At 42.2% G+C, this 72089-nt stretch overlaps 2 long non-coding RNA genes across 3 annotated transcripts in view; one reads left to right on the forward strand and one right to left on the reverse strand.

The window, feature by feature from the left end:
- Positions 1-11299: 11299 nt before the first annotated feature.
- On the reverse strand, positions 11300-24990 carry LOC125333517. Its single transcript, XR_007206895.1, has 3 exons — positions 24759-24990; positions 13027-13091; positions 11300-11351 (listed from the first exon to the last, which is right to left on the reverse strand). It is a non-coding gene; the product is annotated as an uncharacterized LOC125333517 (long non-coding RNA).
- A 42880-nt stretch (positions 24991-67870) lies between these two features.
- LOC125333810 overlaps positions 67871-72089 on the forward strand; it is a 4691-nt gene continuing 472 nt past the window's right edge. The window contains exons 1-4 of one of the 2 annotated variants that reach the window (XR_007206974.1): positions 67871-68018; positions 68801-69204; positions 70214-70358; positions 71166-72089. The exon at positions 71166-72089 is cut by the window's right edge and continues 472 nt beyond it. This is a non-coding gene — a long non-coding RNA (uncharacterized LOC125333810). The remainder of the gene's footprint in view (positions 68019-68800; positions 69205-70213; positions 70359-71165) is intronic. The other variant, XR_007206973.1, reaches the window with a different exon arrangement.

Consider the following 72089-nt stretch of genomic DNA (forward strand, 5'->3'; position numbering starts at 1 on the left):
GAACTGTCTGACTTCAGGATCCATTTCTTTGTAACAGCCCCTCTTGCTGTGACTGCATCAGTAAGCTGTGATAACAGCTCTGCTCTCCAGGGCCACATTAAGCTGCTTCAGGGCAGACTTTTTTATGTCCTCTTTCTCATGCCATTACACACAGGCTTCATGTCCAAGAAAATCATCTGTCACTTCCAGTTCCTGCAGCATTATTCTGACAAAAATCAGTCACTACGAAAGTCCTTGATGTCAGAGGTCTCATGAAAGCAAAGTAATAAATATTGCAGCAGTCAGCTTGTCTTCAGAGTCCTGGTGGTTTTGCCAGAAATCTCACTAACTCCTTCAACACTGATTTGTCAAAAGAATTTTTTTTGTTGGAGTTTCTGTATTCTTCCACTTCTTTTATTTTTTTTTCCCCTTTCTCCCTTTTCCCTTTCTTTTCTTACCAAGGAAATGGGGGCAAACACAAGTGAGCTATTGTACCATCTTTATCACTCCACCATCTGCAATTGGTTTCATTCTCATGACAATTTCACATGCAACCTTATAAAAAGACCTGACTCACTTAAGCTGCGAACTTCAAAGATGTACAAAGCTTTGTTGGACCAGTCTGTGCTGGTGGAGCAGTAAATAAGAGGCTGTGTTTGATTTCTGTGAGAATCTCTCTCTGTATCAAATGGCTAATGGGTGAGAAAACATTTCTTCCTGTCGTAGAGCTCAATCCTGCTTCAAAATTATGGCAGAGAACAAATTAGTGGCCAAGGGAGGCTAAGCAGCCCTACAAGGAAGGAACCTCTGAATTTCCCCTCCATTCTGCAGAGAAGGCCATGAAAGGTTGGACCAGATGATCTTGGAGACATTTCCAGCCTCAAAGATTCTATGAAAGCTTCTGGCATCCCTGCAAATGTTTCAATTGAATTTAATATTGTCCTTTTCTCCTGTTAATAATTTCTCTGTGCCAGAAGTTTTGTCAAGTGCATAGTCGCATCTTTGCCCAAACCCTTTTTTCATTTGGCTGGGGCAGTGGACAGCACTGGGGTGAAGCAGCAATGTCTGGCTGGCCCTGCCTGTCCTTCCACAGCTCCATCCTGTTGATTCTAACTAGCTCTGCCATGCACTCACCCCTCCCAGCTCCCATTAAAAAATTCCTAGGCTGTGGGGACACTCAGACCTTGCAGCCCCGTGCTTGGTCTGCCCTGCTTCCCTGGAGTCCATGGTTCAACACAAAACCTTTGTACCTGACAGAGCGTAAATGAAAACGAGTATTTTTTGCCTCCTAAAGGCACCTTCCTGAATGTTCCAGTGGCTGTTTCCTTCACAGAACATTCTTCTATTTTCCATCTGTTAGACAAGGTCATGACATTGCATTTTGCCATGTGGAAATTTTAAACAAAAATAAAGCTATTTTTATTTTGATTTCCAGCTTCTCTGAATATCAAGGGAAAGTGCATTAGCCCCATTTCTTTCAAAATGACTTTTTAATAAAAACATTCATGTTTTTCCTAGTACTGAAAACATGGCTTTCTGTTCTCTTGAACATTTCTTGTTTTTCTTTTAAGTAGTTCTGATGAAAATTACTTTGGTTCTCTTTTACTAGAAAGCTTCCATGTAACAAGGCAGAACATTGCCTTGAAATGAAGAAAACATATCTCTGATTTTAATCTTTTCATAAAAAGCCTGACTTTTCTCCCCATCTTGTTGCTCATATTTTAAAAAATTATTATCAAATAGCAGAAAATCTTGAGTATTACTCTTTGGCTCTGTGTTCAAATTGAAGGTTTTTTAAATTCTTCTTGGCTGTTCACAAGCCCAGAGGATTTCTTTTGATTTTTTAAGCCTCTCTAGAAAGTGCAGCCTTTTCTCTGGGGACAAGTTATAAAAGAAACAAATCAGAGACGAGGAATTTTGTAGTCAGTTCACTCTCTGGCTCATTCCTTTGTCTCTCTCCTGTCAAGCCACTTTGGTTCTGCATCCCCCACATATCTCAGCCTTTTGAGGCATTTATAAATTATAGAAGTATTTATTATTGTGGGGAAAATATGATCATTCACTGAACTCGTGGTGAACTTTGCACACATGCTCACTCCTTTGGTCCTGAGATTTTTTTTTCATAGCAAGCAACCCCCTTCACTTTAGGTCTGCAGGCTGAGAGCTTGGCAGGTGAGCTGAGGCTCATTCTGCAGAACCTGGAGCAAGAGCAGAATGCAAAAATGCCCACTGTATGCTACACTTTTCTAAATTAAATCTGCAACTTTCTTTCATGTTTTTCCAGTTTGCCATATAAATACAGCAAGTGTGTAAATCTCTGGGAAAAATTTACCCATAGTCCCACATAGCTTTATGGAAAAATTTTTGTGAGATTTTCAGTTCCTTTGCTGGTCAAACATAAATGTGTGTGAGGGTGGGATGTGAAAAACTTGTGAATAAAATTAAGCTACCACTTTCTGTGGTAGATACTGAAAGAATAAGTTGCTGTGTAATTGAACAGGGATCTTGTCATTCCTCCTCTCTTTCAACATTGTTAAACAGGACAGTTCAATGTCGAAGAGGATTTGGGATATTTGGGTTCACACGTGGATATCCCACCTGGGATATCACCTGGGATATCGATAATTCGTAATCAGTGGGATCTGTTCCATGGCTGACTGTGCAGATACGTGACCATGTTTCCTTTCATACCCTTCCTTGATACTACAAAGAGCAAAGTTCTCAGCATGTGCTGTTCCATTGCAGCAAAGACACTTCTCAGTACAGACACTCTGGATTTCAGCTCAAGCCCCCAGAGAAGGCCACTTAATCCCCAAAAACACCTTCAGTAGCCCCTTAAAGACTCCTCACTTACTGTGCCTTCTGTGATATCTTCCATTAGCGCTACCAGGGACCCAAACTCTGCCTGATCACTGAGTGATCTGTTCTCCACCAGGCCAGAAAATGAATGCATTTAATAAGGATTAACCCCAGCTGGCACTAGGGAGCAATAAATATCGTAGCGCCAGCATTCGTAACGCTGCAGTTATCATTGTGTCAGCATTTCTGTTATAAACCAGGGGTTGCAGTGGATTAGAACTCAGCCATAAAATTTTCTCCAGGCTGAAACTTGGCATAAAAAAGAAATATCATTCTATGATATTTTTTCTTAACCTTTAAAAAAAAATCATTTCAGTCTATTTTAAGTTGTAAAAGGAAAGAATATAAGACTCTTCCCAAATTCTTTAAATCATCATCCAGGCCTCTGGGGGATGAAGAAAGACTCTGACTACCACTGCATTTATGGGTGAGTTTTCAATGGGGTATCAGAAGTTCAGGGATTAAAGATGTTTTTTGGTATTTCTTGAAAGTCAAAAGCTTTGTCACATTATATTAAAGAGCTCAATTCTTTAGCAATGGGGCTTTAAAAATATTTCTTGCTCTCCTTTCTGTTCAGAGAAGTGGATAACCTGAAACTGCCAGGACCTCCAAACCACACACAGTACCCAGGCCAAGCCCCATGTCAAGGGGCTGTGCTCCCGCCTTGTGCCAGGCTGGGGAGGCTCAGGGGACAGACTGGGGAGGCTGAAATCAGGGTTGCTTGAGATTTTATTCTGAGCTGAAACTCGAGGTTTTTGTCAGAATTAGTTCCCTCTCAGAAACCAGCTGTATGGCTGAGGGGACTGACGTGAAAGGAAGAGAGGCCAGCGTCGGTGGTGTTGGGAGGAGGAGCAGGCACAGAGCTGTGCAGTGGGATGCCACCCATGACTCTTCCCAGTGCAGACATCCATCCCCCTGCTCCTCACTCCCCACTGCCGGCAGCACAGCGTGGGTTTCCTGTTTCTGGACAAGCTGCTGTTTGGAGAACAGCACGGTTTACCCTGCAGTGCACAAGCACACACTGCCAGAAAGGTCACCAATGTTTTGTGTAGACCTCGAGAGAGGAACATGAATTAATTTGTTCCCCCCAAATAACATTTTATTTTAGAAAGAGGAGAGCTCTTTTTTTTTCTTGTGCAGTCTGAGGTATAATACTGAGTTCCAGTTTCCCTTAAGAGCTGAACTTCATCCTCCTACTAGGATGGTTTTATTTTAGTTACCAAATATTTGAGGTTAAAGTGAATAGTTCATCTTTAATGGGATTATCTCTTTCAATGTTTGCTTTCATTACAGTTTGAATTGCTCTGAGCATGAGAATCTAACCTCACCAAAAGCATATTTTTGTAATATGATACAAACTAAATTTAACCTTTGACTCTCATCTATAAAGACGTTACTTTTTTCCACTGAAAAGCAGAATGTTAGATTAAAGATCTGCCAGTTTCAATTTCCAGGTTGCTAACCTTCCTGTGATTGGGTCCTGCACTGTGAAAAGCTGTGCATTTAGTAAAGGTATTTAACATTAGCAGAAATGGTGGAGATGGTCTCATACCTGCTACTTTTAATAGCTAGATGGAAGTTCTCTACTGACTTTTTACGTAGACAATAATTTCCTTGACCTACACTGTACAATACAGTAGAACTCTTTGGACAGAGACATTTAAAATAAAATCTTCCCTTTGAGTCACTTTACCATGTCATCATAGTTCTTTTGTTAAACAAATTAATTTTATCCAAATGCTTTGGAATATTAAGGCTGTGCTTAGGAAAAATAGATACATGTTCCAACTCCTGAGGGCTCACTTTAGATGGGATACAGAAAGGGAACCAGTGTCTCTGTATTATTCTATATATTTCCTCCAGTAAATCATCAGGAAAAGTAGAGAGAACTGGCTTCTTTTTAGAAAAAAACTATATTCTTGTTCTCTGCTGAGAGAAACCTTCTAAGTACATGGAGTTTTTCACTTCTGTTTTGATAAGATGAAGTGTTGAAACTTTCACTGACAAAGCTTTTCAGATATTTGTCAGGAATTTAAGGGTGGGCTCTTTAGAAAGAGCAATTAAGTGTGAGTGAAAAATTATGATGTCTCCAGTCCTGGAGGACAGATCCAAAGTGCATCAGCTGTGAGACTTCTGGAGAAGGAATGGTGCTGCCCTGCCTTTCTACAGTAATGAAATAAAGAGGAAATGGCTCAGTGCATACATCAGGACACAGAGAGGAATGTGGGTGTATATCTTTATTTTTTTAGAAAAATTCAGGAAAATTCACTATGAATTCTACAAACTCCTTTCTCTTGATATGTTTCCTATGTCTCTGGAGTTTACACTTCAAAGAAAAGTATTTGTGTTCATACACTTACTCAAGTTCCATAGGGAAGATTGATATAGATACAAAATTTATACTGTTAAATCTGTCCATTCTGTAGAGGAAAGCAAACGAGAAAAAAAATAAAACAAAATGAACTTTTAAAAAAAGAAACCCACCTGTATTTCAGCTCTGCAATCATCAGAGAAGAAAACTGCAGCTAAAATTCAAATTTCAGTTTGAACACATACTGCACTAATAAATGGTCAGCTTAGAAGCATTTCCTGTTTATACACTGTGTTAATAAGCATCCATCACCCATGTCACATATACAGGATACCAAATTCAAATGTCAAACAAAATGTAAGAGGTCACACATTTTCCTTTGCTAACTAAAAGTGTAATTCATAAATATTATTGCTACCAAACTCTCCTTCTACAGCACTTGTTTAGAAATATGCACATGTAATATAAATTGTGATTAAGTTAAATGGGTATATTATTTCCTGTTTTAAGGGTGAGCAGCAGCATGAATTATGTTTTACTCAATAGGCATTTCAATAAAAACCTACAGCCTAACAAGCTGCTATCAAACAGTTCAACTGCACAGACTAACATGAGAAGGAGCTTATGATCCACCACTGATATTTCAGCTGTTTCTCTGTCTGTTATTTCTGCTGATGCAGAGAAAACACATTTTCTTAACTCAAAACCTCACCCATTTTTTGCTATAAAAATAAAACTTATTTGGTTGTAGGAGGTTTCTACGTGCAAAATAAATAAGATAAATAAATAAGATAAATGTAATCAGCTAATGGCAATCTTTTTATTTTTACTGAAATCAAGAAATGTGGGACTGGAGGAAATCACTCTTTGAAAATAATCAGCAACTCCCATGTTTTGAAATTATTTGTTTTCATTTGTAAAAATCAAACACTCGAGGAACAAAATAATGGAAAGGTTTTAGAAATTACTTAAACAGATTTTTTGAAAATGGAAAGTGTACTTTCAATGTCATGCAGTCACTAGATTTTGTAGAATTTTTGGCTAGCCCGTGGTGTCTCTTTTTTCTTGATACTGAATTTTTAGTTAATTTGAAGCATTTTAGGTTCAGAATTCTCTGAGGTCATTTTAAAGACTTGCAAAGCTGTAAGTAGAATAGACTTAAATGAATTTGAAGAAAAAACCTGAAAATCTGATATTATGAGTAATATTGTTCCTGTGACAAAACATTCCCCCTTCAGGCCCAATGAAAGATCTTACTCACAAAGACACCAAATAAAGATATTAAAATTGAATTTAAAATATACCATTCCCCCTCCATTTACATAAAACCTGCCAGAATCCCTTAGCTTTCTGTGTGCAATTAAAGAATAGGAGCAAAGGTATATTTTGCTTGGATTTTATGTAAAGAGAGTCATTCCCACCAAGGAGCTGCAGAGCCCCAGATAAGCAGACCCAGTTACTGCTTGTCTCGAACCACTGCGTACAAAATGTGGTTGCAAATACTGTCAAATCAAAGGCTTTTGAGGCAAATAAGAATGCCACACATTCCCAAGTTATCTACTCCTTTTTTTTTTAAGCTTTGGGTAAAAAAAGGAGGTTTACCAAGTCACTGGAGTCTGGTGTTCTTTTAAAAGCTTGTAAAATGGGAGTCTGAATATTTTGTTTTATTAGGAGGACCATAGTGCACAGCAAACACAAAGAAGATTACTAAAAAGGAAGGGGTGCTAAGACCTTTAAGATACTCAGAAATGAAAATAAGTTCCATATTCTGAAAATCCTAGGAAAACAGGCATATAAGAGCACTGAATTTTATTTCAGAGTTTTTTACAGTAGTGTAAAATCTTTGATGTGTCCCTGTTTATGAAGTGAAGGAGACACCAAGGCAGATACTATCGAAAAGGAAAAATTCCATTACATTTAAGTATTCCAGTAATGGAGAGAGTCTTATTCATTAAAGTTTCAGCACTAATAAATAACTAATTGTATAAATCTTCCCCTCCATGGTTTGTCCACTGAATTTCAGTAGTTAAAAACATAACAGAGTGAAGTTATTGTCATTGATATATATTATTGAGTGATGTCCTTGAAAGCAGCCAACAAATACAAAAGAATTCCAAAATCAGTTTATAAACCGCTGTGTTGAGTTTGTTTTGCTGTGGGGTTATATTCTTTAGCTTTTTCATATTCCTGAAAAATTCCCAGAAGGAATTCCCAAGAGAGGTGTCTGGTTTTTACCATACCACATGTGAGCCTGTATTGTCTTTCCATCTTGGAGTGGGAAGAGAAACCCCCAGGTGGTCCACAGAGCAGCCTCTGCGCCAGCTCCGAAGGGCGAGGCAGCAGCAGCATCGAAGCTCTAGGGAGGATCTGGAGAAAAAGGTCTATCCAGGAAGCAACCAGACCTCTTGGATCCCAGGGGGTCCCTGGAGCTTGTGAACCACGGCTCAGTCCACGAGGGAATTCACGATGACGGAGCTGGGGGAAGAGGAGGGGAGCAACCACTGCCCTCTTGACTGGATGATGTATGGGAAAGTCCCCAGGGAAAAGCTCTCTCAGGGTTTAACAGGGGAGGAGTGGGGGTGCAATCCAGGCCCACGTTAGGAACCCCTGCATGTTCAAAGGAAAGGTTTTATGAGTAAAGACAATGTCCTTCCCTGAGTGAAGATCAAACCCTTCCTAATCTTCTGTTGCAAGAGACAAATGACTTAATAACTGTCTGCATATTCTCCACATAAACTTTTTAAAAATAACTGAAAGGGTTTGGAGAATTGGTGTCCCAAACTGTTGAAAAACAGGGACTGAAGTAAGAACATATTTTCTTTTTTCTCCAAGAGGCCAAAACATTGCAGCTTTTTTCCCTTATTCACACAAGCAGTACCACATTCTCAGAAATACAAATTTTCCTGAAGACAGACAATGCAGCAGAATGTCCTTCTGGTCCAAAAGTGTCCTGTGCATGTTCCAGCCGATCCCAGGTGGCTCGTAGATCTACAAAATTTGTCCTTTTGTTCTGTGTTTATTGCTAAAATCCCTATTCATGCTCATATGAGGGTTTTGTACAGTTCATGAAAACTGTTCATCTTCTAGACATTTTAGGAATGTGCACTGATAGGAATAATAATAATAATTGTAATAATCAAAATAATTGTAATAATAAGTAAAATGTGGGAAATTAACCAGTGTTGCCACCACAGATATTACCAGTACAGTGGTGTTTTAATGATGCTCATTTCCCGTCCTCCACAAGATCTGTTTTAATTAAAATTAAACGTCAGTTATGTTAATAGTTTGTAAAAGAGCTTTGTGTTGTTTTCATTTCATACACAGAATTGTCTGAAGCGCTGCTTCTCCTGGCAGAGGCAGTAGTACTCAACTGTCAGGTTTCCAAGGTTTTTTTGATTCCCACCTATGAAATTTTACAACTAAAAAGAGAAAATACAACATCTAGCCACTGATACAGAAACAGGGATTTTTAAAGGGCCTGAGGCAAGGATTTAGGGAGGTACCAGCAATGGGTTCAGGAAAAAAAGGAAATTCACTTAAGAACCAAACAAAATTAAGGCAGCAGTGATTTCTAATACCTACTCACGATGCACAAATTATTTCATCAAAAATTACATTAAAAACTGTGCATTAACCACAAATATACCACACACAATTTCCTCCAATATAATTTGGTTATTTGTATAGGTGTGACTAGCAGAGAGCTCTGTATCACTGGCCATCTCCCTCAAGGAAGGCAGTCGGTAGCCCCCCAATAAAAACCTGATTTGTGCACAAAAGACTCCACATGTGCTGAAAGGTTCAAGGTCCAGGGACTAGAGGTATGCCATGCACAAAGACTATCTGGAAAGGGCTGTCCTCTTTGCACCTCTACTGCTCTGTTTTGACTGGAAAACTTTAAAAAGCCCACAAATTTATAGTTCTTCCTTCAGAGCCTAATACACACCAAAATGTAAATCATGAAGCGACTCTGTTCATCACAGTCACTGGCTGTTTAAAAAAATGTGTTTGAAAACAGCCTTCAAAGAGACAGAGCAGATCAGAACAGCCATGGTGACCCTGTGGTCCCACAGGAAAATGTCACTCTGATGTCCTATGCATTTTACCTTGAAAAAAATTTCACTTAGTCAATGCATTTTCTTATAGTTACAGGTTGCTTAACTTCGAGCATTTTCCCTTTGTGTGCACCATGAAAAGCAGGACTTGGGGAATCTGTTTTAATTCACAATTAGTGGCTTCTTTCAGGACCCAAAGCAAAGGGACAGGAGATGTTGAGCACAGCAAGGCTCCAGCAATAAGCAGATAGAACGGGAAAAATTATTTGCCCTCTGTGAATGGAGGTTTGGCTGTATCATTTCCCACCAGGGCTCCCGTACTGCCCTGTATACTGCTCAGAAAAGCTTCTCCAAAATCATTTAGGTTCATAAATTTTTGTCTTGCACAAGATTGTCTACGGAGTGTGTGCCACCTGCACTTGCAGACCACAGTGAGAAAAGGTGTGCCACATGGGACAAACTACAGACTCCAGGGTTAAAGGCCGTTCATATGTTACTGCTGAGTACATTTGTGGGAAAGCTGATCAATCAGCTGGAAATTTGACTTCTGTAATTACCACTGGAGTTCAGTAGCCTGCTGGCCCAGGGCACAAAGGCTGAGCTGGAGCAAAGCTGGAGACAGGCCCTCTCCAAAATGGAGCAACTTCTCTCCTTTCCCCAATAATGTTGCAGTTCCTCCTCTGTGTCAGAGACAAATGATGAATTCTGACTGGAGGAAGGCTGTGGGACACAAATTTTACATTAAAAGCCAAATGCTATTTCTTCCTATTTATAACTGCAGAACTCTGGCTCAGCAGAGCACCAAGTCCTCCCAGGCACTAAACATGTGCACAGCAGAGAGCTAAAGCTGCACTAAGCCCTTCAATGGCAAATGAAACACAAGGGGCAAGTAATGAGCGAAATTTCATCCATCTACGGTCAATTAAGCTAATTTAATCCCCCAGCAACTCAGTGTATAACATTTAGCCCTTTCCATCGCTTGTTTTGTTCCACTGACATTCAATCACTTATTTATCTCTGTTGCCAAAGGGCCTCACCTGAGCTCTGATTTATAGAGCACAGTTGCAAGGGGAGAGCAGCTGGTTTCACTGGTGATTATTACATTTCTGCTTAGTGAGTAACATGTTCAACCTGCACAGGTAACTTGGAGGGAAATGGGCACAGAACCTTCTGTTCTTCCACCTGTTCAGCTGTATCCCCTGCTTTTGTTCAAAGTCACAAGTTTTTCTTGTCACCTGCATGGACTTTTCATGCACTGCTGAGTTACCTTGCAATATTTCTTTCCAGAAACCAATTGAGGTTTTCACTTTTTGGCATGTTTAATGAGCCTGACATTTCTGGGAAGGCTCAGTCCTTGTGTGCATGCATTGGCAGAGTAAGCCCACCGTGTCTTGAGCATATCATGTTTATCACTGGCGTAGGCTGTGCCTGCAGCTCCTGAGCTGAAGGTCTGACCATCCCCAAAGCACTTATCTCACTGCACATTCGGGATTGCTTTGATCTACTCGCAGACAATGGACAGAGCCGAAATTTCAGGGTGGTCAGCAGCCTAACTGGCACAATAACCCAGATGGATTACTAAACATCTGGATATCCCCTCCTAAATTAAAAAAAAAAAAAAAAAAAAAAAAAAAAAGCCAAATTGAACTCAGGCAAAATTTCCAAGAGAAGAGGGAAAATGTGTCCAGAGAAATGCAGATGTTGAACCTCTAGGTTGGATGTGGTTTAGATTGGTGGTGCAGAGGTGAGGGCAATTATTATTTTTTTAATAGGAAAACAAGATTGTAAACCAACCTGAACCAGCAGTGAGCTTCATGAATAAATGTAGTTTTCTGTTTTCCAGCCCTTTTTGCAGAGATTCTGAGCACTTATAATTCATATTTAAGGCAAACAGAGCTTCAGATGTTCAGCAATGTTAGTCATTGAACCCTATTGTGTCCCTTGAACCCCAAGACACAGCAGCCTTTTAACTGCAACTTCCCGTGGCTCATTTCCAGTAAAGAAACATAAACATGTGAGGTCTGCTGACTCTCTCTCCATTTAGACTCTGAGAACTTGATAAATGCAAAACATTTGCTTACCTTATGAAAAGGAAGTCATGCTCTCTATTGCAAAATTTTGATGGCAGTATGAGGGACTCGCTGCTGTAAAGCAAGAAAAATAATGCGAGAAAACTGTGTTTTCAGACAGATTGTGTGGATTATTTTTTATGATTTCTGACTGTTTTGACTTGGCAAAGCAGGAGTCTAAGAAAACAAGTGATGAAGGCTCCTAGCATGTGACTTCTCAAATATTTAGCAATTATTTGTAGGTTTTATTAAGTCAAGATGACTCATCCATCTTGACTTGCTTACATGTATGTTTTGTGTTCTATGCTATGTAGACCAATAGAAAGTGTTAGTCATTTGTTTTATTACTGCAGGGCTTTATTTCAGCAAAACTATCTAGTTCTGATGCTGTTTATTTTCAGAACAGCTCAGGGTGAATTTTGTAGGCCTGCAAAGCCACTGGCCTTTCTAACTTCTTTTCTCAGCAGTGGAGACCTAGAAATGTGAAGAAGAATCTCAGTTTTCAGTTTAAAATTAAAATAATAAGTTGCTCTCCCTTTTATTTAGGGGCTGTGTTCTTGGAAATATAACTCTGGTAAAGACAGAGGAGTTATTTTTGCCAAAATTCTTCCACTGCTTTTTGCTCAAGGCCAGGTCTTCTGCAGCCAGGAAAAAAGAAACCCATAACCATAGGTGTTTTGACTTTGGGAAAGCTTCCATGGGAGGTAAAGTTTAAAGGAGGAAGTGGCATTGGCACAGATATTTACCACAGGGGATGTGGACATTTCAATCCTTTTTTTAACTTCAATTTGTCCCACTTAAATGAATTTAGTCTCCTCAGATCTGTAGCAGCCCCTGGCTGCCAAAAACCCCAACTGCTGGGTTTGCACAAGTCACCTTGAGGTATGACCCTGGTAGAATCTGTTTCAGGATGCAAATAAGGGTTTTCACAGCTAAAATCATGTAATAACTGTGCCATGTTGTTGTTCAACCTTTGGAGTAGGGGCTATGTCCTTGCACACTGTGGCTGCACAAATTTAGGACTTCCATAACCAGTTATTGAGTCCTCTGCTTATCACAAGTGAGGTGAGCATTTTTTTGACCAGAAAAAGGGGTCAGCCCACTCTGAAGATGGCAGCATGACCTAATGAGCTGTTTATCAGTCTGACAAAGGGGTCAGATTATGCTGGTGAAACATTGTGAAGTCATAGAGGCCACAAGGCAAAGATCTGGGACATGAGTGTTTAACATATGGCCTAAATCTAACTTAGGTTTGTTCATCTAGACAGAGAGTAGTCTAAGCCAGTTCTGAAATTTCTGTCTAAAGCCAGAAAACCACACAGCTAAACCTCATTAAAAACAAACAAACAAACCAACCAAACCAAACCAAAACAAACTGGTTTTTTTTTTTCTCTGTGGAAAATTGTTATTCCAACTAAAAGAAATCCATGGATGGTGCTTTTTTTTCTGCTAAAAACTTCGTCTTTTCACTGGAAAAAGGAAAACCTGGGCACTGAAATACATCTCCTGAAAAGTGCAAATTTTACGTATTAGTTCCTGCCAACAAATTGCTCTTAATGATATTCTGGTTTAATCACATTTTTTTGCAGAAAAATTTTGCCTAAGGCTTTATCAGCTCCACACATCACTATTTTCTATTTGCAAAGACTGTGCTACATTCATGTCTTGTTGTGTAAACACTTTTATTATGTTTTTTCTTGCAGACCAACAGCACATCTTCAGGAAAGAGAGTAAGAGAAAAATAACTTACCGCTAAACATGTCTTTTCCATCAGTAAAAGGGAACAGATGGAATGACACGTGAGAGGTTCTTGAACTGAAAAATATGTGGTAGATACATAATATACATGTGTTTAAACTTATATATAGGAACACACAGGCAGATGTGCATGCACAGATGACACACCAACATCATGTACGCTCTGCAAGGTAAATAAATGCAGATGGAAACAGATTTATGTTCCATAGCCAAACACATTTAGCAGCATCCAAAAGAACCCTGAGAAGGACACTGTAGATGTATATTGTATCTGCAATAGCAATCTACCTAATCTATTCTGGGTTTTGGCTGGTGTCTCAGGGTTCTCTAATGTTGCCAATTGTGCAGTAAATCTGCTGGGTCACATTACCAGACATATCAATACCATTCACAGTACAAATGAGCCATCAGCAAACTGCGAACACCAATGCAGATCATTTCCAAAAAAAAAAGGACAATAATTAGTAGGGGTGTCCTATCCCCTTACAGCCCTGGGAGTGAAGAATGAGTTATAATGCAGAACACCTGTGCCACATAATGAAAATCCTGGAAAGCAGTTGTGGCTCAGAAAAGCTGGTATGGGAGTGTAATATATCCCTGCATCCACCATCCAGGGATATAAAGCCCAAAACCCAAACCAGCTCAGACTGGACACTGCTTTTGCCCAGGTGTTTTTCTGATGATGAGTTAGCAGGAGGATAGTTCAGTGCTTGGGAGGTTTTGGGCCAAACCCTAACATAAAGCCTCTCCCAACTCAGTCTGGAGATGAGTACTAACACAGGGTGAAGAGTTGCCCGTTTGGAAGGTCCTGGAGATCACACAAATAACAGGGCCTTCCCTTCTCTCACTCAAGTCAATTTTTTCTGTACAAAGCTCTATAGCACATGACAGAGCCCCTTTAAGGATTTTTCCAAATAAAGGATTTGGAGAGGCAGAGTCTGTGAGAAGAGTTGCTTATTCATTAGACCAAATATTCTTGGAAAACAATGGAGAAGCTTCGAGGCACAAAAGCCCTTGTAGAAACAGTCAATGTCAAAACCAACACAGGCTTAGAAAACTATTTCTGTGGTGTGTAATTATGTTAGTCATCCTGTTAGGCTGAGCAAAAAGGGTGATTGGAGATGAGGAGATGAGGAAGGTGGTCAGATTTCGCCCTGTGGGACAGAGAACTGGAGTTTTGGAGGGTTAGCTGGAGAAAGGGGTCTTGTGATGAAAATCCTAATGGACAATAAGACAGAGTTCAAGTGATGGAGACTCTATCATGTCCCTTGGGAAACTGTTTTATTAATAACTTACACTGTGTTTAAAAGTTCACCTCTTATTTCCAGGTTTGATTTTTCCTTCTTTGACTTGAAGCCATAGAGGACTTCGTCTGCCAGCCCTAAAGAGATTTTTATTTGTGATATTTAAGGATTGGTAGAGTAACCCAGAATTCAATTTCACTTATGGATATTCCTTTCCACTTAAGGGTCTTTCCACTCCTTTTTTTCAACCCAGTTCTTTCTTTTGTATCAGAAAGAGTCCCTAACTTCACTCTTCAGGGATCACACATAATACAGCACAGATTGTGAAGGAAGGTGCTTAGAAAATGCATATGGAAGGTCTAGAGATCCTGAGAAAGCTATAAAGCTCTGCAATGAACACAAACCAGAACCAGTTCCTGGAAGCTTCTAAAATAAAACTGCTGCTTTATTAAAAATTAAAATTTTAAACCTAAATCTCACTTTAAGTGGCAAATACAGAATAAACCCAGCAAAACTGAGAAGTAAATTGGTTTCCAGGAGGGCTAGTCCTGCATGGTCAACACACTGCCAAAGTAACTGGGGGTTTATGCTGTTGTAAATAGCAGAATTGTCCCCCTTATCAGGAGATTTCACTATTTTGTGGTTTGCACTCCTGTTGTTCTTTGGAAGGTTTTTATGTAACATTACTGGTTGTCCTGCAAAAATTGGGATTAACTTGGAAGACATATATTGCGGATTGGATTAGACTTCAAAGAGGTGTTGCCAAAGAGAACTTTTAAAAGGCTTTAAAAAATGAATCGCACTGATAGAGGCCCTTTTCCTTTGAACATGGAGAAAAAAAGGCAGAGTTTAATATTACTTAAATGTGTCCAACAATTAAGTTGCTTGGTACTCAGGCAAACCACATGGGGAAGTTTTCAAAGGAAAGAGGATATTCTAGTGACTTTTCAATTATTCCCTTTCTCCACATTTCTTCAGTGCCCCTGAGACCGCTGATGCCCATCTCGGTACCTGTGTCTGAATCTGCCCTCCATACAGAGCACCACAGCCCTGTCAGCCACCCAAAGGGGGAATGGCCTCAAACTGACAGAGGGCAGGGTTAGATTGGATTTTAGGAAGAAATTCTTCCCTGTGAGGGTGGCGAGGCCCTGGCACAGGATGCCCAGAGAGGATGTGGATGCCTCATTCCTGAAAGTGTTCAGGATGATGGGGCTTGGAGGCACCTGGTCTAGTGGAAGGTGTCCCTGCCCAAGGCAGGGGGTTATAACAAGAAGATCTTTAAGGTCCCTTCCAACCCAAACCATTCTATGATTGGCCCAGGATTCCCCCTTTCCTGTTTGGGTATAAAATGGCCCCCTTGTTTTTATATTTCCTCTCAGGTTGTGCTGCCTATCTCAGGCTCTGTGAAATGCATTGGAGAATGATGGACACACCTGCCTGTACCAGCACCTGTGCCTCTGGAACACCACGTAGGGTTTAAACTGGGGATATTAAAAAAGGGATGGGCTAATTCTGGACAGTGTCTGCCCCGAAACCTCTGTGTGTGCCTTGGCTCAAAGGAGCTGAGGCAAAGAGAGAGGAGGGATTGCTTCACTCTGCCCCATGTCCCCCAGCCTTGGTGCTGCTTTCCCTTGACCCTCCCCATGCCACTGCTGGAGAGTACAGCATGTTTCATCCAGGCAGCATTGCACAACGGATGCTCCTGGAGTTTCCAAAGGAACATTCAGGAGTTGTTGTTGAGCTTTCAGTGTTTTTGGCCAGGCCCTGCCCTCCTACAGTGGTCATCTTGGAAGCAGCAGGTATGAGGAAGACATGCCCAGGCTTCACCAGCTGCTGGGCACCAAGTGGTCTGGCCCTGCCTGCCTGCTCCCAATGCCCTGGGGGATGGCCCAAAATGTGGCTCCATCAGCTCCTGGGTTTCACATGCATGTCTTTGAATGGTTTTCTGTTCTTCTCTATCTATTTTTAATTTCTTCAGGGTAAGAGGGTTTATCTGTCAGTAAGACTTTGGGGTAATTTGTTTTACTGCAGGGAAGGTGAAGCCCTGACTGATGAATGAAGTCAAGTGCTTTTCCGAGTGGATTTGGGTGTTTGTAAGGGCATGTGGAATGCAGGGCGGGAGAGCTGCTGTGATAGGGACCTTGGCTGACTGCAGATTTTCTATTGGAAGAGTAAATACAGAGGGTAAAATGTCATTGTTTTTATAGAACATAATAGATCTCTTTCTTTTTCTCCCAAGAAGCCTGGGAACTCCAAACAAGTTTGAGGGCAGTTTTATTAAATGAAAATATTCGTGCATTGAGCTAATTTATACCTTTCCAGCCCAGCCCAACAAAAGGTCAGTTGAACAAACCACTCTCTCAGGAGCTGGGGAGGAGTTATGAGCTCACAGTAATCCTCCTAATTGCACTCTACCTCAGTTTTCCATTTTGTTAATCAGCGGCCAACAAATCCTGGCTTTCAGAACTCATTATCAACCTGCTCCATGCTCTTACCCCTGCCCTCACCCTTTGGTTACTCACTCTGCACAACCCTCTGCCTTAGGCATCCTCCAGGTTTCCTTCTGCATCATTCTGGTGCACAATCATAACCAACTTTTGAATATAAGTCAACTATAAATAACTGGGGTGCTGCTGCACGTATGGATTAGTGCCGATGGAGCAGCAGAACAGAATGAGCACTGGTGGCCAGCTTTGCTCCTGCTGGGAGCTTTAAAATCCAGCCTGGGTTCCAGAAGATCTCTGCCAGTGGAAACTGCCCAGGCCCAACACTTCATCACTGTATCTCCTGGCTGGATCCACCCCACCCAACATAAATGTTTGACAAAATTTTACAATTGGAAGCTCAGGTCAATTTCTCACAATCTGCAAATTAAAAAAAAAAAAAAAAGCAGCTTGAATTTTCTCCAAACTTTACACGACCCTTCTCTCTTCCCTTCAGAGCAGATCTGGCAATTTTCAGGCCTAATGAATTTTCCAAGTTCCAGTAAAAGGGGAAGCTGCCTGCAACCCTGCCTACAAACTTTCAAGCCTGCCAGCTCCTCAAAGCTCAGCAGTGCTTTCCACTGTGCTGCCTCGTCGTGGTATGTGTGGTAAAGATCTGTGATTCCCCCTGACTTCCTTCTCCCTCTTTTTTTTTTTTTTTGTTACAGTCTGTCTCAAACAGATTTTAAAAAAGGGGATTAGAAGTGAGGTTTGGTTGAAGAACAGTCACATCTGTTCTAGTGCCAGGTGACTTCCATTTTTTCAGAGTTTTGTGACAAGAACATTACTTAAGAGTATGACTAGATGAGAACCATGTCCCACCTCCATCCTGTGTCCATATGTTTGAGTTTGTCCTACAATGGCCATGAAATATCAATCTTTGCTGCTCTTTTGGTGTCTGGACATTACAGCATATACAAGAGTTACCCTAGAATGAGGTCAAAACACCATGACAGCAAGATTCAGGGGGATTTTCTGCCCCCTTATCTGCATGCGCTTGTGGCACAGCTGTATTGTCATACTCAAGAGAATGGAGATAGTTCAATTCCTTACACTGGGATCTGGGGCCAGCATTGTCTGGCTTCATGCTGGCTTTGCTGGACAGCAAGACTTGGGCCCCGCTAAGTTAGACATATGGGGAGAACCTGCTCCAGTTCATCCTTGGAATGAAGGTGATGGGAATTCCTCAGGAGCTGAACATCTACAAACTCACACAGGTTCATTGACAAGAGGGAAGTACAAAGCAGTATTTAGAAGCAGATGTCTCTCCACCATTGCTAAGCAGCCACAGACACTGCACGGTCATATGGATCCCTCTGCTGCAATCCAGATTTATGTCCATGGACTCTCATAACAACATAATACACAGATCTCACCAGACCTGGCTGTAGTTCTTCCCAGAGACTGTTCAGCCCAGGCTTCCTCCACCTACAAATCTTCCCTTGCTTCCTGCCCATGGAGACTGAAGTAAACAGCCACCTCCAGAGGATTCACTGAGCATCTCCCAGAAGAACCTGTAACGTTACATGCTGCACATTTGGAAACACTCCTGCAAATCTAAACACACCAGTGTTCCCTTTCCATATGTGACAGACAGACCACATTGCCAGATGTTCAAAAGCAAAGCAAATCCTTCTCCACCTTGCATGCAGAAGGACAGACTTCACTCATCTCACTTTTCCTCCATTTTGATTCAGATTTTTATCATTTTCTCAAGATGCAGACAGAACTCAGGGCAGTTCCAAAGCATCTGTGTACCTCCTTCTATAACTGAAATACCTTCCCCAAATCTTCCCTTTGTCGATCTGCTGTTGAGAAGTTGCCTCTATCAGAAAACTGCCTTTGTTCATCACTTCTCTTTGGAGTCTGGTGCCATGGAGTCTATGTCACTTGTCACCTCATTTCTTCACCAACATCTGTTGCACCACCAGCCCTCAGCCCCCACCGTATCACATGAACTGCAGACTCTGCACCAGAGGAATTACGTGGAGCTTGAGGCAGCCCTGATTTATGTTGCAATACAAATTGCACTGTAAGTTATGCTGCCCTCAAAGGCGAGGGATTCTGACAGAGCACCTGTTGTCCAGATTCCTCCCTTCTCCCCAGATCAGTCTCTTGCAAGGTCGAGTCATGGCCTACATGGATTAGGATTCAGGACTCTGAAAGCTGAAGGCATTGGGATGGTGATTTATCCAAATTTTAAATCAGATATTTCAAAGATGCTTCATTTAAAGAAATAGAGAAATTATAAAAATAATAATGGCTTAAAGTATGCTGGCTGTTTAGTCTGAGTGTCCTTGAAAAGAACAGAAATTATAATAACTACCCAGCAGCGCAATATATGAGAGAGATTATCTGTGAACATTAATGACTTACTGTTTCTTAAATGTTCTTTATCTTAGTTGCCAGCACATGCTGATGCACTCAGAAAAGCTGACAAGGCAGACTTAGCAAAGGTTTTTCCAAGTTTGCATAATTTTCTCTCACAGTAACCTTTTCTGCCTGTTAAGCTTTTTGTGCCAATAGTGGTGACCAGTTCAGATCAATGAATCACAGATGAGCAATGGTCAGCTATACCAGGAGAGGTAAATATTCTGTTTTAATGCATCTTTTCCCCTTTTCTCCATCACCTTATGGGAAGGTTTAGTTCCCATCAGACTGTCAAAGAAGACAGTTTCTCTTTCATTTGGCTGGCTTACATCTCACCTACATCACCTGGAAATGAAAGAGAAGAGAGATGACCTGCTGCATTGTTCCAGTCCTCACATGGCCCTGCAAACCAAGACCTCCCATTCAGGCCAGAATAGCAAAGGAAGGGGTAAGACCACTGCTGGGGTTTTTTCCACATTATGGCCTCTTTTGCCCCTGGGAACTTTCTGCTTGGGCAGAATCTGAGGATCTTTTTTTTTCTTTTTAATGTCTCTGACATACACAGTTGATTGAAGTGACCCTGCTCCCACAATGACCAGTTGTGGTTATTAATGTGCCCAAAGCAGATATCTGAGTTGTTCAGTGCAGCTGGTCCAGTCTGTCCTGAATGTACTGAGTTTTACAGTGCACACACATACTTTTTTGTGTCATCAGTGGCACCCAGAAGGACACGAGAGCACAGCAGAGGTGAGACACAGCACTAACAACTGCATTGAGACAGGACGAATCTTAGACTTTGACCCACAACAGCATCCTTTGGACTCCCTGTTCATGACATGCCTTTGCAATGCACAAAGACTCATACCTTGGAGGGGAACCGTAGGAAAAGGTGTGCTGTATTTGTTCAAAAATTAATTATTGATGTCAGTCAAACTCCTTAGCCTTGAAGCTGTGAAGTGGAAACATTAAACCCGTGCAAAGGTCAGCTTTACCAGGACCTGCCTATTCAACAAAAGGAACTAAGGCAGAATGATGAATTACCAATGAGTTCCTGTGTGTTCAAGCAAATGACAAACTATTAACCAGTAAAACTGAACATTGCAATACAGGAATTCAGCTTTGGGATGGAGTCATCACTGAAGTAGGTAAGCAGAAGGTTTTGTGAGTTGTAGATCAATAACTGAGCATCAAATATGGAGATCATGCAAAAGCAGAGGGCACTTTTGCAAACTAGCTGCTTTTGGTTAACATAAATACCTAAATTTCTGTGGAACAAGAAAATGCTGGTGGTATATGGAAAGAATAAGTAAACGAATGTTCTATTGCTCAGTACTGGAGTCTATCAATATGGAACCATTTGCTGAACCAAGGCAGTGAAGTACTCCTTTGTTTATTATCCTCTTGTTTCAAAAACAGGCCACTTGTAAAACAGGAAAGCTCTTGAGGTCAAGTCTTTCGCTGAATTATGCTTATAGATTAAGTGCAACTAAGCCCAGTTAATTACACAACCACTTGGTGTGGATGGAAGAAACTTAATAAAAAATGGGAGTTTTGACAATTATGTACTTCAAAGCCCTGAAACCATCAGTCCTCCCAGTCTCCTCTAGTTATTGGGATGAAGATTCTTTCATTAATCTGTTTTTGCTGCTATAAAGTTGGAGCATTTGTTAAAAGAAGACTCAGAGGCTGAAGTAATCCACAGCCAGCTGCCACATTTCCATGGGATCTATAGTCCCAGCTCATGGAGAGTTTTTAATGCAATGACTTTACAGCCCGAGGGCTGCCACACTTCTTTAGATATGAATAGACACTCACCCACTTGGCAAGTTAGGAACCTAAAATGGACCAGACATTTTTTGTTTAAGTCCTTAAAAGTTGTTCCCTCTATTTGCTTTCCTTAGTAACCCATGAGCATTGAACATCTGGGACTCATCATCTGTTTTGTGATGACTATGAGGCATCTCATCTTTTGAGCAAGCCCAGTAAACCTCAGTAGGTTTATGTCAGAAAAAGTCAGTGAACAGTCCCATGAGCCTCTGGTCATCCAGCTTCATATGGGCAAGGTCTACCTGCTTTGGATGGGAAGTCACATCTGTTTCAATCTCTACATGGTTTTGATATGCAACTGCTGACACTAACTTGATCTAAGACATAAGCGTACACCAACAGACTCACAAAAAGCCATGAAACATTCCATTTCCATGATAAAAATAAATTTTCAAGATGCTTCTTGGAAATATGCATACATTTTTAAAATAAACCGCACCAAAGAAAGCAAACAAAGCAAAAGGCTCTGCTACTTTATGATACCAATTTCAGTTCAAAGTGAATTCAGACCTATGACTTGGGCTATGTCTGCTCCAAAGCTCAAGGTCTGTCAACAGGCCAGTGTTAGGCAAAATTTCCTGCATGTCCAGAAGGAGAATTTGCAAGCACAGCTTCTGCAGGCTCCGAGTAACCCTGTGTCTTCCCCCAGAGTATGCAGAGATCTCAGTCCTCTGCCACTGTGTGTGCAGGGTCCAGATGGGTGCACAGGGGTGGCTGCGCAGTCACCTCACACAGTACCCTCACTGAGGGGGCTCTCTGCATCCAAGACTGTCCCAGGCAGCCTGTGAAGCAGATTCTGATGCAAAGCCAGGCCTCCAGGACTTGAAGGGGAGATGCGAGTACTCACCACCTTGTTTAACATGACCCAAAACTATAAAAAGCAAGAAGAAAAATATTTCCTATTCTTATTAGGATCTGCAGGCTTGGCCTGCTGAGAACTGAAATAACTTACTGCATCGTGGCTAGAATTGGGTTGCACACAAAGGGGAATACTTGGACCCATACTTCCATTTCACATGTTTTGCAGGCTCTGAGGATTATGAAGATCGGCTTAGTTTGTCTGTAGCAGTAAACAGCAGACCCAGTCTGACAGATGCAAACACACCTGGGTAATGTCACTTCAACGTACAGTTCAGCACAGAGAAGCCACCTGAGTCAAATTTATTCGCATGTGTTTTTAAAGAGCAGTTCTCAGCTGAAGGCTCGGGACCAAAGTGCTGACACCCTTAGTGGAAAGACAATTCAGCTGGCTACAAGCATCAGTGACTGCATTTGCATCTGTCATCACAAATATATATTTCAGTTTTAGATTGGGGGAGAAGAGAAAGCAAACACAACATTTTCCGGTTAAACAGAAACAAAGTATGGAATCACTGAGACCTTCTAAAGGAGAGTTTATTTAATTTATTCTTCCTTACACACAGCTAGTTTGCTAGGATATTATAACTCAACTCATTTCTCTGGTGACCCATGGCAACCTCTGGATCAAAAGGATTACTTGTGACTCATAACTTACCTTGGCTAAATATAAATATAGGGCTTTGGGTTAAGTAATCTAGGCCTTAATCAATAAAACATTTAAAGTGACAGTACAAGGAGGGATTTCAAAAGTCATGCTATTATGATGTTAACTCCTAATACCTGAGTTTCTGGGGCTCTCCTTTTCTGGTTTAACACAGATGCCCCACATCAAGGATTTTCCATACATTTCATGCATACAAGTACAGCTGTATACAGTTTAAATGTTCTCCTATTCCACAGCAAATTCATGCTCATTTTCCCCCACAGGAAATCCAAGCAATTGCCCCTGTGTGCAATACCACAATTAGGTGACCATAATTGCATACTTAATGAGTTTGTATATGTTTGAATGCCAGTTTCTCAGATGTGGCCACCTAAATGGATATCTGAATCTCACTTTTGAGTGGTGAGGTTGAGAAAAAAATGTATGAAAGTCTTATTTCATATACCTAAATTGGACCTAATTTAAATCCCCAATTCTTGTTTAAGTGCCTGTATTTCAATATCAGATCTTACGTGCAAATCAGCCACCCTGTGGGCTAGTGTTGGCAACCCGAGATGGGAAAACACAAGTTGAGTAAAATATGACTCCTTTAAAAGAAGTCTGGAAGCTTTCCAAATAGCTGCAGGAATGTAAAGATTACAAAATAATTTCTCCCCAGCCTGGGGAATCTGCAGGGTCATTTCTGGTTATAGCTGTGGTGGCCACTTGAGGGAAGTGGTTGCCAATCCAGGGTACCAATCCAAACCCTGTGCATCCAGTGAGCAAAGTAGACATCGGGCAGGACTCCCCACTCCCAAGGTAATACTGCTTCTACAGCCCAGAGATGGATGGGACAAGGGGCAGCTCCCATCAAATCATCCAACAGTAATTTTCAAGTGTACAGGCACTGATAGGTTAGATTTGATATGAAAATCTAGTGGGTAAGAAGTTAAAAAATTGGAAAGAATCTGTGTTTATCTGCATTTTAGTATTATTGACAAGCTGGGACTTCAGAAACAATATAAATTATGCTGTCTGCTGTCCATAGTTCCACCGATGTCAGTGGAGGGAGTTTTGGCTAACACACCTTCCTCAGAGCTAGTACAGTCTAGCATGTCTATGTATGAACATAGAGAAACTACTAGTTTCAGGTATTAAATAACTACATTTTTTCCTTTCTGAAGGAAAGAGCCAAATTTGTATCTGGCTTTTATTCTTGCCCAGGGTAATGGAAAACTGAAGATGAATTGCAGTCTTAAAAACCCTTCCATGAGTTCTTCAGTATGAATTATTTTATATAATTCACGGAGAGGGTGACATGATTTACATCAATATATACAGTTAAATTATTCTATATTGTAAACCATTAGCAAAGAGGGATGAAGGGCTTATGAAGAAGAGTGGAGAGACTACACTGTTATGACAGAATGAAAAATTTCTGGACATGCAAGAAGACATCACACTGTTTCCCTTGGAAGATGCTTGTGTATGTTTCCTCCAGCAAATATAAGATCTCTGGCCTGTGTGCTGGAGACTGTTCTTTGTTTATTTTTGTGATATACCAGAAACGTTTGTACAGAAGAACAGGCAAATTGCACTTCAACTCCCAAAATACAAGGTGGGGTCGGTTGTGGAGGTATGTGTCAGAGGGATGTCACTCACAGCTGATTGGTCTTATCAAGGCTACATTGCTCAAGTATTATCAGGGGAGGTTTCAGTTGGAATTCTTCCCCCGGAGGGTGGTTGGGCACTGAACAGGGTCCCCATGGCAGTGGTCACAGCTCCAAACCTGTCAGAGCTCAAGGAGCGTTTGGACAACAATCCTAAGTCCCATGGAGGGATATGGGGAGTCGTCCTGTGCAGGGCCAGGAGCTGGACTCAGTGATCCGTGTGGGTCCCTCCCAGTTCAGGGTATTCTGTGATTCTGTGATCAAAGTCCTCACCAATGCAAAAAGGATATTTTTTACAGCACAGGCTGGTGCTTGCCAAGTTTTGAGGCACAGCTGCCCCGTGTGTTTCCATTCTCAAACAAAGGAGATACGTCAGCAAGTTGGTCCTCAAAGCCAGCGCTGCTGGGATATGAATGCCCTGAGTTCAGGGATTAAGAGAGAGCAAATCCCTCTTCCTCCTTTTACACAAGATCTTACAAGCAGGATGCTGCACGGTGCAGGCTAAACAAACCAGACACTGAGGTGGAATCCCAGGGCTGGTTTTGCTGTAGGAGGTTCCCACAGGAGATTGTGGCTGGGGGAAAGGTGCAACAAACCCACCAAATGGTTTATTTTGAGAAACTCACCCTGGAGAAAAAGGATGGGAATACTGTGGCACTAGGAAAGGAACTGCAGAGCGACTCTCTTGCTGACACAACTTCATTCTTTTCATCATCTAGATTTGTCATCTGCTACGACTCCAAGGAAAAGACCAGTTGCCAATCCAATACAGGGTCTGATACTCTTCATCTTGGAAGTAGCTTCAGCCTTGCTTATTTGTTGTTGTTTTCTGTCTGGTGCTGAAGATTCCTGAGGAAAAATAGTCAGTTTATCTCTTAACCATTCCTGCATCTGTTTAGAGAAAAATTCTTGTTTTCTAAAAGGTGTTTAATTTCCCCCACTATGGACCCATTTAACTTTCCTTTCTAATCTCCTAACAATCTGGAATGAGGTCTTTAGTAGTTCTGATTGTTGTGAAACAGCTTTGGGAGATAACTCCTAGTCCATGTTAACTACACTTCAAATAATCTTTGTGTAACTGTGATGCAAACCCGTAATCTCCCAAGGCCCATTTATAACCATTTTAATGACTGAGACTTAAGGATGTTATTGCAGGATGGGCAGGGAGAGAGGGGTGAAGAACTGACCAAGGAAGCACAGTTCAGTTTGTCTTCCAAACAGCTCCATATCGTTCACAGCTTTACAAGGATGAAGTGACTGGTGAACAAACAAGGAGGCCTAATCTCAGATAAAGAAAGGGGGTCCCATTCTGACCACCAGCCTTCTTCTGGAAGGTCATATAAGCCCATACTTGTATCTTTGTGGTGAGAGAGAGGCTTGAGTTTCATAGGACTCAACACCTTCAAACATAAATGAAACGTACCCTCGGGATAATGAATATACCAAGCTCTGACAGCTGACTGCACACACAGAGCAGCTGTGTGCTGTCCTTGGGGACATCAGTGGTGAGGGAAGAGTGTTAGGAACTGTATTGAACACTGGAGAATGTATTGCATTAAATGGTTCTTTAGACAAAGTCCATCTCTCACTACCCTCTTTTGGGCTGCCTTTTGGCAAAAGAAAATCTGCACGTATCAAGGACAGAAAACAGATTGGGATTTAAAAATGAGATGGTTTCAACATCCCTTCAAATAAGTCTCCCAAAAACACAGCAAAACACACAGTACTGCAGAGGGGCAGAACTCCTTCTAGAGGAAGATAGCCTCTAAATATCATTTCTGACTACTTTTTGTTTGCTCAATTGCTTTTAATTAAGCCGCACTTGGTTTGGGGAGCCAGCCAAATGTGGAGAACAAAAAGGAAAGCAAGAAATCCAACCCCTCAAACCTTTGCTCAGTGGCTGAATTTCCCCAGCTTTAAGGCACAGTCTTTCTCCATGAAGGCTCAATGCTTCTCTCTAAACCTGCTTGGGAGAATTTATTATCCCTGTGCGCAAGTCTTTGAAACCATGATTTTAACGGTAATAATTTCTAAGCAGTGAAATTCATGAGAGGCTGTAATATAATGCCAAGTCAATCCTATTATGATTTTAATTGGAATATACATTTTATGTGTTATTAGAGAAATGTTACTGTCCTTCTTATGTTTAATACTATATGAATAGCTAAAGCCCTCTAATGACCGTGTAATTTATTGTCCCTACAGTTATGGCATTAAGCTACAAGGCACCTAATACTTGCAAACATTGTAAACTCCAATTACAGCTACACCAGTGATCCTTCTGTCAACTGAGCTAAAAATGACTGAATGATAAGGTTAAGCACTGAGCCTCGTAATGCAGTTATCTGGAGCTCAGCACCTGTACTACAGAGAAATGTCCAATAAACCGTGCTTAAACAGTTTTATGTTGTTATCAGATATAAGTATAGTAAATACACCCAGCTTCCAGAATGATGCTGCTTGCTCTGATTCCACCAATCTTTTATGTATTTGTCAGCTTTAGCCTAATTTAGTGTTAGCAGTAAATCAGTGATCCCCAAGAACTTGACAGATTTCACAGGCACCAGAGCGGATTCTGCCCAACCCTTCAGAAATCTTGGAATTTCATGAAAAATTGCCAGCAGTTTCTATGCAAGGTGGGATCTTCTTTTCAAACATCCACAGCTACTTGAGAAAGTACCAAACTATCTGACAACAGAATTCAGAGAATTTGGAAACAGGTTAGACTGCTTTTGACTTCTGAGTGACAGGAACTCAGTACCATTTGAAGGTAATCTTTTCCTCAGAAAAAGACGGCCTTTAACAACAGTGGTAAATTGCCAGAGTCAAAAGCAGACCTCTCACATTAATGCCTTTGTCTGGCAAAGGAGTTGAGAACAGTCAGTACAAAAAGATACTGTAAAGACCAACCAGAACAAGTTTTCCAAAATGAAAAACCTCAGTATGATAACTGGGGACATGTCAGAAGACATGTATAATATTGATCCTTCATTGGCTTTTTCTAAACAGAAGGATATAAATCTAATCCACAGACCAAAATAACAGCAAGATCCATGCACGAACTAAATTACCTCCATGCAAGGTTTGTTATCAGCACAAATGGCTCCTCAGGTTTATTAATAATTCTGGTTTTCTTTTCTCATGAAAAAGGTTGGTGGAAAATAAAGTGGGCTACCTAGACTGATCCCCTCTCTGAGCCATTCTGTGCCCCATAATTTTTAAGAAGCTTCCAGAATCCTAACCCTAGTTTTAGTTTTTCACATTTCTGTATTCCAAAAGGAGAGTTGACATTCAACTTCAGTAGTAACCTAGGCATCCAGCTGGTGTCCCAGAAAGAGAAAGCAACTTTAAAAATTCCCTGCATTCAGGTACTCAGCACTGTACTGCCCAGGTGCCACACCTGGGTCATGGTCACTGTCATTTCTGATGAGGCTGTAAATGAAACAGAAACACACACTCTGCTCTGGGTGCATTCTGTTTCTATGTAGAAAAGCCTTTCCTAAACAGTCTATTTTAAATATTCCCGAGATGTGCCGTAAGGCTGAGGGGGACTCTCTCCACAGTACTGGGTTCTATTTCCTTTTGAAAGGAGGAGATGTGTGGGAATTATCACCTATATCATTGACAATGTCGTGCTTACCTGCAGAGTCATTCGTGCTGCCCGATTTGCTACTTACCACATGCTATACAATGCCATGGTACACAAAAGTACTGTAAAACCTCGTTTTATTTCCTATAAAAATACATAGATTATATGTGTGTATACATATTCCCACAAACTGTAATTTGTATGTGTTTTGGAGGGCTTTACACCACACGAGAGGTGATAGTTAAATAGAATCCTAGCACCAGTTCCGCTAAGAATATTTCAAACATTTGAGGCAATTCTCTCCTGTAAGATCCATTATATCTGTGTAATTCCTCTGGCTAAACACTCCTCTCAAAAGAATACATGTAGCAAATCAAGTGCATGAAAAGGATAAATCACCTTTCCTCACCTGTGATTTGTGATTGCTCACTTAAGCCACCTAACATTTCTGCAGCCCAAAGAGGTGGACTAAAACCTGCTAAAAGAGGAAAATGGCAAATACGCATTTCAACGACATTTCAAACTACATTTTGAAAAGGAATGAGCACTCCAGCCGCATTTTGTGACACATCTGAGATTTGTGTCGCTTCATACATTTCCCATGACCATCCAAATATTCATGAAGAATTAATAACATGGTCCTGCTTTTAGCAAGTTCCATCCATTCTTATTTGTATCTGGCTATAATCAGCACTGAGACCCCAAATAGTGGATGACTGCATTTGATTCTTGAGTCCTTTTCTTTTTGTTTATGTCAAAGCAAATTAGATGGAAAGAGACTGATGAGGAAATCGAGCAAACAGTGGAAGGTCAAGAGGGCATTTCACTGAAATGTAATATAATAAGTACAATTTAAACAATGACAAGTCCCATTCACCTCTTTTGTTTTCTTGAAATGTTTAGAATTATTTTTAACCATCTTTTTAATAAATAAAATTGTTCTATTAGTTTGTTGTACATTTGGATTTCATTAATTTTAGATTTTTTTCCAAGCATCTAAAATTAAACAGATGTCATTGGGCTCATTTAGACCTCAAACAACCCTTGCAACAAAACCAATTATTCAAGGGTCATTTGGAAGTTGGAATTCTATAATAAAAGAAAATTTAAAAGTTAAAAAATGAAATTAAGAAGAAGAAAAAGAAGAAGAAACAATGCCAATTTTATGTCAATTCAGTTGTTAGCACAATAACTGAAGATCTGTTTTATTGTTGGGGGAAAGGGTAGAGCCAAAGAGTGAAAGTTCAGGAAAGCTGGTTTATTCCCAAAATGCCCCAGTTGTTCCCTTTCCCATGACGATTAGTCATAAAATACCTCTCCCAGCTTTCTAGCTCTACCATGGGGATGGATAAGAGGACAAAGGTTTGGTTTTGTTCTGGAAGTTGTTCCTGTTGCTCAAAGAAATTTCAAAAACATCATGATCGTGATCATGTGTGGCAAAGTGCAATCCAAGGACACACGGCAGAATGGACAAAGGCAAAACCTGGGATTCTGACTACAATGCCATACTCTAAAGAACACTTCCACCTCATGTAAGAGTGAAGGGGTTTAATTTTGCCTTGTCAGCACAAACTGTAATTTGTTGGGGGGATTTTTGGCTGTGAAAAGGTTTTCAAGGACAGTTGGGAAACAGGTTGGATAATGCACTGCCGGAGTGTTCCCCAGCAGGTATCTCAGGGGGCAATGCTGAGCCAGTTCAAGGTGCTGAGGAGGAATAAATGACTTCTGTCAGCCCTGTAGAAAAGGAAGCTTAAAAACGTGGTATAAAGGCAACTGCTTTCCCCTTCTTCACACCTTGCCAAAGAGGGAACTGGGCTCCCAGCTCTGTAAACATCTCCAGATTTATAGGGGTGTGTCTGAGAACAGACACGAAAAATCCAACCATTGTGATTCCTTGGTTGAAAATTAGGATCTGGGGTTTACTTTACTGAGCAGGAGGGAAAATGAAAATTGCTTTCCCTGTAACCTGAGAGACTTAGCAGAGCTCTCCTGCCAGACTGCAAAGATATGCAGCGGTCCCTGCCCTAAACTCTACCATCCTACTTAGCTGCCAGGACTGCTAAATGGAGACATAGAAAAATGAATAATGGATTGTATGAAAGCTATATTACCATAACTTGAAAATCCTGCTGCTGGAGGCTGAACATCTCTCTGAAATATTATCAAGCACGGTGGAAAGGGAGTAGAGGGCTAACATCCAAAAAGAAATTTAATAACTGACCCCTGAAAATCATGGTTTAGCTTTTTCTTTTTCTCTTTTTTTTTAAAAGACAGTAGCTGTAACTCTCCTTCTGACCCAACATTAACCTTCTACAAGTTATAACAGACGATTTGTAAAAACACCCCTTTATTGCCTTGACCTGTTTTAGGGCTGCTCTATCCTCCAACACAGCTGTATCCTGTGGTCTCAGTTAGCTGAGTAGTCATGCAGAATTGTTGCTTTGGACTGAATTTGATAGCTCAAGTCATGCAGGTTATTCCCAGAGAGGCACCACAGCCCAGCAGAGCATCTGCCCCATGGTGGGGGGTTTATCCCTAACATGAAAAGATAAAAGAATATAGCAGATTCAGTGGAAAATTCACCTTGCTGAGCAATGGGTAGAAGTGGCTTGAAGGACCTGGGCTGTTCTGTGTACAAGTGGGGAAGAAGAGAGTGTTCCACTTTGAAGATCCTTCCAGACTAGTGTCAGGGCTCTGGCATCCTGACAGCCCAGCTATCCTGAGGATCAGTGTCCTAAACAGCAAAGAGGAACTTGCAGCACACACAGACACAAAGTGAGTAGAGAGCTCCCTAAAACAGGAACATTCCTGCAGAAGCTCTTAGGCACAGCAAGGAACCTGAGCATCCTGCCTCTTAGAGCTCCTCCCCAGCAGCTCAGGGGGTGCAGGGTCTGCCCTGCCTGCTGGCTTCTGCCTACCCTAGGGTTGGGCTCAGCTTTGCAAAGCCAAGCTGCCCAAAGTGATGGCATCAACAGTGGCCTAATCTAACCTGCCTGCCAGGTCTTTGCTGCAGACAGAGGGTTTGCTGGGGGGAGACAAAGGGGCAGCCAGGACATAAACAGAAGAGAGTGAATATGACAGCAATGTGGCAAACACTGTCCTAGTGCAAGCAGCACCCTGGTTCCTTGTGCCCAGCTGCTGCCATGCTCCAGGGCGTCAGGGACTCCTGGTCCTAAGGAGGACAAGTGAGTTCAGGCAGTCCTCAGCTTCCTCCACAGAGTAGATGGCAACCAGCACTGTGCTGGGCTTCAGATGCTTCAGATCTGCTCAGCTGCCCAGTTACAAAGGAAAGCCAAACATATACAGCAGTAGTAACTTCCTTCTCCAGGCTACTCTTTCCACTGAAAGTCCAAAGAGCAGGAGAGGTTTAAGGAAGGTTTTGTGGAGGGGGATCGTGTCTTTGCTGGCCTGTGCCAGGCTGCAGAGCTGCACAAGAGCCGTTCTGCCTGGAGCTGGGACAAGCACAGCAGATCACCAGCCCCAGCTGCTACACCCAACACAGGAGTCAGAGGAGACTTTGCTTAGCACAACTCTGATCAAGTTATCAACCCATTGCTTGTAAATAATCTCCAATAACAGTTGGCAACAAAGCAATGACTATTGGGAACTTGTACTGAGTTTATCTAGCAATAATAAGATCACCAGACCCACCAGCAGTTTGTTTCACTCAGGGAGGGAATCACTGCAGCAGAGAGAAATGCATTGCACTAACACCAACCTCCACAGAAAGCAAACATACCTCTTCAGATTTCAGGGTTTCAGCAGGGTTATTTTTTTGGTTTGTTTTTTACATTTTCCTGCCCCTTTTGCTTAGTGCTTTCCAGGTTTAAAAAACAAAGGCTGCTCGTAGTGGAGGAGCAAGAGCGGCTTTCATATTTAATAACTCTTAAATCTTGCTCAACATGTGGCAATTGTTACCTAGATTTGGGCTGCAATTAAAGAGGCACCCTTCTTTCTCCTCAGCAACAATATAGGCTCTTAATCCGACTAAAACCATCATATTTTAAGAGCTGAGATCATCCTGAGGCAAATGGTATCAAACTTAACATGGATCTGTTTTTCATAGGGAAGTTTAAAAGTTAAAGTTCACTTTCCTAAAAGTTTTCCGTTAAAGAGGCAGCATCTCTGAGTGCTCTTTTCAAGTACCCACAGGTACCTGTATCATGCATCAACATCTGGGGGGTGGAGGGGAGAGGATAATTACTGAAATTCCTTTGTGAAGTCCCTTTTTCTGTAAGAGCCTGAGTTGGGACTCTAAACAGAAGGGAGGTGAGGGGGGTTTGTTGCCTGATTATAGATTTGACTGCAGATAAAAGCCTTATTTGTGTGACTCAGCCTTCGAAGTGCTCACAGGTCTGATGGGGATAACTGATAAAGGCTGTGAAAGACAGGAATAAACACTGATAAAACAGCCGAGCGCACTTTGGCTTCAAACCAAAACACCTAGTTAATAAAACCGGCACAGCTGATGGGGAGACATTTTTGTTTCCTTTTGTGGTTCCGAGGTGGCTGTAAATGTCCACAAGGAATCTGGGCTTGAAGCTGGTTTGTGCTGTCACTTTAGGCTGGTGGCTGAGCTGGCGGGCTGAGCTGTGATGGCTCCATGGTAGCACTGGGCTGGGGTCAGGACACCGGGCTCACTGCTCCAGTTGGTTTTGCAGCTTTGGGGTTTACAATTCTTTTTTTTTTACAACTACAGCATGAGAAAATACCTGCCAGGAGACCACAGGCAGGTAGTGGAGCTAAAAGCAAGGGTGATGTACATACCAGGGTCACATAAACCTATCGGTAGAGGGAAAATGTTTCCTTTCCTTGGCCACATTTGACATTCAAGTTCCCTCTGCTCCTCAGAGCATTACTTCAGGTACCCCAAATTCCTGTTTTCCCATAATAACTTCCACTCCCTATTCAGCAGCTGTTCTTGATGCTTCACTGCCTTCCCCTTTTCCTTTCTCCATTTTTCACAGGCCTTACATTCCAGAGCAATTTTAGCAAAGCCTGATTTGCAGCCTCCATCTGTGCAAAGGTAAGAAAGCCTCAGTGACAGCAGCAGTGTGTTTCAGAGGATCTGTAGCAAGAGGTGTCTATTAATATCCACTAGTCCTGCTGCTAAACCTCTACGTCCTCCTTTGAAAAGGTAATCCTGTATTGTAAAGGCTCAACAAATGAGAACACCAAGGGACTTGCTTCATTTATAATACTTGCAAATGACTTGAATGAAAATACGTCCACAACTATCAAAGTTTGTGGAGGGCACAAAATTGGAGAGGGAACAACTAACGAGGAACAAGGGATTTCAATCCACTGGTTGCCAGGGCCAGTGAATGGAAAATGCGGTTTAATGTACAGAAACAAAATAATAAGTCTGAGGCCAGCAAACCAGACAGAAGGATATTATACTGAATGGTGATGCATCATATTGACCACTGAAGGGATTTAAAGGTCAGTGCAGAAAAATCCTTGAAGCCTTAAACTTGGCATACAGCTAAAATGAAAATAACTCCAGGAAAGCAGCACAGCAGTGGAGGCAAAGGGAAGGGATAGAGCCTTCCCATGCAGTCTGTGCAGCAAAATACCACCAGGGCTTTGCTGTAAGTGGCATGATATCATCTCCCAAGGGGTCTAACATGTAGGCACTAAAGTCCCCCATTCCCCACGTAGCCCACCCCCTGTCTCAGCACAGCGTGCCATCCCGACATCTACCCTCCCTCAGACACAGAGGAAAAGCAGCCCAAGGTGTTCCCTTTACTAGGTGTTACTAGTAAAGCACAGGGGATGCTGCTCAAGTTCACTCCAAGGTTTAGTGATGCTTGTCAGCAGGAATGCAGGATCCTAAACCCCCCAGCTCATTTGCTCTTCTGCTTGATCTTTGCTTTTGGCACTGACAAGCAAGAAAAGACAAAGCAGCAGAGCCTGAGGCCCCCGTGGGCACAGCACATTCACCTGTCTGAGCACAGAGCAGCTGCCAGAATCCTGCAGCCACCCGGGACTGGAAACCCTCGTATCTGTGTCCATGTGACTGTACTGATACACCTGTGTGACCTGTCAGAGATGCAGTGCAACAGCGACAGGTGGGAGGGAAGAAACAAAAGTGACAAGGCAATTCATTCCCTTCCCCGTGTCCCTAATGAGCAGTCTCATTTAATCATTTTCCTTCTGCTTGCTCAGCCAGAGTACTTCATGCCTCTTCCCTCACAGCTTTCCTGCAAAAACATCGAATGAAAGAAATTTTAAAACCTTCTCTCCTCCTGGCTCGTTGCCTGTCTGAACCAATACCTTCCCCCATTCCTTCTTCTATCACTGTAAATACAAATAAACAACCTTTGAGCTTTAATGTAAATACAAAGAAACAACCTTCAAGCTTTGCTGAGCTGGATGATGCTGAGCTGCAGGTAAAGGGCTCTGTAAGATCATTAACAATATCCATGGAGTATCCTAAACCACGTGAGTGATGACCTGGGGCATGGAAGGGAACATATAGTTATACACAGTGCAAAATGGTGAGCAAATTTAGCATCAGTCTGAATGAGCAGTTTACACACACACACACACACACACACAGAGAGAGACACACGCGAAGCCTCTAACATGGATTTTTCAGAAGGACCTGATCGGGAAGTGTTTTCTCAGTTCTTGCCTGCTGGGCAAGTGCCTTCCTTACCTCTGCCTGCTGCTCCTGAGTTAATTCTGGCTTTTCCCACCTGGGGGAGCAGCAGCGATTCAAAGCCAGACTGCCAGACTGCCAGCATAGGTCCTTCCTCCATCAGAAGCCCAGACAGGGAGGAGAGGATAAATACCCCTGGCGTTATGATGAGCATCCGGACGATGCAAGTACCAGGAGAAGTCCCCATTCCTCACCCTCCTCTCCTGTCCCTCTTCAATTCATTCCCTTTTTCTTCTCCATCCCTCCCCACCACTTCTGCTCCCCAAAACCTGCAGAGGACAGGGCCATGAGGGAGAGTGGGGAGCAGGCAGGTCCTGCAGCTGTGTCTGGCAGAGGTGCCTGCTCTGACCAGGCAGGACAAGGCTCTTAGCCAAGTGAGGCTCTCACAAGATCTGTGTCATCTGGCAGTCACCAGCACTGCCTGTTCCTCAGGTACTCTGCCTCTGGCTGTTGTCTTGTATAAATGAACAGATAATCTGGACATATTCCAGCTGAATTAGCATACACATGATGCTCAAAATGAACCTGAGGATAGAAATACATTACTCTCCTATTATGACACCTAAAATACAGGACCTGGAATTGCTTCCACGTCCCGGGCCAGATGCCTCTCCTGGCTCTCACCCAGATCCCATGGCAGGTGAGAGAGATGTCAGACCTGATTTCTTGCTCTCCTCCTATGCTTCCATGGGCTAAAAAAAAAGGTTCACAGGCCCAAAACCACAGCAAAGCCCTAAAGAACTAACATGGCCACAGTCCCAGTGCAGAGACTTACCCACAGCCAAGGCAGAGCCCTGGAATGATCCCTGGAATGATTATACCATGCCCATTGCACAGAAGTTTTAATATATAGCAGTCGATAACCTGTCAGTTTGATCTATTTATCTATCAATTTCTTATCGAATAGATTAGATTTTCCTGCTGTCAGTACCTTTTCTTTTCAGAGGCAGAATGACTTGTATCCTGCATGAGCATCAAGGAAAAGAAAATGTTTGGTGCCAAAATATCCCATCTCTGCCAACTGCCTTGCTTGATACCCTATATCTGCTATCACCACTTTTGAACCCTATGGATACCAGCTAAATTCATTTTTTATTGTTCCTTTTTTCCTTTTTTCTGTTGCCCATTCAGCAAAGACTTATATCTCCAGTCCTTTGCTACAGAGCACTGTTTTCCAGAACAGTCTTTAAAACAGAAATCAAGCAACACAGAAAGATGAGACTAAATGCAATCTTCTGTACTCAACTTTCAGAGGTTTTCTAAAAAAAACAGTCAGAAAAGACTTAAGAGCATGCAGCTATTTTCTGTGCCTACTACTCATCCCATCAGGAGCTTAAAACCACCCCTTAAGGTGCTTTACTGTCTTAACAAACTCATTGCAATGGTAGAACAGAGATGAGCAGTTTCAGCTCCTGCTCTTCCATTAGTGTACAAACTGTTAAAAGACAAGAAAAACTACAATAATAAACATGAGCGAGCTTGCTGCAGCTGTGCTTGTCAGCTCCAGACATTAGTGTGGCTAATTCCAATTGGGAACAGTTCCTGGGCTTGGTGATAAATTAATCCCAACTCTGATAGTACGGAAAGATTTCTGTATGCATAAGCCAAAAGAAAACTTCCCAAACTGCTTACAAAATCCTCTTTACAGTTATTTTGGTGACTACACACCAAAATATTTAGTCTGTATATCTTTTTTGGATACAGTGCAATGTATTTTTTATTTTGATTAAATGATATTAGAATAGGATATGCTTCATCCAAAAGACAAAAGAATTTATGCACAGGCTTGCACTGAAATTGCAAAATGATGAAGTGCAACCGATGTGGGGTTATGTCTGTTTTCCTGGAGATACGCTGCAACTGCTTGGTAGGAAAAAGCAGTGCCATTGAACACTTCTGAGAGCAGCCTGAATTTTATTTCAGATCACCGTTTTTGGAAAAATCCACAGTCTGACTGCTAAAATAAGAAAACATAATACCATTCACTGGTCTTTTGTTCCATCCATGCTGTGTCAGTGTTGGTCTGTTGGCAGAAGGACATGACCCTGAGGACAAGGAAAAGATCCATTGGCTGTATAAAAATCCCCAGTGCAATGATTCAGCATGACCAGTGCCTGGGAGAGACACGACGACAGGGATGCTGGAATAGCAGAGTCCTGGAAAACTGGACATCTTCTGCCAGCTGCATCCTGCCCACCACCATCTCCAATTCCTGTACCTTCTCCCCGACATTCAGGCTCACACACCACATTCATCATGCAGCTGATTTTGGGTGCACTCCTGCAGGAGCACTGGGTTTCAGGACGTTATTCACCTGGGCAGTTTCATCTCAGCCCCAATGAATAGCTTCATTCTGGAATAACAAATATATACAGAGGGAAAGCTGCTTGCCACAAGGATTCCTTTATGCTATGCCATGAATTGTTGGCAAGTGGCCATTTAACATTGAAAGGCAAGAGCCACCTGTGTCAGGTGTGTTTAAAGTTCATATTGACTCCTGCCCACCAGTATTTGCATGATGGACAACATCAGAGAAAGGTGTATTTAGTCATTAATTTTTTTGCCTGACATGGGGAACGGAAATGAAAAGGAGCCCTTTTCTTCCAGGTACAGCTTTTGTTTCCCAGTGTGATCAGTCAACTACCAGCCCTGTGACACCCAGCATGGGGCAAACCCAGCTTCAGAGTGTTGGGGATATTTTGGGGTTCCCTCTTGCCCTGGTAGCCCACACCCAGTGGGATCACAGATCCGTGTGGTCCCCCACACCCTCCTCTCTGCCCCTCTCTGCCGCCGACCTTGCTGGATGTTAAGATCCACTCAGCCTCACACAATGCAGCTTCCTGGGAATGGATTAGAAAGCGAGCTGTGTGGGATATTTGTTATGGCCATGCCTTTCATGGAGAAAACTGTGACTTCTAGCAGTTTTTGTAGATTTTGTAACCCCAGCCAGCCTGCTACTGATTCCTTCATGAATTTTTACAGCTTTGGCTCCATTCGTGAGTGGTAGAGATCACAGTTTTTAATGGGTTTAAGTTATTAGTTACGTATTACCAAAGGGTGTAACATTCTTTATGTTGTAAAATAAAGTCCGTTTGTCTTCTCTCCATTTCCCACAGCACACAGTGTTAAATACAGTGCACCATTGTTGGACTTTTCTCTGAAGCTGGCTATGGGCAGTTTTGGGTTGTGCCAGTGCATCAGCCACGGTGGCAATGATTGCTGTGGGTGCTGGAGGATACTCATCCCATGTGGGAATTTCCTTCCCATGAAAAAGGGGGAACCATAGGTGGGAAAATGCATGGCATGACTCAGTCAGGAAGGCTGGAAGGATTTGCAGAGGGTTTTGGAGCTGAGGGCTGAGCGATGGTATGTGCTGCTGGAGGGTTCATAAGGTTTCCTTTCTGTTCCCTAATGGGAAACTTTGGCGGGGGGAAAACATTAGGATCTCAACCCATACTGGTGTACATCTCCACTGACCAAAACCTCCTTTGTCCACACACTTCTCAAGTGGGAAAATTTGCACTGTCTGGCTGCAAACTTGGCCATGGCCTTTGTGCAGATGTCGTGGAGGGCAGAATTTGCTGGATTAGTACAAATACCATCTGTAGGCTTGGTTCAGATGAGTGCAGTGTTTGAGAAACAACCCATTTTGCTTATATAAGGACTAGCAGCATAGCCAAAATCTGCAGAACATATCTGGTTTTCTCAAACAATTATTGGTGGGTAGCCAATATTTGTTACTTTTCTCCAGAACAATGCATAAACTACGGCACTGAGACAACTGGCCACACTCATGTCAGACCAGAAACCCTGTGCTCTAAATTACTTAAACCAATTTATCTTCCATTTAAATATAAAGACAAGGAAGAAAGAGACATTTAAATTATGTTTGACACCACCTAGAGTACTTTCTAGTGTTGATACCCATTGGAGCTGGGAGATAAATCCAACCCTCTTTCATAAACCTAGATTTCTTTTATAACTGATACAGCTTTAGGATTTTTATTTTGTTGCAGTTTTCCTGACCTAAAATGTCCTTTTCTGTCTTATAATAGTTTATCAGCTAAGCTGCATTCCAAAACCTTATTTTTTTACACAGTGATGTTAAAGGAAAGACTCCTTCAGCCCTCCTACAACTTCTCCCCAACCACCATAAACACAAAATCAGGCCTTGCAGAAAAAGCAAAGCTCCATAGGGAAGGGACAATTTTATGGTTGTTGTCTGTCTGTAATGCATGGGATCTTCAGGGACTGATTTTTACATGTCATCTATCATTTGGAGACTGAAAAGAAACAAAAGAAACCAAGAAAATTTTCTCCCAAATCATTCCAGGCTGATCCTGGAAACATTTATTACGGGGCTTTGGTGGGATTATTCCCTTAAGCAGTCAGACATCAGTCCCACCGACACGTCGGTGTGCACTGAGCACTGCACAGCCTGGCATTTGCATGGATTGTGTGAAGTCTGGGGGAAGCTCACCTACCCGGGGCTTCCATGTGTGCTAAAGCATGTCCTGGCTCAAGACATCCTGTGTTTCCAGGGCTGCCCCTTGCACTTGGAATGAATCCACCTAAATATTAACATGTATTTTGCTCCTATAGTAACAAGAATATTGCAATGGTATGTCTGACATAAACGTGCTGGTATATTCTATGCTGATTTAAATAGCACGGGAGGCATATGTGCAGTTCCTTCTTCACAAGGAAGGATGAGCTGGCAGGAAGCATCCCATCGGCTTCCGACACTTGGGAAAAAAACACGGGAGGGGGGGAGGAAACACGGGAAGGGAACAAATAATTTTAAAAGGGGGTTTTCGAGGCTGCGCGGGTGGAAGACCAACCCCAACCCTGCAGCTCCCGGGGCAGCGGCCGGCAGGCGGCAGAGCGGCCGGGACGGACCGGGAGCCGGCGGGGAACGGGAGCGGGACAGACCGGGAAAGGTGCGGGCGGCGAGTCCCGGAGAGGCGGGTCCCGCTCTGCTCCGCCACCGGAGCAAGGACCAGAGGAGAGGGAAAATTTCAAAAAATTAACATTGATCCAGTTAGCTCCTTTAAGCGGAATTTTCAGGAAAGCCGGGCTTTGCCTGAGGAGATCAGGAATTCCCCTATTCCCTCTGAATCCTGCCCTGATTTAAGTTAATTTGGAGTTTTACCCTGCATTATTAACTGCACTTTTCGTTATGGATTTGAAAAATAAAAGCCTGTTATCCTCAATATTTCCAGGTTTACTCGGGTAAATCCTGTATCTCTGCTAAGGGGAGTTTTGCCTGGATACGGTGGTAAAATCCGAGCTTTTCTTAAACTATGGCACAAAGCAGAGTGAGAAGAGGGGAGAGGTATTTGAAGAAATGCCTCATTTCCCTGTACAGAGTCTGAGGGCTAAGCTGGATGTTTGTTATAAAGTTGAGCAAACTCCACAAAAACATCCAAGTTTACAACAAGGTAATTTGTAAACTTATCTCTGCTGTACTCAGTCCCCTTACTGACTGACACAGCCATGGAATTGGATGCAAACACTGGGGGGGGGGGGGGGGGGGGGAGGGGAAGGCAAAGAAAATTTCTGAAACCATATTTGCACAAAGAAACCAAACCAGCTTGAATTTCCAACAGTAAATGCTAAGAATAAGTCCTGCAAAGGAAGATTGGCATAAAAAAAAAAAAAGGTAATATAACAAAACGATTCAAGAAAATCATGTTTTATGCTTACCAAAGCCAAAGCTTCAGAAAGAACTGATATTGTATTACTCACTGAGTTCTGATCCTACAGCCCTAATACAAGATCTGTCCTGCAGTAGCAGTACAGAATTGAGTCCATCATTCTCTGAATACTAAAACCCCTTACTTTTATATAGGTGGTTATAGATCTTGTTCCTACATAAAATTTCATGCTTTTATAAAAGTAAATTCCAAAGCAAATGTAACTCTTCAGAGCCATCATTACCCAGGGTTTTATTTCCAGGCTTGTTAACCCTCTTGATAAACATCAGGTCCAGCCTCTCTGCTCCGTGACTCCTCTTCAGAGGCTGGTAAGGTTTATTTTACAAATAATACTAAGAACACACAGCTCACTTAGTTTCTCTCCCAGTGAAACTCTAGAAAAATAAGTCCTCTGTTTTGGTGGCCTTACCTGGCATTTTACAGGTGTAAGGGACAGTACCAAGAGCTCCAGTTTCTTAACAAGGGAGATTTCTGGCTTTGCCAGAAGATAATTGCTCCAGTAGTGAGCCGCCATTAATCCCAGGCTGTGTTCTTGGTGCTGACCTGCAGCCCTGCTGTTTACATCAGTGGGATTTTTAGGGCCAAATTTTGCAGTTAATTGCAGCAGTATAAATCTGGATTCCTGAATCTCCCTTCCCAGGCGTGGAGCTCCTTTGGATTTGATAGCAGAACTCACGGCTGATCCTGCAGCTGCTGAAATTGGTGGCCTTGTCTTGCAGTGAAACACAGGAAAGACTTGGGCTAGGCCCTCTCCCAAACTTCCTAATGGCAATAAATGTGAGCAATTAGGGGCTCTGCTTGCTCTGAGGAGCAAGGGCTGCCTCATCGCCTGCCGCAAGCCTTGGGCTTGCCGAGCCTGGGTGGTACAAGGAGGTGTCACTATTAGAGCGGCTCTAGAGGGGATTAATACTGCTGTGAGCTATATTATGTCCTGTCAGGAATCTCTGCAAAAAGAGCAGAAGCTGGAAATGCAAGCTTTCAGCTTTAAGCCCTGAATTTGGGGCTATACAGCAAGATTAAAGCACTGGTCTTTTAATGTTTTCCCATCGAGAAGTGAGAAATCTCCATGCATTTAAAGACATTCCCTGTGTTTTAAATAACCAGTTGAGTCAAGAGACTGATTTGATGTCAGTGCTCACTGCATTCCCCTGTTACATTCCCTGAAGTGCTGCACCACCCTGGCAGCTGCTGAGCGAGAGGCTAAAAACCTCAGCAAAAAGGGGTATGGACTGACATTACAGACCCAGGGATCCCAGCCCGAGCTAGACTCCTTCCCCACGTCTTGTTGCAGATATTGCAGGCTATGGCTTCTGCAGAGGGAACTGATTTGTAAAAAGACATTGCAGGAACACCAAACACCAAGGTCTCTGCTGGGGAAAATTGTGGATTAAACTGCTCGGTTGCTGAGAAATGCAAAGAGAAACTGGTAGACAGTGAAGTGATGAAATAATTCATTAGAAAGAGGGGGTTAATAGCTCTGTGGAATTTTCTCATTTGTTGATAAATCTACTTTAGTGTCCTCAGCTTTGCTGTCACCCACTGCAAACAGGGTGGACATGGGAGTGTTTTGGCTGCAAGCAATTTATTCAACAAAATGCTAATTCTGTTCTGAATCTTGTATTCATTATCACAAATTTGACCCCCACACAGAAAGCAGAAGAATATAGGTTAGCTTTGTCTTCAGCAAATTTTTCACCTAAATCAGACACATTTACCCTTACCTGTGAAGAATGAAATAAGAAAACAGAGGGAGAGTTTCAGCCCTTTATACCTTGAAGCACGGTGTGCTTCTCCCAGCCTCACATTTGGGTGCACATCAATACAGCACAAAACAGTTTCAGTGATGTACTTTGGATCAGCTTTGTGTTGATTTAATGTCCAGAAAACGTGGCGTTCAGAAAATATAGCCATGATCTTAGCTCAGATCAGGTTCTTTTTCCTATGGGTAGTTGCTATCCTCTGTAATATATTCAGTACTAAATCTGCCACTACAGAATTAAAGAAAGCGCAATTACCAGCCACGCTGAAAGTACATGGTAACTCTGGCAGGATGAGATTTAATTTTTGTCATTAAACAGATGAAAGCAGTTTCAGAGTGAAGCATAGAGGTTAAAGAACATTGTATTGTAATTTTCAATACAAGAATTTCTGGGAACAAAGGACAGAAGTGAAGGCAATGATTTCCCCTTCTTAATGCTTGTGAAAACAGCCTCGTGTTCTTTTCTTTCCAATACGTGCATGCAGAATATATGCACGTTTTTATTTTGTACTTAAAAGTTAAAACACCTCCAGGAGTCTGGTTTATGAGAGGGCAGAGAGAAATAATGAATCAAAAAATATAAAACAAAACTTTATTTTACCAAAAAAAAAAAAGAAAAAGAAGAAGAAGAAATATTATTTTTCTAAAGGGAAAATAGATTTGTTAGTGAACATTGCATTTAAGTGTATGTGTTGAGAAGTTACAAGTATGGAGACTGCAAATAATAAAATGTGCCCAAGATCAAAATAATGGTCTATTATTTTAACTCCCCTGAGAAGCAGACACAATGACTTCAATGAAATTACCTGTGGAGGTAAAATACACAGACAGGGCTGACTATCCAAGCACACAGAATTTTCCACAAGTACCCAATATCATTTGAGAAATTGTGATATATACGGCAGGTTTTAAGTTAAAGCTCATGTGCACACATTTACATGTGTGTGTATCTATACATATATTTATATACACAAACACACAGTGTGTTTTGCTAAATTATGGTGTAAAAATAGCTCAGAAATGCTGGAAAACTGATTGCCTTGAATTATTCCATCACATCTGTATCAGGAAGGGCTTGTCTTGCTCTCATCGAGGTTCGTTGCCTCATTGACTTCAATGACAGCAGGACCAGCCAAAAACACACAAATATTTGTCCTGTGTTACAGACTACAAAAGTCCCTGGGAAAGGTTACCTGTGTTATTCTGTTGTTATTGTATGCAAGAGGTGCTGTTTGCTCTGTAGGAAAATAAAGGTCTGTAATTAAAACCAACAAACATATGTTCTAACTTTAACCAGTATTTTTTTCACCAAATATATATTAAAAAAAATCATAAATTAATACTTAGTTGAGAGGTTTAATTAAACAAGCAATTAAAGATGTCCACGCTCCCAAGCCCTTTTGTTTTACTACTATTTATTTTTCTCTGAGAGAAACCTTTGTTTCCCAAAGGTTTATCTTGTGGAAAATCACAGCCTTAAATTAATTTTCTTTTCATCAGGTGTAACTTATACTGTTGTGCAACGATGCCCTGTGTGTTATTTCAGAAATAAATAGCTGCTTCATTGGGTTTGGAGTTTTTTTAAGTAGCAGTTTCAAGAGAGGAGGGAGATTTATTTAAAGAGAAATTTTCCTCCTTGGAGAAAACTGTTTGAAAAGCCACACACACACATTGAGTCTTTGTCTGTTGCAGCATCTCAGAGTTGCTGAGGGAGATTAACAATCTAGAAGGAGGAGGGCATAAAACCTAAAGATGCTTTAAATGTATGCCCTGGTCAGGTTTTTCAAAAGCTGGTTTGCACCAAAATGAGAAAACTGAGGTAATAATTTATTTTTTTAAACATGTTGGAAAAAAATACTGAGCTTTTTTCTCTCTTTTTTTTTTTTTTTTAATGATAGCAGTAGTGGATTTTTCAGCCTGATTTTTGCCATAAGGGGCACCTGGTGAGTCTGAGAAACTCTGCAGTGGTTTGAGCTCCTGATTCTTTGCAGGATCAGGAGCTTTAATGAGCTCTCAGTGGCCTGATCCTGTTAGCACTCTCTCAAGTAAGTAACTGACTTGGGTGATATTGCTTGTATGTCTGAAAATACTAGTCAAATTAAAAATTAACTTTAGCCTTCTGGAATGATCTTGGATATGAAACTGAACTCTGCACAATTTTCTTTAAAGAAGCAACAATAACAGGGAATTGGGGATTGCTGGGGGAGTGCAACCCTTTAAAAGCAAATAGAGCAGAAATCAGCACATCTGAGCACAAATTATATGAAGAACTTATAAAAATTTCACACGGAGTGGTGTCCTTTCTGGAAGTATTTAAGCTGTTCCATAGATGCCTAATAGGTTATATCCCTGCAATGCAATTTTTAAATCAACTGCAGGATTTATAGAAAACTGACTTCAAGTCTCTTGAAAAGGGAGACTTCCCTGAGCATTCTAAAGGACCTTCCTGAGGGAAGATTTTGGTTGCAGACAGGGTTTATTTTTTGGATCAGACAAACCCTTGGCTACCCATGAATTCCTTTCTGAAGTAATCTCATCAGATTGTTCTGCGAAGGGTCAGTCCTGCATGTACAGCCCTGAACCGTGCCCAGGGTCAGCAGCTTGCACCCATAATGCTCCTTATCCAGATCTGCCATTTGTAAGATTGGGCTGTTTATTAACACTTACTTTTTAAACTGCCCCAGAAGGGTTGTACCTGTAACTGAAGAAAGCCATTTAAGGAACCAACTTGCTTCCTTCGGAAACAAATGAGAGCTGGAGCATGCAGGGTCAGGAAACTATAGCTGGCCATCAAAACTGGGTGCACAAAAGACGTGCCAGGGTGGCATTTCCTGCCTCATGAAGCCACTTTTCCCCTCAATGCAGCTCTACAAATACAACAGTGCATTGATTGAATCCCAAATTCACCAGACTTCAATAAATTCTGAAAGTGTATGAAATTCAAATTGAAGCAAGGGACACACAGAGTGTTAGTCCTTCTCAAAATAATAATTTAATAACTCTCCAAAATGTATAGTGGTTTAGGAAAGGCAACCCAGATGGGAACATATTAAATAAAGCTATAAAATTTCCTTCAAATGTATTTTAATCATTGTTAAATATTTACATTTAATAAGCACAAGGTTTTATTGCAAGAGAGATGTAATTACACTTATCATTCATGGAAAAAATGGAGTTTTAATAGCCTGTACATTGATTTCCTAAGATGAAATTGTGTCCTAAAAATATGTCGCTTGCTGTCCCCTGGGAATATGTTCCATATGTGAATGCAAAACAGATGAGAATTTTTTTGTCAGTGCACAAACGATGCCAGTTTGAGTTCTCTTTGTTTCTGTTACATTTAACATAAATCTTTGCCTCTGATGTTTTGCTTATTAGAAGCACCTTATCACGGTTTTACAACGCTGACTAACAAGGTTATTTATTTAATAAACAATAACAGGAAGAGTAGCAATACCTTGGCACTGACTCTGGGGAAGCTGATGCTGGAGGCTATGGCCTCACACAATTTTATCAATAATTTATGGCCACATTTGATGGATCAAGGACAAACAAAGGCCAAAGGGATGACACATCTCCAAAAATTATCCTTTATTTTTATATTATCATTATTTGTCTGCCTTTTTTCCTCCCCATACCTTTCTTTTCTTTTTTTTCCCTGGTTTCCCTGCTCACAGGGGTCCTGACTGTCAGAAAGTTTTATGTCATCTGGCCTTAGCCAAAACAGCCAGCACAGCCATTGCTGCAGCTGCAGCAAGGACTAGACTGGAACCATCCATCACCTGTAATTCTTCATCAGTTTTTATATCTTGAAACCTGTATTCATAAAAAAAAAAGACCTAATAGAGGGACTAACATAAGAAATATCTGGATTTTAGGAACTGATGACACTGTAGGCATTATCAGCACAGGGAACTGCTTGACCTGGCACCTTTTGAGATACTGACTGTGGCAGCACCTGGAAGCCTTCAGTCTTGAAAAGATGTTCAGTGTTTGTACTCTGTAGGCAGCCATGAAAGTCTCTATTAACGTTATTTTTTAGGACTGAAAAATTATGACTTTTCAAATAAATGATGGCTTTTCAGGTGAACTGCAGAAATGAGGAGGAATAAGCTTAACATTTGGTGTATATTTTGTTTTGTTATGGCATTTGTGAGCTCCACATTTTCCAGCAGAAAGGTATTGTTGTACCAATACACCAGAAAAAAGGCCAATAAATGCGGAAGAAAAAAATATATGGTATTAAAAATTAACCATATAAAATGGTCCCTTGGACATCTCACAGCAGGACAAGGCCACTTGGTCAGGAAATAGATGGGTGATGCATGGACTGGACTCAGGTTAGCAATGGCTTTATTCCCACCCTCTACATGGGTGGCCATGGTTTTAGTCCTCAAAAGTCAAATTTTTCAGGCAGGAAACAACTTTCTTGAGAATTAAATTAACTAAAACAAGCATACCCAAAAATGATCGATTTTTCTAGTGCAAATGTGTACCCTCCACCACTGCATGGTCCCAAGCTCTTGTGTAAACCAAAATCCTCACCCTTTGCTCCAACTCCACAAGAATCAAGTTGAGGCGCAGAAAGTCAATGCATTTGAGTGTATTAATTACATTAATATCAGGAATACCCACAGTTTATTGCTAAGCTCAGACCTCCAAAGAAACTATTTGCTGTTGTACAATTTCATGCACTTGGAGGATCCCGTATCCAGCATTTTTGGATAGCTACAGAGCCTTTCTTTGCTGGAGCTGGTCATAACTTCTGACATAAGGTAATGATATACCTGAGCATAACACTAGCCAGGTAAATACTGGAGCCTGGCATGCAGTGTTACTTCTGCTGGTTGTAAGGTACCATCATTTGGAAATATTAAACAAAACAGACTCGTGCTCACTCCCAAACGAAGGTCAATTGTCCCTGCAGCCATCGTCCACATGTGCAAGCTATTACAGCCTTGTTCTGTCCATATTCCAAGAGTGGCTGTTGCAGTGAATTGAGGAACTGCTGCCAGGAAATGTCCTTCTCTAAATGACATAATTAGAGTCTGGGGGAGCCCAGTGAAAGCAGATTAAGGGCATCACTGCTGTTCTTGATGCAAGCAACAATTCAAAGCACATAAGCAAATACTTAGACTGTGAGGATGATTTAATATTGATTAAACTCTGATGTCTGAGACTCCATGGAAGGGAGGTACAGCACTCTGGAAGGAAAACAAAGCACCGAGTTCACGTTTTGTATTAGCTAAAAAATAAAGTGTTTTCATTGACCTCACTGACCAGAAATCAAAAAATCAGACCATTATCCAAATTAAAGCTATTGGCTTGACTAATTAAAATTACTGGACTGTCTGATAAAATTAAAAGATGGATGGCTAAATAAACCCAAAACTGCACTTTATGTTTTATTTAGGTGTTCTTGGTTTCTCTTGAATTTGTCCAGCAATTTTGGTTATAATCATAGATAAGGTGAATCACAGATGTGCCAGTTGAGCCCAGCCTATGCCTCCAGCCTTGTTTCCACCCCTTTTCCTAGCCAGTTCCCAGTTCTGCAAGTGATTTTGGTGATGGAAACACACAGCAGGTGGCCAAGAGGGGAGTTTAGTCATGGCAACACACCCTCCTCTTCCCTGTTGGCATGGAGGCATGTTGATTTTACCAAATTGTGATTTTGGATGTTTATCATTAAGGTAAGAAATATTCATCTTCTCCATTAATATTCAATTCACTGCTCCATTGAAACCAACAGATCTGCAGCCATCAGGCACTTTATTAACTCTGCTTTCAGATGCAGAATCATTGCCTCCCATGGGAACGACCATGGGGTAACTTGGTTTAGGGTTTAGAGCCCCAGGACCTACAACAGTGGAACTTCTAAACTGTCCCTCTTGGCTTCTGTGCTGTTCTTCCTGCTCAGGACTTTACAGCTTATTATTCAGTCCCTTTACTTAATGTCTTATGCATTTCCCTTTTTACTTTTTTTACTAAATGTGACAATATAGGAAGCTGATATGAGCAGGTATGACAGGATTCTCCACCCTATCTGTTTCTATGTTGCAGCACGAACACCAAGCGAACACAAGTTCTGACTTGGTTCTTGGATGCTCTGCTGATACAGAAGCCTTTTAAAATATTATTTGTTCTTGTTTTAAATGCATTAGTGCACAGTGAAAGATCAATCTAAATAAAAGTGGGTCACAACAATGGTAAGTCCTTGGCAGAGTTTAAGACATGGGATAATTCTGCAGGCTTGTTTGTCTGGCTTTTCTGGTTAGATATGGGGCATCTGTGTGCATTTGTCTCTGCACATCTCTATTTCTCTCCTTTGCTCTCAGAGCTGTGCCCAGCCCCATCCCAAGCCTTTCACCACCCTTTCCAATGCTGCTGCAGATGGTCACCACCTTTGACAGAAGAGCCTGAAGTGCTCAGCACCAGCATTTGGCCACTGAAGTTGGAGCTGTCTGTACTGCCCCGTGCGGCTGTCTGGCCCATCCCTGACAACCCCATGACACAGCAGAACACAAGCTGTGGATGCCACCGCTCCAGAAGGAGGTCAAATGTTGCAGCAAGGGGCGGATGGTGAGGTGCCGCAACCTTTCAGAAGCACCTCCAACAAGGGGAGTCGTCCCGCAGGCCACTTCCCACACACACCCATGTCAGATAGCTGTTACTCCAAGAATAGGCCAATGGCAAGGAGCAGGGAAGGGTCTCTGTTTGGGGTTCCACGAGGTAGGTTTATTCCAAGCACACACAAAGGGTCCAGGGACAAAGACAGGAAGATGGCTGAGGGTCCAGGTTTTGAGGAGGGAGGGGACCAATGGTGTGAGGGCATGGGGCAGTACACAGGAGGGGCTGGGGTATGGGAGCCAATGGGAAACTCTGGGGGCGTGGCAATGGGGCAGGGCCAATGGGGGCACAGGGAGTGGAGAACTTTCTAGAGGTGAGACATATTGGGTAAGAAGAGGCCGGGAGGCCAACGGGCCAACCAGGGAAACAGAACTGGGGTATATTAACATAAGAGAACCAAGGAACCTTGGGAGAGGCATTTTTGGTCTCCCTAACCAAGTATATCTAGGGCGTTTCCACCCAAGGGAATGCTGTAGTTCCTTTCTCCCCAGGCTCACCAGCTTCCACAGTCAAACACCTTGGCTGGTTTGGAAGCAGACAGCTGCACAGCTCTGCCATGGAGTTAGATCTCCAAAGACTCTGGTTTCTTGTACATTTTGCTTTTGCAGCCACTCACCACCGTAATTGCAGCACTTGCTTGCTGCGTATTTTGCCAGTTATATTTCTTCCCATTGTGTTGCAGTGCATGTGGCTGTGGCCACTGCAGCAGAGCATTCAGAGGACTGGTAGACAGGCTTCCAGAACACAGAAGTCTGATTCTCACCCCGTGGTTACGGCGAGTTCACATGTTCCTAGTGGTTCTTAGTTTACTTGTTTTAAGTTTATTGTTTCAGTAGTTCTACACCCAGTTTTATGTATAAGCTCATGTATATGTATTTCCCCTAGTTGCTTATGTATTAGTTCTGGAAAGTTCTCCCTTCTTCGATGCCCCATTGGTCTACTCATGTAATTTCCCCCCTAAGTTATCCCCATTGGTTATTCCCCTGTTATCTCCGCCTCCTCCTCAGTCGATCCCCATTGGTTGTTTCCCTTTGTTCCACCCCCATATAAAATGCTGTGCTTTCCCATTTTTTCCTGGTCTTTGTCCCTGGACCCTCCACCGGCAATAAACCTGCTGGAATCTACACAGAGACCCCTCTCTCATCCTTTGCCTCTGCCGAGGCTTTTACACCACCTTTGTTTGGGGCTTGCAAAGGAGCCAGCTTTCCCTGCTTGCCGCAGCTGACGGCTTTCTGTGCAGGCTGCAGCCAATCCCTGCCTGCTGCAGCTGACAGCTTTTCTTCCTTGCTGCAGCTCACAGCTTTCCCTGCAGGCTGCAGCCAACCCCTGCCTGTTGCAGCTGGCAGCTTTCCCTCCTTGCTGCAGCCAACCCCTGCCTGTTGCAGCTGACACCTTTCCCTCCTTGCTGCAGCCGACCCGTGCCTGCAGCAGCCAAGGACATCTGCAGCTGCAAGCTGTGCTGCCTCGGGCAGCCCCAACAGCGTCACCGTTGGCTGCGGAGAAAGAGCAATGCATGAATCCATGAGAACAGCAGAGCTGACTTTTCTCACACCTTTCAGATGCCTTCTTCTCTTTCCCCAAAACTGAGAGCGGCTTCCACACTCTGCCCCAAACTGCTGTTTGTTGTAAAGACAGAAATGGAGCTGCTTCTCAGGACAGCAGAGAAGCTCTTCTTCCTGCAAGCTGCAGCACCAGCTCCCACTGCTCTGGCCTCCAAGGCACAAAGACAAGTTCCTTCCCCTGAGGAGGGTGTTCAAATATTGACCAAAATTCCCCAATGACCAGAAGCATATTTCCTTATCTACAAACCACTGCTCTGCTTGAACAGAGTGTCTCTAAGCAGTAACCTGCTCCCATAGGTCCATGGCAAGAGCATCTTCTACAACCATGCAGTGCAGGTGCAGCACTTTGATCCAGGCAGACAGAGCTACAGCAAAGTGGCCAAAGAGGTTCATCATTGCTTTTCTTTGCATCTTTATCACATTCCTGGATGCAAGCCATGTTCCTGCAGCTTCTTCGCTCTTGATTTTACAAGAGGAGGGAAATGGAAAAGCGGCTGCAATATCCCTGGCAGAAGCTGTTTTACAGTAGCTCTGAAATTAAAGTATCTCTGTGAGATGGCTGAACCCATTTACTGTCGCTCTGGCAGCAGGCAAATGAAATTTTCACAGGGTTTAGCTGATGTTTCCTCCTGAAATCGTCAGCCGAGTGGATGTGGGACTGGAGGAGCATTAATGGGACTTCCTAGGAATCCTTTGACCAGCACAGGGAAGCAAACAGCAGGTCTCACATCTCGAGAGAGCCAGTGTCTACACCACTTGGCTTGTAACCAATGCCACCAAGTGCTGGCAAGGTCTGAGTTGAAAAATCCTAGTTGTGTCCAGCAAAGGAGTCTCAGTGACCTGAACTCTGCTCCCTGGGTTTTTCAGGTTTCTGCCAGGCTGTAGCAATGAGCTGCATCTGTGTTTTGTATGCACACTTAAGTGATTTCAGTGAAGCAGGATAGAAACAGCAGAGCTAAAAACAGAACAGTAAGGCACAAATAATACCCAGTGCATCCTTGAAAATACCCTAATTTCTTCTCATTTTCTACAGCCCTTCCTTCCAGTAGCCTTCTGTCTCTCTCGATCTCCAGACTGAAAGCACTGGTTCATTTCCATCTATACCATGTGTCACCTCTCTTAATTGAATACAGCAGAGTATCAGTGGCTTATCTGACAGAGCTATTTGACACTGAAAGGCCTGGAACAGATTTGTTGTGCGGGAATATTTTCATTCCTCATCTCCTTGCTCAGGCTCGGGAAGTTGGAAGGATGGAAGCAGGAATGAAGATATGAAGGGAAAAAAACAGCAGAGTTCTCTTGAGGAGAAAACACTACATATAGCAACCTTAAGGGATTATTTATTAAGTAGAATAATATTTACTGCTGCAATCAATGCAATCCTGGTCAGAAAGGGCTGATTTTCAAACCCGTCAGAGTTTCTGAGAAGAGTTTGTATGAGACACAAGCTGCTTTATTTCAGTTTGGTAGTAGTTAGACTCAGCTGATAGCCTCAGCAGGTACTATTTTATGCTTCACTTCAGATGATCCTCAATTCACTTTGCATGTCAGTGTGATTTCTTTGCCCTTAGACAAAGTTAGATAATTCTGAAGGATGCACTGCAAGCAGAGTCCTTCAGACGACAGCTTTGGGAGCTGAACCAGTGCCTGTTTGCTCAGGCAGCCAAAGATGGTGTTGGCTTGAGCACTTCAGTGCAGGACTTCACACGAAATAAACGCTCAGAATTAACTCAACTTTTCTGTAATGGTGGTTGTTGCACTCTAGTCAAACCTTCACTAAAGCAGGGAGCTGTGGTGCAGACACCAGCAGACGCTGCAGAAAGAGCAGCGCTGTGTCTGCTCTACTCTGCATCTGCAATTTTTACTGAGGGTTTTTTTTTTTTTTCGATTTCTGTGATATTTATTGGTTTTATGAGACATTTTCAAAGCAGTGAATCAAAATATCCTTTTCTGGGGAAGAAAATCTCCCAGAGCTTAATTCATCATTTTGAAGTAATACAAAGCTTAAATTTGTCTTTGCTGGAGCTGCATACTAAGTATTCAAGCATAAATAAAGAAAATATAAATAAAGCAGTCCTGAATCTATTTCACTGTGTTATTAAAATTCCATTGTTTGTTCTGCGGGAAAAGACCTCCCAAAATGACAGTGGTAATCTGGGCAAAAAGCAGATTGTTGCCAAAGGGTTCAGCTCTTAAAGGGGGGAAGCATTTTAAAAACTGCCAAGGAAAATATTTTCACTCATGAGTTCACCCAGCCCAAACATGCATCTAATCCTCCCAAACTGACAGTTCAAAAAGGCAACCACAGCTGAGACAGGCAAAGTGTTCAGTTCAAAGGCAAAAAAAGAGGACCTGGGGATTATTAGCATTATCACTTTATCACGAAATGACCATCGGCTCTGGAAGTGCAGCGCTCCACCTTCCCTTCCCAAACCCAGGGACTTAGTGCACATCACATTCCTAAAAGGGCAGCAAAGGCTTCCTTCGTGATTCACCACAGCAAGGAGAGAGTCTTCAGAGGGGTCAGGACTTGCTCCCATTTGCAAATGTAAAGATTGACACAAATGGAAACAAAGTGCCCTGAACCTTCAGAACAGGGGTAAGTCAGGAATCTCAATGCCCCTGCTCAAGGATCCCCTTTTCCTGAAATACTCGTTGCACAGACTGAAAAAGAAAAAATTTCTGCACTTACTAGATATGTAAATCTTAGCATATTTGAAAAAAAAACCCTTGTATTTCTCTATTCTACAACTGCTAGTTTAAGAATAATAAATGTCTTGACCAAGGCTGCAAAAACAGCAGTAGCAGAGCTGGGAAGCTAATAACCAGACCTCTAAAAAAAAGCTGCAGCAACTTTAAAGTGGGAGTCTCTTGGAAACACGAACCTTCGCAGGAGATTGAGAAGATACAGTTCTTTGTTTGGCTGGCGGTTTTTTTGAAGGTTGGGTTTGGCTTTATCTTTCTTCCCCCAATATTCAGCCTTGCCAGCCTGGTGTGAAACCGTCAGCTGTCCCACCAACCAACCCATTTTGCAGATATTAAACCTGAGGTCCAAGTCAGCCCGAGTGACACAGCTGAAGAGGTCTCACAGATCCTGAGTTCCCACAAACTCTGCAAAAATGGGCATAAAAGACTTTAGAACATGAGGAAAGACAGAAGTGTGAGCCTAGTTATATTCTAAGATACCAAAATATCTGCATGAGGAGTTATTGAATGACCCAACAGGTAGGGAAAAAATAAGAATATTTTGACTTAGGTAGAGGTCAATCCAACCAAGAGAGGCAAAAGCTGACTTCAGAAGTCTCATTGTCCCCTGAACTATTTGGTGTTGACATCCACAACCACTTGCCCTTGCAGCAGAGACTCAAGGGATGGGGGACCCAAGGGAGGCGAGAAGTTATTTTCAGTCAGGGGTTACCATTGTCCATCCTCCACCCCATTCCAACAGACACTTCTCATGGCACAGGGGACAAAAGCAGCCAAGGACATACAATGGAGCTGAGCTGCTCCAGCTCATTCTCCTGATTGTGGTCCCACCACACCTCCCCAGTGCTCCACCCAAAGACCCCACGTGCTCAGCAGCCAGCAGAGGGGACAGAAGAGCTGGATCCGTGGTGGTTATCAGTGAAATATTGCCATTTCTGACTTGTCAAATTGATTATAGCAGCAGAACCATTGCCCTGTCCAGCTGAGAGAGGAGCAACTCCCTCAAAATTGCTCTATGCCATGAAGGTGCCCTCCAGCTCCCACACCTGGGAAGTGCACCATGAAGTAGTGCTGTAAAGCAAACAGCCCACGCAAGAGCAACTGCAGCAATATGTGAGTGGCCAGCTGTACGCTGCTTTTCTTGGCATTTATCCTCAGCTGAAGATTTCCTTTAAAATCCTTCCCAAGTTTAAACCACAACAATGCATGCTTTAAGTACTGGCAAACATTTTAAATGGCTGGCAAACCCACAAAGCTGCCAGTCGAGCCACGGCTGTGGCTCTGGCCTGTGATGGGCTGCTGGACTGCAGGATCACCCTCAGTGCTCAGCACTCTCATCTGCTTCTAGAAATAAAGAAGGAAAAGGTGAGTGATCATTTTCAGCAGGCTCTTTGCTGCAGTGTCTCCATCACTCCCTGCTTTCCCCAGCACAGCTTGGACTCAGGTTTTCCTTCAGCCCCTCTGTGGGATCCCTGTGGGGACACACTGATGGCAGCAGGAGCCACCTGCAATGAGAATCGACAAATGAGGTGACCATTGGACACCACATTGTTCTGCATCCTTAATTTGGCCAAATACTGCACATCGATCCTTTTGAAAGACACCAGTATCTCAACTGAAACCTGAGTCCTGTGAAAAAAGCTCTTTCCTCCAGGAGAGGATGATGATGGTCAGGGTTTGTGTGAATGCCAGTGTCTCTCCTTTGTCTCCTGTGAACTCAAGCACTGAGCCAAGAGCTCTGCTCATGTATGGCTGAGCTCAATGCTCGTAGGACTCAAGGAGAAGATTCCCATTGACAGTGACAACCAAACAGATCCCAACACAAAAGCACATTAATGAACATGATGCCATCTTACCCCAGTGAACATCCATCTTTGGTACTGAATTCCAAACCATTTCTCTGGTTTATATCTTGAAAAAAAAAGTCCAGACTTCAAGCAGCAAACATTTAACAAGACTGATCTGCCCAGCTTCAAGCTTTTACAAGTGCTGTGTTACAAAGTGAGTTTAGAAGAGGAAAGTATCTTCCTCCCTTGTGAGCCTTGGTGTTCTTTTACTTGTTTTATTTGCATATATTAAATGGTTGCGTAAATTAAATATTTATGGGAAAATATCTCAAAAAAACTGTAACCACAACACCATGGGTGTGAGCCACATGGACATGAGCAGCTCGTTGTAAGATACCTGAGCAACCTGGTACCCAACTGCTCATCCCTTCTGCTGGACAGGCCCACTGGAGCTTTAAAAGAGCCAGGTGAATAACTGCATGTGCTGAATGTTTATTTTGTTTGACAACATACCTGAAATATCCTGCTGAGCATGCCAAATGCTATCAGGCAGCTCCAGCCTGTAAAGAGTTCAATGCAGGTAGACCTCTGTCAAGGTTTTCTTTGGGAAGCACCAGCTTCCAGAGGAGAAGCATCAACCACTGCCTTGTCAAGATCATTCCTTGAGGTATCTATCACTGGCCAGTGTTTCTGGCATCCTTAATTGCCATTGTAGTCTCTCAGCACGCACACACACTCTCAGATTTGGCTGGAGCAAGCTGAAGAGCATCACCCCGCTTACCCAGGAAAACAATCCTCTTAACAGCAAAATGACATTCAAGGTGCTACTGCTACACAGGCATGCACAAGATACACACATTGCTCCCCAGCTCGAGACCTTAAGCCTCTTATTATGCAACCGCTTAGGGGTTTTACCCTATTTGAAAGTTAATTCAGATGACAACAGGATTAGCCCCTGTAGAGCTCCTTAACCTCACAATGGGCAACTGCTTGGCAGGATTCCTGTTCTCACCAGTCACACTTGATACAGATGAATGCTATTTTGACTGCCTTTATGCTTTAACAGTGTATTATGAGTGTATCACATTATCTGTTGCCCAAGATGAGTTGTAACAAGGGAATATTTAGATGAGTAACCCACGGAACACCACCAAAGTGTTGTGTGATTTGGTAAACTCTAGGGGCAGGCTTATGGTGAAGAGCTATCACAGGATAAACAGATGGGAATGCAGCATCATCTGCTAGATCTTGGGGCTTGATTAGAGTCATGTCAGTACAGAACTTCTAAACTGAGCTCAATGTTAACTTTCCTGTATTAATTTTATCTTTCTTCATATGTGGTTATTAGCTTGTGGTTATTATCATTTGGCAAATCAAATATTAATAAATAATATTTTTAAACAATATAGACAACCAGATTTCCTACGTTTTAGGAAAAAAATGGAACAGTAAATGGGAAACCTCGCTTCTTTCCTGTTCTTTGAATAGTTCTATAGCATTGTACAGAAGGCCAGAGCTGTCTGTTCACAGCTGTGAGGAAGTTCAGCTGAAGAGCAGCATAATGATAAACAGGAACTGCATAGGTCTGGCTTGGGTTCCCAAGATTTCCTATTAATTTCCTATTAGTTTGGGTCAATTGCTCTGAGCCTCAGATTCCCACTGTATCTTTTTTCAGTTTAAGTTACCAACTGTAGAGTAAAACCAACTTTTCCTGTTATATTTAGGCAATGCACAAACAGCAGGATTTCAGCTGAGCCCCTCAATGTTGCTGTAATACAACTCATAGTAATTGCAATATGACAGAATCAAATAATCTGTGAATATGTATTCTGTCAAACCTGGTTTTACTGCCTATTAAATTCCACAAGACTTTAGAGCAGCCCCATGCTGTGTGACTTTCTCTCCGTTCCATACACCACTGCTCCTGCCAGGAAGCAGGATATCATGGACATCCTTTGTATAGGTTGTCCAGAGCATTCGGGGATTGGCTGTAGTGCAACAGACCTTGGAGGGATCACAGATTTGAGCACAAGTGCCAGGTCCTTCTCAGATCCTTGGCAAACCTGGCACTCACACCCACACACAGGAACCCAATTCATTTCAAAGAAATGGCAGTAATTCTTTCCTTCCCTTTCTATGTCTCCAACTTGCTGACCCGGCAAGACATTTTGGCAAGAGCAGAGATAACCAGAGAGAGCCCAGGAATATTGAGATGGGCGCTGTTATGATCACAGGCTCTCACCAATGCCACCAACACTCTAAAAAAAGGATTGTGCCTCCCAGAGTAAAAACATCTGAATATTCTTCGTGTGTCTCTGTAATTTCTATGACTTCAAGTCATTTCAAGGACTCTTTTTTTGCACAGACTCTGCAGTAGTCATTAATGTTTAGAGTTGAGATGGGAATTGAGTACTGGCAACAGAGTAGAAGATAATTGTGAGAGCTGCTGGTGAAAGCACGTCTAGCTCATGACTCTGACTGGCCACCATTTCTACCTCATCACAAAGGCATGCTGAAATCTAGGAGCCTCTCAGAGCAACAGGTTTCATGGAATCAGTAACATTTTTCCACATGTGACTGGTGACGTCATTTACCACCTGCAGGTTAAGACCTGCTGCAGTGACTGCGGGGCTTCTCTGACTCACCTTCAGACACACACCCTGAGCTTGTCCCAGGCGGTCTCCCCTTGAAATCCAACTCACTAGCTGTGGATGTCCAGCAGTGTTTTGGCTCTCATTTCAGCCAGTGCATGGCTCAGGCATCCTGTTGGATCTGTTAGTGCCAGGATTGAAAGCAATGCCCAATGCAGATGTCGTTTCCGTAAGTCAGGTCACACTGAGGCTGCTGTGGTTGGCATCAGCTGTGAGGCACCAGCATCCCTGGGTGCAGGGACAGTGGTGCTCAGCTGGGGATGGACCAGGATCAGCCATCCCCACACAGCACACTGAGGGCGGAAACTCTTGGGACCACTAATGCTCCCTGGTGTCTCCCAGGACTTAGGGATGACAACAGGACAGAAATTTTTGGATATATTTACACAAAATTCCTATCTCAAAAGCAGCTACTTGGTCTCCTGTCGTGGCAATGCATGACAGTGAGGGATCTGGAGGTCATTTTCCAAGACGTGAAGAAAGCAATATGCTGTGATTTTTATGGTGGTGATTTATTTCAATTCATAGACAGAAACTGCTCCCATAACTCAAAAAAAATTGCAAAGAGGGAAAAAACGAGGTGTGTTTTTTTATGCTCACAAAATGGAAAGAAATAAAAGCCACTGCTTTCTGAGATGTGATCGAAAAGAGTGAGTTGATTATTTTCAAGTTTTTTATGGGGTTTAGGTTTTGGATTCTATTCACTAAAAGTATACAAATGCTTCTGAGAATGACATTATTTTCCCCATCAAAAAAAAAATTTAAATTAAAAATTTAGATGAGTTGCAGATGCAAGAACGTAACTGGATGGGAGATGACAGCAGGCCAAAGTCAGAATGGCTCATTTCCCTCTCCAGCCTGGGCATGTCCTCTTGCTCCACAATAACTACAGACCTCAGACCAAAGGGAAAAATTTCCCTCACAAAACTGCCACCATCCTCACTTGTAATACAGAGAAAACATGGTTATCACTGCTGGGGCTTGTCAGGACACTGAGGCTGGACTGCAGAGTTGGACATAATCCAGACAGGGCCCCTCAAACCTCTTCTGAGGATGCTTGCAGAAGATGGTTGGTCTTTCCCCTGCATGGAGGTACAAATAAGTCTGGTTAGCTTTTCCCTGCTTTTTAATGGATCATATATAGTAATGAACACAATGCTCAGCAACCCACCAGACTCCTGCTAAGCAGGAGTCTGTAGGCTGGGCTATTAAAATAAATGAGAAATCACCATTGGTCACAGCATGAGCAGGATTTGCCCAGGTCTGAATGACATGAAGAAAAATGCAGGTAAAATACAGTCATGTTTATTAAAGTGAGGCTGTTTAAACAGTGATTTTTGTGGTGATGCCTATTCAGTCCTTTACCCTGTAACATACTGGTTTTCTTTTCTCACAGGATGAGTGCAGGTTGAGGCAATTTACATCAAACTCCTTCCCCAAACCTGACACTGGTAATTATTTCAAATTACAAGATTTGACAGGAGCCTGAAGAAGTGGCACTTAACTCCACTATAGCATTATGTCTTTTTTTTTTTTCTTTCTTAATCCCCTTCCTGAAAGCAGAAAAACAATATGGCACTCTAGGTAGAAAAGACTGACTGAAAATATAATGCTAAATATAAAAACATAGCTGCCATTATCATTTGGCTCTGCTTGCAAACAGGACTACAATTATGCACACTTGGACTTCACTAATGGTCCCTCAGTCCTCTGCACTCGGGTCCCTGATTTCTCTGCTCAACCTCTGCCTGGGGACTGCACAGAGTATGGAGATGTTGAGTCCCCCAGGCAGCCCAAGCTTCCTGAGAAATCTGAAGATTAAGCTGAGTCGTTCATCCTTATTCCTACAGTACCAGATTTGCAGCTCAGAAACAAGGTTTTGTCTTCATTCTGGTCGTTCCCATGTGCCAAAAGATGAGCCAGCAGGGAAGAATACCAGCCTGGCTGAACAGAGAGGTGGAATTCAGTGAAAGAAAAAAGAAGAGTTTATGACCTTGGGAAGAAGGGGAAGGCAACTCAGGAGGACTACAAGGACATCATGAAGTTATGCAGGGAAAAAATTAGAAAGGCCAAAGCACAACAAAAACTTAATCTGGCTACTGCAGTAAAAGACAATTAAAAATGTTTCTATAAATACATTAGCAACAAAAGAAGAATCCAGGTGGGGCAGTCCCAACACAGCTGATAGAATTCCCCCCTTTCCTCTTGGGAACTTCTATGGACAGCAAACCCGGTATCAAGTGGATGCACTTCAGCTTGAATGCAAGCCTGGGATGTGATGAGACCCCCCAGCTGGCAGCAGGTCTCCATCCATCCCATGTGAGGCTGTCCTGAGAAGGGCTGGGATTACTCAGCCATTTCCAGGGCCTTCAAGGCAATGGCTCATTCCAGCACCACTGGCTTTTCTGCCGGAGCACCACAATACTGGGGTACTATTACAGCAGCAAATTGGCCCATTAAGCTTCAGGAATAATGACTGCTGTTGGTAATTACACCTAATCCGCTAATGAGCTATTGTTTGCTCCTAGCATTAAGGTAAGCTTAATGATGTGAAAAAAAAGCAAAATAGACTTGCCCCAAAACTGCTAAACCAACTTAATTGAACAGATGCTTGCTTAGCACCTGCATTGTCATGCTGATTCATAGAGAATTGTTTTAATTGCAAGATGATCCTCAGTGGATCGTGTTTCCTTCACCTTAGGGTAGGTTCAGAAGTCAGAGAGTAGGAATTGATTCATTCGGTGGCATTAGTATGAAGGTTTAGCACATGCAATGTGGCTTTTCATCTAAGCTGGCCAACACGTGGATGATAAGGCCCAATAGCAGAGAAAAAGCTCTGCAGCAATAATAAGAGAACATTAAAATCCCCTAATAGGAACCACAAAATTGAAACCAAGTGTTGTATAACTTAATTTCTGTTCTGTATGAATTATATACTTATTAAGTAAAAGAAATGCTAGATGAAATTTATAAGTTATTACAACAGCACTTGTGTAAAACAAAGTTGTGCTTTGTAAACTTTTGAATGCCAAGATTGATGGTTTTCATGACTTTCCCAAGATCTTGCAAATTTGGCCAAGCTGCTATTTTTGCAAAACTTAGTCAGTGAATTTATTACTTACACAGCAAAATCAGTGCAGTTCATTACCAACATAAGAACTACAAATATGTTATGAATTAGGTGAAAACAGCTTTTCCTAGAAAGATGAGACATTTACACTGTTTAAACATAACCTTTTTTTGTGGAAATCCACAACAAATTCAAGATCAAACATCAGTATTCCTTTTTGTGCCCCAAACTGCTAAAAATTATTCAATCAACACAGGCAAGAGGACACTTTGCTTCTCCTTCCTTTAATTTATATACATCAAAACTGAATACTGCAATTTTCCATCAAATACTGTGCTGTTGAGGATATTGCTCTTGAATAAAATGTTCATGTTTTTATCTGCAGCAATTCTTCAACTGCTGGCTTTGAAATGTCATGGCAAAATGTAAAGAGGAGGGAAAAACCTGGATAAAATACCCAGGACTTAGTTCTAGGGAGTGTAAAAAAAACCCCTGAAGTAGTCTTTGTACCCTCTTTGTCACCAGATTTCTTGTTTTTCTTCTTATTAGTTGAAATATTTTTTTTTTCTTCTTAGCATTACAAAAATAAGCAAATTTTACATGAAAGATAACTCAGAAAACTTCTGTGGTTGAGACTAAAATACTTTGGGGGGTATGCTGCATGCCCATTTCCCAACCTGATACAGCACTAGGTTTCTTAAAAAGCATAATTAATGAAATAAGCTGTATGAACATGCTTTCCTTTTCACCATGGGTTTAGAAACTTCAAATAACCACTGCAGGCTTCTTGAGCTTCCTAGAGAAAAATGCTTATGTTACACACCCAAATAATAGTTCATATTCTTCAGAGCCAGTGTGGCAGGCACATGGTTTAAAAACTTGTCCCAGAAATGTCCCAGGTTTTTTCCATCTCTCCCCTCAGTTTTTGGCCACTAAATACCCAAACACTTGCAATTCCCAGCTTTCTTTCTGACACTATTTTCTCTTTATGGGCACTGGAGGGGTGGGAAGGGTTCCTCTGCGAAAGACAGCTGGGGAAAACTACTGAGAGCAGAAGGAGGATCAGCACTCTGCTGCTTATCCCACAGGCTCTGCCAGAAGCAGCATCCCATCGAGTACGATTTCTCTTGGGGTGATGCAATCAAGGATATTTTTCTTTGAACAAAAGACCATGTCCTCATTGGGTGCTGAGGATGTCACACCAGCAAAGTCAGCAGATAACTGGAACAGAGACCCCAGCACTGATCTGGGAGAGGAAGGGCAGGAACTCTTCTGGGACCTTCAGGCAGAGGTGGCCATACCTGTGGAAATCAGCACACTGCTTCTGCCATACTTGCGGAAAAGGAGGTGGGAAGGGAGGCTCAGATCTTGAAAATGTGGTTTCTGATCTGAAATACTCAACCATCGTTCCCAGCCAAAGGCTCTCCCCAATGCCAGTGCTCAGTATCCCCCTCTGTAGCTGTGCTTGGTGTGAAAAACAGTGCAAGACCATAAATCCATAGCTCATATGTCTACAAAACACCCATTGTCACAACTGTTAAAATCTGCATTGTTAAAATCCAAATTCAAATCCCTTGACCTTCTGTTATGTTTATAATTTCTCAGTGAATGGCCAATCAGAACAACATAATACAATTATAATTCTTTCTATTTTCCCCCACCACTTCCTATACAGATGCTTTTCACCAGACCAGGAGGAAGAGTTTTGGGGATTGCTGTTGTCATCTTTCAAGAACAAGGTAACAAGAAAAAAAGAAGTTGTTCCTGGCAGAAGCGCAGGCTAGAAATAAAATATTCTCAGCTAAGTACCCAGCTCATGACTTGATATTTTCTTAGACGATGTTAAGTTCACTGCTAATAGCCATAGGAAGTAGGAAAAATCCTACTGTTTGCCCTTTTTGAATCACTTGATGCCAACTCTCTCTGACCTCACCACCCAGTCTGATTATCAGCTTTAACTGGGACTGATGTATCAGCTTCACTCAGGGATCCTGCAGTAGATTCCTATACCAAGAATTGATAATAATTCGGACAGTTTAGAAGTATGTGAAATACAGGACTTTGTGGTAGCAGGGGGTGAAAGAGAAACAATATTTCAGAAATTGTAGTCCTGTCATCTCTCTTATCCCCTGAAGCGGGCTTAGAAAGGGTTTTGCATGAAGGAGGCAGAGAGGGAGAGCTGCTCTCCACAAACATCACTTCTGTGAGCCTTTCAGGCTCAGGTCTCAGCCCTCCCCTGCCCCACAGCAACATCCCACCACAGCTCCTGTGTGTAAACCTGACGTCAGACTTCAGAGCAGTCAGGATTTCACTGAAAAACCAATTTACACATCCCTCTCCTTAAATTCCTTCCAAATCCCCAGCTAAGTGCTAAATGTCGCAGGGTTGAAAATTTCACCCAAATGTTATTTATATGTCAAACATTGTGATGCAAAATGTATCCTATGGTTGTGGGACCTCCTCTTCTCATTAAAACATTCCATGCCATGATAAATGTGTCTTGTAGAAACTAACTTATGTCTGAGCAAATGATTTCCCTTTTTTTTCAATAGTATCAATGTTTAGCTTGCAACATTTTCCCCTCGCTGGAGGTTCTGAATCTACATTTAGGGGCACAGCAATCTCACTAACACATTTTCAGATATATTACTTTCACTGTACCTTGCTGGCCAGGCCTATGGGCTCCTCAGCCCTTGGTGAACACTTTTTGGGTCATACATCTATCCCACTGCAGACAGACATGACTACAACAGAAAGAAAGGTTACATTTATGGAGTTGGCAAAGCAGAGGAACACATTTTCATGCAGCTGCCTAGAAAGGCAATTGTGTTCTTTCATACAAGCTGGGAGAAGGACAGCAAAAAGAAGGAGTGGCCAAGGCTTTTTCAAGGAAAAAGCAGCATTTTCTGCATCAAGCTCATTGAATTTTGCATCTAAGGGCTGAAGACTATTAACTCTGGTTGAATGCCCTGGATGGATTTTAGATGTGGACTAGTATGGCAACACTCTTTGGATCCTAAGGCAGAGCTAACCTCATGGAAGATATTCTTTGTGGGATGATGTGAAGTCTTTTAATAAGACTGTTCCTGCACTTAATGGCAGTTTTTCTCATGCGTGTTCACTTCCACCCTCTCTTTGCTTGGGTCCCATGTGCCCCAAAGTGTAGGTCTCCTCTGGACCCCATCTTACACAGTTCTTGCTATACTGGACCTTCATTCCCTATAAGAAGACAGCAGTTGGGCTTTTCCATTACTCTGGCCAGTCATCCTAGCACATGACTCTTTTATACTAACAAAGAGGTTTTTTTCTCAGACAACAGATCACAACCTAATTTTCCTTTTTTGAGGAGATTTCCCAAGTAATAATACTTTACTATGAACAGAAAATTGTATGGGATTATCAAGGATTTTTAATTCATTAATTTGGATACATTTTATGTGCAGAATCACCATGTGTTCAAGCCAAGGCTGAGCTAGAACCACACAAATATTACACATCGCCTTGTTAATGCCAGCAAAGCCCTTTTTATTGCATAATTCTGCAGCCTGTCTGTAGTTTTTATTTCATTAATTTTCATCCTGATAATTGGAAGCAGCTTCTCTCCTTGCTTTTTTAAGGTTTAATGAGCTACATAACTTCATGCTTCCCACTGAGGGGCTGTAGGTCACTTTGCACTCTGGAGAGCTGCTACACCTTTCCTTACTTCTCTTTTACTCTCCAGCAACACAAGATAATGTTTATTGTCTTCCAGCAGAGATGTTTGTGCACTCATGATGTGTCTGGCATGTAGGTATGATCTTCCTTGCAGAGAAACACAAATTTCTGAGATGGGGAAGATTCTTGCAGCAGTGATAGTAGGACACAATCCTGGAAGAGCCCTTGAAGACCTGGATTCCTCTGCTTGCTATGACCCTCAGCTATGAACCTGCAGTGGCACCTTGGGTCTCTCAAAAAGCCTCAAAAAGTGGCATCAATACCTGGCTTGTTCACTGGACAGTGATTTTTGCAAAGCAGTGATTTTAGCATCTGCTAGAGAAATACTAGAGAAAGAAGTCAGCAGAGATGGAAGTGAAAGTGTCTATCAATGATGGAAAGTAAATTCTTCTGGCCTAGAGTACAAAAGCTTGTCCATGTATATGGAAAACCACAACATTGCATCTCTTTTAGCTTCTCAAAACAATGACCAACCAGGATTCTACTCAATGGACTCAAAATACCCTGGATAATTTGCCAGCTGAGGTAGGACACTGTCTTTCCACAATCCCTTGAGAATCAAAAGAGAAAGATGGCTTCATCCAACAGAAAAGTCAGCAGGAATTGGACTGAAACATCTTTCCAAGCAATAAAACCAGAGGATGAAATGCTCATAAGCATGTTGTGTACCTTGAAATATCCACAATGGCCATCAATTCACTTCACTTCATGTTTCTTTATTTTTCCTGATTTCTTCCTTGCAATTTGAGAGCAGTTCAGAAATCCTTGAGCACCATCACAGTGGGGTATTTATTTAAAAAATACATTAAATTTTGAGAACTCTGAGCGTTTTAAGAAAAAAAAATTAAACATTTTTTTTTTTCATGTTGTTGACAATTGCTCTTGGAGTTTGCTGTGTTGAGTTTCTAAGGAATTTTTAATTACACATTTTCAACTGAATGAAATGTGCCAAAAATGGCTTCCAAGACCCCAGAAAAATACTGTCCTAAAAAAAGAAATGGGCTCTGTCCCCCTCTACCAGTTTGACTGACACAAACCAGAGCTATGAAAAAGCTATGTACACATGTAAGGTTCAGCAATTGCACCATCTGAAATGCAATTATCTCGAGACCCTTTTTCCAATACTTTTTTCAGCAGTCCCAAAACTCATGAGATAAATGGTTACTAACAAAATAAACCACACAAGCCTCATATTCAGGTATGTAAAAAGGCATCCTGAGTTGTCCTGGTTTGCTCAGCTCATCTGTAATGTGTTTACAATGCAAATTAAAAAGTAATCATAGCTTTGCTAGTTTTTAAGGGTGAATTACTCTGCACAAGGGAAAGACCATGCACACCAGGAGTCTAGCTCCTAAAAAGCACGTTTTTGGAGCAAAGTGCTAAGTGACCTAGAAAAGCACACAACAAACAGGGGTCTTGTCTATACAGGAGCTTTGCATTGTACTGTGGCCCAAAGCTGTATATGGATCACATTGAATAGGAAGCTATTTACTTATTTCAGTACATAATTCCACCTAAGATAGTCAACAGCCAGTGTAAATAGGAGCTTTATTACCATGTCACCTGAAAGAACGGCCTCAAAAGCTGTCAGTTGAGTTTGGAAGGCAAATGGTGCCCTGCACATGGAAATGAAAGCCCCTGTGTTTTCTGCCTACACGGCTCATATTTAGTTGTCATCTTTTTACATCAGGCTTAACATTGATCTGCCCTGGGGGCACACTCTGCTCTGCATTGTGGGAGGTCCCAGTGCACAAACCTGTTGGTGCAGCAAGCGCTCAGCCCTGTGTGCTGGTGGCTGGTTAGAGACACCCATCCCCAACGTGCCTGGCTTGGGAAGACTTTCAAAGCATGTCCTCCCCCTTCTCTTTCTCCTCCTCTTCCACAAAACTCCCTCCCACAAGCCATTTCTGGAGATGGGATGGGAATGGTCCTTGCTTTGGTTGGAGCTACAAGCCCCTCTTTAACCAGTTAATGGGCTGCTCCCTGCAATAGGGTTTGTCCAGGTGGCAAAGACTTTGGGGGTCTATGCTGGTCTTCTGAGTATATCCCAAAACATCATGGAACTCTATAAGGTGGAGTCTTGTCAAAAACACACCGAAAGAAACCCATTGGGTGATGTGTGAAATCCCTGCTGGGTCACATGGATGCTGTGCTTGGAGGTTCTCAGCAGCTGCCACCACCCTGTTGTCACCACCTGGTCCTAGGGAGCGGCATGAAGGAGCACGATGTGTACAAGGAAGAGCTGCCACAGCTTTATCCCCTGTATTTGTTTTTAAATTCCAATTCATTGAGGGAAATGATCATCAGAAGAGGACATCCAGTAAAGCTTGTGTGATTTCTGCAGGAAGATAAATGTGCTAAAGTAGTAGAATGCCCTAAATAATTCCCTGAAATTGGAGGAGCTGCACATTTGCAACTGCATCATGGAAGGAACAGTAGCTACATTTCAGGAATATCCACACCCTTGTTTAATTTAGTTTTTATATTTCTTTAAAAAAAAAAGTCCCAACCCACAAGCTCAGTGTTTTTGGATTAATAACATATACTTGTCAGCAAACAGTACATTAGCTGGCTCTTGGCAGCTCATCAAAACACATCATGGAATGGAGCTGCTCGTGTTTACAAAGCAAGGGAAGGGCAGGACATGCTGTATAACGGGTAGCAACTCATTCTCTAGTCCATACAAATGGGCTAAAAGGCTCAGAGGAACTATGGCATGAATAAGACAGAGGAAATATTTTTTCAGTTAGTCAAAATGGTTTATGGGCTGTGATTAATGAAACATCCACCCGCCTGTTTGTGTTAACAATAGCTGCATCCATCAAGCAGAGTGCAGGTTTCTAATTCAGGCTACTGGCACAGGCGCTGCTTGAAAGGCACCTCCTCCCCCAAGACAGAGCAGTGTCCCAAGAGAGGGACCCGGCCCATGCTGGCAAATGAGAAAATAAGCTGAAAACTCTTTCACAAATGGATGAACAGGCTCTTACTAAAGGCAGTCAGTGCACAGACTTTCTACCAGCTTTATCATTTGCCCGCAGATTCGCACAAGCAGGATCTGCCCCATGACCATCATCCCACCCGTGCCCAGCCTGGGCGCTGAAGTTACATCAGTGGTGAAAGGGTACCTCAGAAATAAGGAACCACAGTACCATCATGTTCAAGGTGATCCCAAGCCTGGACAGAAAGAGTGGGTGTGTTTGATTGGATGACTGCATTCAATTCCAGTGTCTAAATTTCTCATACATCTGCTTGGGATGTAGACCTGCATGACTCGTCCATGTTGGTTATGCAGCTTTTAGAGCCAACAGCTGTTTGGGTCCAGGAGAGCAAGCCAGGACCCCAGCCCTGACACCAGCTCCTTGTCTGGCCTTGGGCAAGCTCTGCAGACCTTCCTCATTCATTCTCCATCTTAATAGTATTTGCTTACCCACCTCATAAGTACAGAGAGAGTTCGTTTATATTGTAGAGCCCTTTGAAGTTGTAAATCCCTGTGAAAATGTCAAGTGTCACTATTATTTTATACTTGGTTGGTATTTCAGATTGAATGAGAGCCTTAGTACATGTAAATTGAACGCATATTAGGAGGTTTCAATTTAAAACATCAGCCAGTTATTGTAGCCTGAAACATCTTGCTCAACTTAAGATAACTATATATTTAAAGCAGAAAAGACTGCCAAAAGCCAAAGATGAAAGAGGTTAGAATAACACCATACAATGCAAAGGTGAGGAGGCAAAGGCAGGTAACCCTGAGGATCAGGCGTGTAGTGGGATGGGAAAGCTTTCTCTCAGTGACTCAAATGTTTTATTAGCTTTATCCAGCAATAACATCCCCGTGCATGGGGCTGTGCCATTCATCTGTGCACACAATAACCACTGAGCAGGGCAGGAGCAGAGGTGCTGGAGGTGTTGCCCTGAGGTGGGGAGGGCAATTTTGCAGGAAACCTGCATTCCTGGAAAGGCAGGTTGGGCTGGGACATGCCTGCACTGCTGCTGTCCCCACTTCATTGGACATCAAACATTTGTTAAACGTCTTTTCTTTGGTAAGTGCTGGGGGATTTTTGTCTTTTAAAAGTTCACTCACTACCGTGCATGCATAGTGGTGATGGGGAATGGAAATACTGCTGGAAAACTGGATGTGGCCAAAATTCTACTGCCAAAACAAGAGGAAGGTGTGGAATGGTTTGCAGCAGTCAAAATTTTTTTCAATATAAATAGGTTGTAGATAATGCTCCTCTCAACAGGTCTCTGAACATTATTGTTACTTGTCCTTTCCTGAGGTAGTATCCCTTGTTGGTTTCTTAATTTATGCTGTATTTAAGAATGAGTTTTATGGGTTGTCCAGGAAGGTATGGTGGCATTTGGAGGGGCAGAAGAGCTGTTGCATGACATCTAGGGAAAGCCTTCTGCCAGTAGGAGGCTTGATGGCCACAATAAAGATAGGCAGGAGAAAAAAAAGAAAACAAATCTATGGCAATGATGATACAAGAAGTAGTCCTTAAAAAAATAACAGAAAAGGGCTCAAAAGGGCTCCAGGGAACAAACTTGTTGAGAGTGGCCAAGAGTTGGCAACTGGATATAAGCACCTCTCTGGGAAGTTTGGGCACTGGGGACAAGTGTTTGCCAGACATCTATGGGCCCATCATACCCACAGTTTCCAAGTTATTTCTTCATTGCTATTTTTCATTTTCCTAACTGGACAGCTGCCATGCATGCAATGCCTTGCAAATTATTACATCTTCATATAAAATATGTGTAGCACACCTGAAATGGAGTTCAGAGCACTATGAAATGTCCATCTCGTTCTATTCAAATATTTTGGCAGGATTTTCTCCTCACAAGAGCAAGTTTGCTCTTGCCCCATTTCATCCTACAGCAGCTCCAAAAAGAAGCTCAGAAGAGAAACACAGACATTCAAATAGCAACAGCAAAGGATTCAGCAGAGGCTCTGGATGTGGAGTGATGGTCACATAGAGTGTTACAATTTTATATAAAAATTTTTCTCCCTTTAAGCTCCAAAGAGAAAAATGCCTCACAAAAACACTTTTCCTCAGGAGCAAGTAGGAGATCTGAACCAGTCTAAAGTCAATGAGCTCAGCAGCAACCTCTGCGCATGCAGGACCAGCACTGCCTCTCCTTTCCTGTTGTGACCTGGAAGAGCCAATAAATTACCTGGTGCTACTTTTTCCCTATGAAGTGCAGGAACGCCAGGAGCCAGCCTGACCTGAGGTAATAGCCATTGCTTCCCTCGCTCCCTGTTGTTGCATTGAAGCAGGCAATTTATTTCTGCTGCTCTCCAAAACTGCCTCTCCTGCACCTCTCCTGCACCTCTCAGGAGAGGTGCAGGAGTCTGCACACTTCAAAACTCAGGTCCTGGGTGGTGTGAAGGGGTTACCAGCCTTTTGGGTACGGGACAGCTTCTCTGCAGGGCAGCCCTGGTTTTTTGTAAAGATAAAACTGTTGGAGGACCAAGTCAATGCATGAGCTCTGTTGCAGAAAGTTCTCCTTCACCTTTGACTCTCATCTTCTGGGATGGATTTTCACGCAGTAGCTTTTATTCCACTCCCTCCCAGCTCTGACTTGTGTCTTAATGAGTTTTCTCCTTTGGCCTCCTTTCTGTTTGCAAGCATGCAGGCTTTGAATGCACAGCAACTGTTTTGATCTAAAATTCCAACACAGGGTACTTTGCTGGGAGGCATTCTTTCTGGGAAGAGCAAAGGGTAGAACGAAACCTTCCTTATTTTGAACCATATGATCTGGCATAAAAGTTTAATCCCTGTTTTTCCATGCACCTCTCCAAACTGGAATGGCTGCAAAGGAATTATGTTTCTTCATGGAAATCAAGGCTTTGCCTTTGGTTTCAGCCCAAAGTGATGCCAATTTTGGTTGCCTCTTTCCAAAGGAAAAATAAGGACAGAATGAAATTCTGAAACCTAAGTCCCCTTATCTCTAGGAAATGAGGCTGGCGAGTGGCTTGGATGGGCTGCAGTAGAGAAGGAATGCCAATCCTTGCTTCTTCTGGCCTTGGCAGGAAACTGCATCCTGCATTTGAAAAAGCTCCCCAGCATAGTTTTTTCCTTTAAGTGCAAAGTTCATGCAAAAGCAATCACAATTTGATGAAACAGAGTTTTCCAACCCATCCCCCCCAAACCCCATTTTATTGGATAGTTTCCACCTGTGCTTTACATTGAGGATTAAGGAGGGTTTCTCCTCTCTGCCTCTGTCTTTGTAATCCTAGAAGTCCATCAACAGCCAAAGACAAATTTGCAGATAAATTCCCAGCTGAAATGCAAGCAGTTTTCATTTCAAATTCCACCAACTCCTTGACATGTTCCTCTGCCTAGCAAGAAAAACCAGGACATTTTGGACCAGCAGTTCAGCAGGTAGGCAGCAGCATGGCTGCAAAGGAACAATTCCCAGTTTTCTTTAACGGAAGATTTGGGTTCAACTCTCCTGAAATGAGGTGGAGAGGGGCACAATTACAGCTGCTTAGGAACATTGGCATTTACAGGATAAATTGATGTTGTCAGCAAAGAAAGAATCACCATAAACAGATGTATTGGCTTTATCCAATGGCTGCAAAAATTAAGAGTTACAAACCATGTCCTTTATTGGATTTTTAGTCTATTGGGGCATTTAGCACTTGGCTCTACTAACAAGATTGTGATGAGTGTTTCGAAATTATCTACAAGGCAAGACTTTTCTAAAATATGCAGAAAAGGAGGGGTAGGGGGCAAAAAGAGAAAGTTTTTGTCCTTATTCTGATCATCTGGAAGATAAAAAAATTCTTGTTGGACTGGAATTAGGAATTTTAATCCTTTGAAGTCAGTAATGCTCAAGAGGAAGCTAGATGCAAATGAAAATGTCTGATTAAACTGGAATATATATTGCCTTCTGTTTTCAGGAGGGGAAAAATAGTTCTATAATAAGGTACGTTTTTGCTGAGAACTAAAGATGGAGAAAAAAAGCTTTACTGAATTTTTAAATAATAATTAATAATCCATAGCTAAGACATGTGAGGGGATATTCTTTAGCCAGACTACTTAAAATAATATTCACTAAGTCCCTCTCTCCCACCAATGCAATTTGGTGTAGACTCACTGTAAGATCTGACCTAGGTCATTTATCTGATGATAAAAATATTACTTTTGTAGTCTTGAAATTAATTTCTGTATATTCTTTTCACCCAGACATTCCATCTTTTCTCTCAGTTATGTGGCAGTTCACATTGCCTCTGAAGACAGGAATGACATGGGATGCCCACGCTTCAGGCATCGATAATATGAACAGAACATTCGCTTTTGCTTGTTTTCATAAAAATATGAATTGACCCTTTTGCTGCTCATTCAGTGTTCTATATTTAAGGAAGTATTCTCAATTACAGAATTTGGCTTTCAGCCCTTTTCTGTTTAAAAGACAAATAAGTTTTTATCACTCTTGAAGTGTTGTTAAGTTCCTTAATATTTCCTCTGAAAAGTAGACTTGCTCAATGAGATTTCATCTGAAATGTCACGGTATTTGCATTTCAAAGATAAGTGCGTTCCAAAAGCAGTCCTGGAGCAGGACTACCAGAGCTAAGAGGGGTCTGGCTCAGTGTTTTGGGCAAAATAACAGAATTAACAGCTTCTCATGAGCAGTAGGTCTGGATCTGACCTCAGTTCCTTTAACAATAAATCACTTCAGCTCTGCCTCCCTTTTGTAGTCTGTAAAACCCAGATTATATTTGCTTGTACCAACGTCAAAACGTAAGTGGTGGAAAGAAGAAATAAAGTGAGGAAGGAATAAAACTACCTCAAAGATTTTGATGGAAACTGCCACTGAAGAGGAGGACACCACAGAAGTTGCTGGAGGAGCCAGAGTGAAGTCACATATAAATTTATGATTTGGCTGCAGTTTTCATTGGAATCAGGACATGATCCGTGACAACGTATTCCCACAGGAGCTGCTGCAGTGGTTGTTGATCTCAAGAGGTTTTTCATCTCACAGACACACAAATGCAGGCTCTGCTGTCTTTCTCCTGAAAAACCTCATCACCAGATGGTGCAGAAAGGAATTCACAATTCATAAACGAGGAAGTTACTGTTTAGCAATGCACAATGGCAGTCACTTGGCCA

The sequence above is a fragment of the Corvus hawaiiensis genome, chromosome 15, assembly GCF_020740725.1.
Source record: "Corvus hawaiiensis isolate bCorHaw1 chromosome 15, bCorHaw1.pri.cur, whole genome shotgun sequence".
Classification (NCBI taxonomy): domain Eukaryota; kingdom Metazoa; phylum Chordata; class Aves; order Passeriformes; family Corvidae; genus Corvus; species Corvus hawaiiensis.